Source organism: Sprattus sprattus (assembly GCF_963457725.1).
Source record: "Sprattus sprattus genome assembly, chromosome: 16".
NCBI classification, from domain to species: Eukaryota; Metazoa; Chordata; class Actinopteri; order Clupeiformes; family Clupeidae; genus Sprattus; species Sprattus sprattus.
In genome coordinates, this window is record NC_137914.1 from 23,578,512 (window position 1) to 23,635,577 (window position 57,066).

The 57,066-nt window shown below is 41.4% G+C and overlaps 3 protein-coding genes across 3 annotated transcripts; 1 reads left to right on the forward strand and 2 right to left on the reverse strand.

Annotated features, from left to right (window-relative positions):
- Positions 1-322: 322 nt before the first annotated feature.
- On the forward strand, positions 323-14,081 carry tspan2b (tetraspanin 2b). Its single transcript, XM_080853418.1, has 8 exons — positions 323-510; positions 8,586-8,688; positions 12,663-12,760; positions 12,900-12,974; positions 13,067-13,150; positions 13,447-13,503; positions 13,592-13,675; positions 13,884-14,081. The coding sequence occupies exons 1-8, from the start codon at positions 442-444 to the stop codon at positions 13,947-13,949; spliced, it is 636 nt and encodes a 211-aa protein (XP_080709544.1). The 5' UTR covers positions 323-441; the 3' UTR covers positions 13,950-14,081.
- A 6,236-nt stretch (positions 14,082-20,317) lies between these two features.
- slc25a55b (solute carrier family 25 member 55b) lies at positions 20,318-25,532 on the reverse strand (the record flags this gene model as incomplete). Its single annotated transcript, XM_080853610.1, has 9 exons — positions 20,318-20,523; positions 20,640-20,715; positions 23,481-23,635; positions 23,753-23,942; positions 24,083-24,201; positions 24,406-24,496; positions 24,653-24,708; positions 25,050-25,175; positions 25,513-25,532. The coding sequence occupies 9 exons, from the start codon at positions 25,530-25,532 to the stop codon at positions 20,364-20,366; spliced, it is 993 nt and encodes a 330-aa protein (XP_080709736.1). The 3' UTR covers positions 20,318-20,363.
- A 22,855-nt stretch (positions 25,533-48,387) lies between these two features.
- Positions 48,388-49,310, reverse strand: LOC308377268 (thyrotropin subunit beta-like; the record flags this gene model as incomplete). The annotated part of the gene is made up of 2 exons (XM_080853851.1): positions 48,388-48,627; positions 49,146-49,310. The coding sequence occupies 2 exons, from the start codon at positions 49,308-49,310 to the stop codon at positions 48,388-48,390; spliced, it is 405 nt and encodes a 134-aa protein (XP_080709977.1).
- Positions 49,311-57,066: the final 7,756 nt, after the last annotated feature.

The window sequence follows — 57,066 nt, forward strand, 5'->3', positions numbered from 1 at the left end:
CTGTAAAGTATTGACTTCAATACTCTAATAGGTGACTTAAGTCACTCCGCTGGCATTTGCTGAAGAAAGGCATGAAGAATTTGCTCATACCCTCCACTTTAACGTGCATATGGATGGCACCCATAAACAACAGGGAACGCAAACGTTATTGTGGCTTTGGTTATCACTTAAACGAAATGAAAACACTATTCCATCCAATGGAACCTGCCGGTTTGCCAACAGCAAATCGCCGCATTGTATTTCACGAACCCCCCTTAACTCACCCCTACCATCTTTTAAATGGGCGGTCCAGAAGGACTGAAAATCATCCGGTGTTCTTTAGCGCTGAAATTGACAGTCCTCGTGTCTCGTATTTCCATTGAGAACATAATCATTTAAATATTACACTGCAATAGCAAGAAATAGTCCTGCTTCACGTATTTGACAAGTGGTGCTGCAAATATGGGGAAAGTTGAAGGAGGAATGAAATGTGTGAAATACCTTCTTTTTATATTCAACTTTATATTTTGGGTAAGTGTTGAAGTCTTAACTTTTATACATCTATGAATTTTAAATGGCGTGCTTGCTGTATGACATAAAGTAGTGCATGAAAGCCCGTTTTCTTTTATCAAAGCCTGTTGTATGGTGTGCATCTGAGCAAGTGCATGCCTCGATGGACTGGACGAAGCATTGGCGATTAAGCTCAAGAGAACAAATTACTTTCAGAAAGCTTCCTATGGTAATATCCAAATGGTCATGTTTTGTCGTGAAATGCCGTCAGTATTCCTCAGTCTATTTTAATTTGAGTCTGGGAATTGTGCTGATTTTGGAAAGGATGATAGGAAGGGGGAGGAAGGTTGAGTCCGGGCTCGTCGAGCTCAAATCAGATTTTCCATTGAGGAAAATCCGCCCCTTTTTCCTACATGAAGCGTGTTTTGAAAAGGAAAGGCAGACCAGGCTACGGGCAGCATGGAAAACCAACTAAGCACTTGGCTCTGGGTTTTATGGGTGTTTTACCCTCAAAGACTTGGGGGAAAAAAATGTCTGCAAGGCAATTAGAAGTAAGAGATAAGCTATTTTAAAGAGAGATGCATTTGAAGAGGGGTCTTATATACATGCATACATACTTACATAATACATATATGCATTGATTTGTGGATTCCATTGATTTGTGGAATATGTTGATGTTTTATATTCTTTCATCATTTATATTCTCATGTACTAACATTTTTTAAACATGGCCCTAAACAGGTACTGTTTCTCCACTGAACTGTCCAGCATTTTATCCATGAAATAACTATTTCACTTTGGTGCTATATATCTATATACACATTTTCCTCATGACATACACTGTTCATGTCACCAATGAACAGAGTCTCATTTCTTTTCTGTTACTTTTCTTAACCAAGCGTATTTTCACTTCCGGTGTATTTCCTCCACCATGTTGCACCTGCTCTACTGGGGCACTTGGCTCTCCATAACCCTGTGTCTGTCCTCTGTGACTTGTTGTGAGACTCAGCACGGCCAGGTCACAGGTGTATATGAGAGGTGTTATAGCTCGACACCAAGGGAACGATGGGCTGCCTAGCAACCAGTCCTGTTGCTAGTAAGTGTCTGGAGGGGAAGAGATACTTACACGCTGAGAATCTGTGTTACAGTAGTGTAGTACTGTAATGTTTTCGAGGGAAGCTAAGCTTATTCTTCAGTAATGTGTGCTGTATCAGATAGGCGATTTAGTCATCAGGCTTTCATGTCATCCTAAAACTCACCCCTTGTGCCCCCCTCTATGGGTTAAACAGTCAGACTGTAATTCAGTGTTAAAGTGAAAGAGATGAGCTTATCCTAGGTCATGTTGCAATTGATTAGATTAGATCACAAGTACTGAGACAACGAAATGCAGTTGATGTTCCTGATCCAGTAAGAAAGGGAATAAGAACCATTAAGGAATTGATCAAATCAAGTTCTGATCTAAGCTCTGTACAGAATGGGTCTGAATGGCATTTCTGTATTAGGGTTGGGTGGCCTGGAAACATTAAGTAATCTAGACAGAAACATGATACATTAAATGTCAGAGTACGTTTTGGTGCTGCTGGACATTTCTGCAGGCAGTTCTCTAGTGTGGTAGAGTTGGTGATGAAAGTTAAGGAAGTTGCAAAAGCAGTGAACACACTCAACACACTCTCTTGCACACATACACGCATACACACACAAACCCACACACACACACACACAAACACACACACACACACACACACACACACACACACACACACACACACACACACACACACACACACACACACACACACACACACACACACACACACACACACACACACACAAACACACTTCCTGGTGAAAGAGGTACCTTTCTGGGTAAGGAAAGGATGTAGACAAAATAAATACCACAAACCAGTTTGATTTAGAGAGGGAGAGAGAAAGCAGAGAGTTTGAGGTGCTGTAGCAAACTAATGACTTTGTTCCATATGCAGATGGTATGTCACCGTTCACAGAAACCTTAATGTTTTTTTGCACTCTTTTGTGCACTCGAGTGGGGTGTTACCTACAGAATGTGCTATGAGAAGGAAGTTCATTTCTATGTTGTTTTGTCTTGTTTATTTTTACTTTCCATTATAGCATCTGTGTTCTGAATTAACTGTGAGGGGAAGCCATTGTAAAGCCAAGACAAAAGAGTACCTTTGATTTCACATAGCATGTAAGGACTACAGTGGTGGCGGTCCGACTCCTAGCATTACTCAGTTGACTGTACTATATAGTAAGATTGAGAGTACAGGTATAAGATTTCCTGCATACTTTTAGTCTTCTCCAGCTTGTGGTTTCACAGGGAGTGTGTGAAAGCAGCAACTGACATACACTCCGTCATCACTGGCATGTGGTTAGGAGAGTGTGTGTGTGTGTGTGTGTGTGTGTGTGTGTGTGTGTGTGTGTGTGTGTGTGTGTGTGTGTGTGTGTGTGTGTGTGTGTGTGTGTGTGTGTTGTGTCTGTGAGTGTGTGTGTGCACGCGCAAGTGCGCGTGCGTGTCAGTGGGTGTGTAAGACAGTGTGAAGTAAGAGAGTGTGAAATCCAGTGGGCTTCCTAACAAATAAAAGCAGGGATAAACAAGGCTTTGTGAAAGATTGACATGGGCGCAGCGTGTGTGTGTGCGTGTGTGTATGTGGCAGTAAGCTAGGGAGAGAAACAGTTGGCATGATCCTGACCTAAATAGATGGGATGGGGGAAAGAAAGGGAGCTGTTAGGAGAGATTCTCCGTAATGGCGTCCAAAGCCACTGACTGCCAGGGTCATTCTCTGAAACTGCCCCACAAAACCATGTGAGCGTTTCTAATGCAATTCCCATGTAGTCTTTCAATTGCACAGGTTGTTTCATCCTAGTAGAATTGCCTCTGTCACAGGTTGTTTTTTCCACTGCTCAGTAGTAGTGTTTTGCTGTTATTCCAATGAAGCCACCCTCCTTAAGTAATCTCTTGTCTGAATTACTTAGGCACTTTAGTGTATGTGCCTTCGTTCCAATGGACAGAGTCAGAAAGTGGAGTGGGGGAAGGGTGGCCCCAGGGGTGAAATCTCTTCTCTAGCCCTCGATCCGATACAGTAGCAGCTGATTCTTATGTGGGTCTGGCCCTGATAAGGGTGGAAGTGTTCTAGCTCCTTTGGGTTGTAGAGAAGGTACTGATGTTTAGCTGTATGTTTTATCATAGGTTTGATGTATTGATGACTTACATTCAATGATTTCCAGAAAACAATATACTGTAAATGATTGTATATGACTTCATAGCATATACACAAAAAGTTTGAATGTGTGTGTGAGTGTGTTTGCTACAATACTTGATTTAAAGTACCCTCATCAGCACTAAAGTTTACATGTAACATACTATAAGGGTGATGGCTGCTATCAAACTACCGGGAGTGTTCATCTGCAAGGAGGAAGAGTGCAGCTGTTGAGCAGACGCCATGGTTTGCATATCAAAATTAAACCGTGTGCACTCTTGATTTCAGCAAGCCTGCAATATCAACAGACCAGATTGATATTTACATAGCAGTAAACAGATCCCTTTCTGTATGAAGAACCTGCAATATGCCATATGGGCCATATGTCGACCATAGCAAATTACACTACATTACCTTGTCCCTGCCACAAAAAAGTTACACAAAGAGTACAGTGGATTTAGATAAAGCCCTGTAATTTATGAGACTTGGAAAGCCCACGGACACGTCCATGCTTGGGTGCCTGTGCTGTGTGTGACTAGAAAACCAGACAGACGGTTTTCACACAGAATGACCAGAGTTCTTTAGTGAAAACAGGAGACAGTGTGCAGACCTTTGGTCTGTTCTGCCGCCTCGGGTGCACCTGTCAACAGTCTGTCACCTTCACAGGACTTGAGGGATGTGTGCAGACATCGTTGCGTAGTCACCTGCTTGCTATGCACATATTTTTCACGTGGCTCCATTAGAGAGGCGAATGCCCCATAAATCTTTAATGATATTGTCAGGGGCTGTCAGTGAACCAGTGGAAAGAACAATAGACAGGAAGCCATTAACTCTGGGACCCTTCGCTGGAAGTCTCTGGGCTGTGTCAAGACTTCAGAAGGAGGTGGTGGAGCAGGCCTTTGCTGCCAGCTAGACAGTCGCTGAGCCAGAAAATACCCCAAATAACCCAGCTCATGCTGGGACTGTCTCACCCGCTGCCTCCCCAGAAAATCCCGATATGAACTACCTGACGTGTAATATTAGTGGACCAGTTGGACTGTCTGGCTTTGGATCAGTGTTTCAGTCAAGTTTCAACTCGATGTAGGAAACACATACCAAAAAAATCCTGTCAAGACTATTGTTCACAATTCATTATTTATAAATCTTTGGAGGCATTTGTGTTTCATGTTTTCTGAGCACCCTGTAGTTTGAGTGTTTTTGCATCATTTCATGAGTAGTTCCACACAGACACATGAAGAACCAAATGCAGTTTAGACCGGAGGTCTGAGCAGCAGGTCCTCTTTGTATTTTGCTGCATTAATGGGGGTGCTTATGGATCTGATGAGATGGAGAGGGTGGGAGGGGGGTCATTGTGTTGTGGTTGGGCTATGGAGAACACTATGTATTTCCCATGCAGCTGTAGGCAGGCAACAGTAGGTGGCTCACAGACTCTCTGCCCTCCTCCCCCTTTCTCTCCAACTCTCCAAACCCGCAAACAATGAGAATGAAACACCCCCCCCCCCCCCCAACCTCCCCGACACACACACACACACACACACCGCCACCATCTATTTTCCCGCCCTTTGAACTGTCCCACAAACTCACTCACTCACTTTCCCCCTTTCTCTCTCTCTCTCTCTCTCTCTCTTTTTTTTTCTTTCTTTCTCTTTCTTTCTCTCTATCTCTTTTTCTCTCCCTCTATATCTTTCCACTCACACATTCAATAATCACAAAGGCAATCAAAGGACCTAATCCACCATGCTTCAGAATAGCACGGAATGTGGAACAATGTGGAAGAGCACAAAAGAAAATGCTTTGGAACAATGAGGAATTGGCTGCACTGGTCCAAGTATTAGTCACGGAGCAAAAACCGTTCATTATGCAAAGCATTTTTCATTTTCTCTGACATACCCATTCCAATCCATTTATCTCTCTGCTTTTTTACTCCTCTGGAAATGTCATGAGCACATTTCTTCTCCATCCACATCTATCATAACACAATATATTGTAGATTTACTTCTCAAAAATATAAACAACATTTTACCCTATTTTTTGAACAAATATTAAAAATTAAAAATATATTAATAATTAAAAAATATCATTTGTATTGACTTGTATACCACCTCATACAGTAAAGCATCTCAGGGTGCTTTATGTGACTACCTGAGTTGACAGGTGGCATTGACAGCTGTTGATGTTCTCTCCCAGACTCCCCCTTCAGCTGTCAGACGCTCTCTAACCGGCTCTCAAAGTGCAGTCACCCTGCATTGATGGGTAGTTTCCTCCAGTCCCTCCCTCCTCAGGCAGCATGCAGCCCTCAGTGAACTGTAGACTTGTAGGCCGCTGACTCTCTTTCCCCCAAACATCTCTCAGGTGGTTAAATAAACTGTTGGATTTTGACTGTGGGATACCCAAAACCTATTTTTGTTGGGCCTGTTCTTCTTGTAGCCATAGGGAAAATGAGTTAGTCAGATGTCAGTGTTAAAGCATGACATCATTAGCCCTAGCTGAGGTTACTCATAATGTTGTTTGTAGTGCCCACGCATATAAAAACCAATGCGTGCCGCCTCCTCCATGTCTCCAAATTAGTGCCATGAAATTTATGTGGAAATTCCCTCAGTAATACAGTCCGTTTAACTGCGCTATGAAACCCTCTCCATAAAGTTAAAGGGGCACAAGTGTTTCCATACATGGAAGGAAAGAATTGGAAAAACCACACCAAGGTCTTCTTTGTCCAGAGAAGCACGCCACTGCCTCAAGCGACTGTAAGTCCCATCATGATTTAATGAGGCAGTGTGAAATGTGCTGTGTTTGGCATTTACAAGCAATCCTTATTGTTTAATTTTTAAGTTTAGGGCTTGGCTTTTTGGAAGAAGAGCTGTGTGAAGACTAATACAGACTATGTGTCCTGCATGTGTCTATGTGTGTTTTTTGTTTTGTTTTTGGCAGCAATAATGAGTTGGCGACCATGAATTGCATGTCAATTATGGCCTGTACCCTAATTTAGTACACACACACACTAATATACAGTATACGTACGCATGTACTGACATGCACACATACACTTTTTCATACACATACACAGGGACATATATGGGCGCACACACACATTCACAGACACACACACACACCACTCTATCAGTCACATATATTCCCACTCATTGTCTCATTGTCAGACAGTGGCTCTTTTGTCTGCGCTCTGAGGTACAGACTGGGCCATTGTTTTCATGCGGTGAGGAGGAGGGACCCCGCTGAGGAGAGGGGGTGGATGGGAAGGGTTGGGGTGGGCAGGGCAGGGCTGGGTTAGGTGGGGTTAAAGCAGGACTGGGATGAGGGTGGAAAGAGTCAAGGTTATGGATGTTTGATGATGGTGCAGGCAGATGGGGTGGGGGAACCAGTGTTAGTAAGGTAGACCTCACTCCAAAACCGCATCAAAAGACATTCTTGCATTTAGGCCATTTGATTGATGATTCTTATGTTTTCATCACTTTACATTTAGATACTTTCAAGTGGGCAGTAAGGCACACATTTGTTTTCCCTGGGAATCAAACCCATGACCTTGCTGTAGTTGTACCCTGCCTGGGGCTACAAGAACACATGGAGGGGAGGGTTGTGTGAATATAATGTTAGCCCTGAAGCTGTGTTTGCTGGGTCAAGCCCTCCATGACCCTGTTGGACCAACACTGCTACAGTACCCCGCACCGTGTTCTTGAAATTCAGTGCAGAACTCTTGACAGCCTGCTGAACAAGTGGGGGACATCCGGGGAACTTGTTCATTTCCATTATATTGTTTTCCCATCTGTTTTAAAACCTCTTCCCTCAGAGTTTACTTCTCCAGTACAGTTCTCCAAGACTATTTATAGTAATGGTAGTAGTTGTTGTAGTATTAGTATACCCTTTATTACAGAAGTCTCCACTCACTTTGAACTCTTATGAGAAGTCCCTGTCTGCTAGCTTAATAGGCATTTAAATGTAAGTTGACTTTAACCTGGAGCTGCAGTGACAAATACATTTAGATCCACATACTCTTTGGTGTTTAGCATGTTAGCTTGTGAACAAGTCCATTCTTGTTTGGCGTGACTGTGAGTGATGTGAACTTATTGGTCCCCCTAAGTGATTATTCAGCAGCTGACAAGGGTACTTTTTTCCATTGCTGCATGCTAAATGTGTACAGTTTACCATTCTCAGCAGAAAGATTGCAGGTCTGTGTAAGCAGAATGTTTGTCCTTGTAGGTACGGATGGCAGATGGCAGATGGCTTATCATCACAAAATGCAAAATTGTAATTTTGAGCAGCCCTTAAATTAGTTTAAAGAGTGTGAAAAAAATCCAACCCCCATTTTAAAAATACAATCCTGACCATCAACACTTAATTTCCATTTTTTTTTTAAACAGCTTGAAAAATACAAAGACGTCTCAAAATATATGGCTCTTAAGCTCAGCAGAAAAGGCCTATTTGAATGTTTTGAATTCTTTCCTAAAACCTTTTCATGTAGTCTGAATTGAACTTGTGGCAGCGAGAGTGAAGGCTTTTCATTCCTGCTCCTGACAGAAGGGGAACACTCCAGCCTTGAACAGTTCACAGTCAGAATGGAAAAATCAGAGCTTTAACTTGAGAGATGAATAACAGGGTCGAAGCCACATTGTATTTCATAGCAGATTCACACAGAAAAAGTTTTGAATGGTTTCTCAATATTCTGTCCTTTAGATATGTTTTCTGACTTTTTTTTTGTGAGTTTCACTAAGATTGGATTTCTTTCTTTCTTAAATGATACGGAGTATCAACTATCCTAAATAGCAAACTAGCATATCAACAGCAGAAAGGTCAAAGGTCAAAAGCTGTCTTCCTTAAAGGTCTACTATGTATATAATAACAAATGTGGGTTTCTGTTCCCCTTTGCAGTTGATGGGCTCTCTGGTCCTGGCTGTGGGACTCTGGCTGAGGTTGGACCCAGAGGTGGTCTCACTACTCAGCGATGAGGGAGCCCCAGACACCTTCTTCATCGGTGAGTACTGGAACAGGACAACAGCCTTTGGCTGACACTATTTCTGATTGAGGTTTCATTGTCTCTGCAGTTTTTCATAGAAGTTTTGTTAATGCATTAGTGAATATTAATGTTGAATGCCTTTGTGATTAGCTAGGGAAATGTATTAAATGGATAGTTCAATTTCTGAATAACAGCAATAAAAAATGTTTCCCGTTAAGCAAAACGCTCTAATTCAGCCACACCTAAATTTCCATGACCCCACAGGCCACATGTCTCTCATTAAGCTGCATGAAAATAGCAGTTTTTCTGAAAAAGAAAGGAGGAGGAGGAGGAAGCAAAAAGTATCAAGCAACAAGCAATCGACATGTAGGGTTTTTTCCTGAGGGCCTGGATGGCACAGTGGAAACCTTCCACCCGGCGGCTCTGAGATGTTCTGTGTGGGTTCCGTCTAGAGTTGCCATTAGGCAGGGGTTGCCGTGGTGAAGTGAGCCGCATACGTGGCCCCGGTTTGCCTTCGGCAGCTGTGGTGTTTAGAAAAACAGGAAACAGGGGGTCTGTGGATATAAATACATGTGGGGGGGGGAACCGCAGGCCCATTGCCTGTGGCACAGAGATGAGGCAGGTCTGAAAAGGCAACCTTTGTGGCTCTTTGCCTGCCTCCATACTCCCCCCATCCCAGCCCAGCCCAGCCCAAACCCAGGAGGCAGATGGCACTCCAGGGAGTAGCAGAGGTAGATGGCGCAAAGATTGCAAGAAGTCGAGCTCCACTGGAACCCCAGTTACCGTGGATGCGGTAATCAAAGATTCAGTTATCCGCATTTTATCGTGGGCGGACATATTAAGTGGAAAATTCGAAAAATAAACAAGTCATAACTTTTGAAATCCACCCTGTCGCATCTAATACCTGACTCATGCCTTTAAGCACATTGCATTTCTCATGTATGTCTGTCCTTCATCCCTCAATCCTCGCTGCATTCCTTCCTCGTTTCCTTCATGTTATGGAGAGGCTAGGACATATTGAAAGGAATGAAGTAATAAAGGGAGGGAGGATTGAAAAATAATACATTTATATTTACCCTTTATCTCTCCCTTTAGCCACACTGTCCCACTTTCCTGATTCCATCAGATTCCCGTTCATTCGAGAGAGATACCACATTCAAATTTTTATAACAATTGAATTGCCTTATTTTATTATTAGTTATTGTTGTCTCGTGTGAAATTTATGATTTAAATGTATCATAGGAGGTCCACAAAAAACAAGTTGTGTATGGTGTTTGCTAATATCTGCAGTTTCAGATATCCGTTGTAGGTCTTGGAACATATCACCCGGTGGTAACAGGGGCCCTATTGTACAACTGCTGCACCACAACAGGCATTAGGTACCAAGAAAGTCCATTTCCTTTTTTTTTCCCACCTGTCTCCCATAACAAGTGCAAAACTGAAATACAATTATTTTTCCTCCATCTGCTGATTTAATGAGCATGGTGACACAGAATTGGGAGTTGATGTCATCTTACAGGCCCATTACGCAGAGCCTGAATCCGGAAAGAAATGTTGCGGATCGGCCTTGAGTCCACACAAACCTAGGATTGGGTGACTGAATCCGCAACCTTTTGAATCCGGTCTCCAGAGTGGGTAGATTCCAACCCATTAGGGAATCCGTGTTCATGTGGACGCCCGATCCACACACTTTCTAACACGACGTAATTGCCCCACGTGAAAGCCCCACGCCCCGCCTTGCAACCTCAGCCTGAACCCTTATTAACACTGCTGCATCACTTCATAACATAAATCGATGTTGTTAAGAATCTGGTTAGGAATGGGATGACATTAACAAGCCACACTTTAATCTATCACTGTTTTATCTATTTGCATCAGACCATTGTTCAAAACCGTTTTTTAAAAGTGTCAGCAATAGCCTATATGAGCAAATCTGACGTGAACAGATTTTTTTTTCAAGACGGTAACTTACACAAACGAGGGTAATGGGGAAGTGCGCGATTCTAACTAGTCTTGTTTGCTAGTCCTGTTTACTGGAGCAGTGCCTGAGTGGCGAACTGAACATTAATCCTTTAAGGTGAGAGGTCACTGTAGGTGTAGGTTGTGTGTCTGTGCTCATCTTTACTGGATGCAGTGCAGTGGCTCGTGCCTGTACGCCCTAACTCTGGGCCAGTCAGCTCTGAGGTTTGCAGCAGGCTACTGCATGCCAAGGTCCTTGCATCACTCTTCCTCTTTAGTGGGTGAGGTGCGGAAGCATCGGCCTGAATACGGTCTTGCTCTGTAAGATATGCCATTAACCCTTTAGGAGGCCCATGGGATAGGTTAAATACGGTCATGCAGAGAGAGAGAGACAGAAAAAAGAGAGCGAGAGAGAGAGAGAGAGAGTGTGTGTGTATTTATGTGTGTGTGTGTCAGTCTGTGTTTATGTATGTATATATGTATGTATGTATGTATAGTGTGTTCAGAACTGGTGGGCAGCTCGTCACTCAGATAAAACAACCAGAGTCAGGGATCAACAGCAGAGTCCCCTCTCCACGGTCACCATGGCAACCATGTAAATATTGTCTGGCTGTGGCTGGCAGGGTTGCTGGTGCAGGGATGACACAAGATGGCCTCATAGCCCCTTGGTTGTTTTGATTTCTCTAGAGCGTGATAGAGAGAGTCATCCAAGGAATATGTCAGCGCTTTTTTTATAAAGTCAGTTTTGCAGACTATTGTCTAGAATTATCTTCAGTTCAGTAAGCGTTGTAGGCTATCAGTGTTTTTGTATGCCTAGAACTGAACCACAACCTTAAACTGGAATGTCTATTTATTAAAAAAAAAAAAAAAAATTCTAATACTTTTTATGGATTAGGTAGTAATTGGAACAATACTCTCTCAAGATCTTCACATTTCAGCCCACTGTATTATGACTGATGAAAAAGGCCTTTCTAAAAAGGTCATGGAAAGTTAAGTAAAAGTTTTGGTTGAGCTTACAGTTTCTCATATCAAACGGTTGTGGTCTGTGAAATCTTACATTTTTCTTTAATATCATGCTCAGTTGGTCTTTGCCCACAAATTCATATCATCAACCATCTTATGCTAAATTCTGAAGTCTTGATCATGAAGTAGTGAAAATGCTCTGATTACCCTGCTTAGAGACTGAATCAAATCTAAATTGTATTGCTCAAGTTATTTTGACAGCATGGGGTATCAAGAGCTCATAAAACCATGATTTAGTCAGATTAACGTTGGAAAACAGGCTGGTCTCTGTGGACCGCTCCCCATACAACACCCCCACCCCCAGCCCCAGCCTAAAGCTTAGGTGCCCCTGTGGAGCCTGGTTCTGTTTCCAGCCCCCACTGCCTCATCTGGGGCAGGCAGAACAACAGCAACAGCAAACCCCCCCCCAGTGGCTTCATTACACCTGGGTAACAAGAGATGCTGCAATTACCACCACCACCCCTCTCCCCCACACCTTCCAGTCCTCTCCTAACATATACAAACACACTCACACACACACACACACACACACACACACACACACACACACACACACACAGTCTCTCTCTTTATCTCTGGCTCTCTCACACTCACACACACAAACTCTCTGACTCTCAGAAACAGACACATACAGTATCATCAACAAAGCCGCTCACTTCGGTAACCAGTGAGATTGCCTGAATCAAGTGAGGTGGTGTGTGGTTGTCATGTGCATTGCCATGTTCTGGCAGGCTGTATCCTCCCCCACCCCTCTCATCTCTCCCAGAGGTAATGAAGAGGATAATGAGGAAATTGGGGACCAAGCTTCTTGACATCATCTCTTACACCGGTGTGACCTCGCCGGTCCCTGGCAGATGTTTCCATGTCCTGTCACATTTTCATCTTTTGTTCCAATCCCACAGTGAGAACACACTGCCACCTGCTGGAGTGCCTAAATACTGCAAAGTGAAGCTTTAGCTTGCCTGTATATTAATCACGGATTAATGTTGACCTCTATTGTTTTCTTCCAGGTGTGTACATCCTGATCGCTGCTGGAGGACTGGTGATGCTTGTGGGCTTCTTTGGGTGCTGCGGGGCCGTCAGGGAATCCCAGTGCCTTCTGGGTCTGGTAAGTCAAAGCCAGATAAGGGAGCTAGAAATATGAAAATTATTATATTTGATGACGAAACAACAAAATGAAAAATTAAATACAAATTAATGTAATTCATGATTAGTCCCTATAATGGCATTTTGCTCTGTTATCCCAGTTTTTTGCCTGTCTCCTGATCATCTTCGGAGCTGAGGTAGCCGCAGGTGTGTTTGGATTCTTGAGCAAAGACAAGGTGAATGTCCAGACTCTTTTTTTTAGCAAATGGTGATTCTGACTGTTATGGTAAGTGAAGCAAAGCATGAGCAATGTTTCCTTCCTCTTCAGATCATTGAGGATATTCAGAATTTCTACGCAGAGTCCATCAAGGAAGACAACAATGGCACAATGATCCAAAGCTACAACAAAGTTGTGAGTAAATATTGGGTATATTTTTAGATCTGTTCCTGCATTCTAACCTCCTATTGTCTAACCCCTGCTGTGACTCACACATGACAACATTGGTCTTGGGGGGTTGTACAGTAGATCAAAGACAACACTGGTCTTGGGGGGTTGTAAGAATTAGAAATAATCGTTGAAAATGTGCCAGTTCAGTTTATATGCACAAGGGAACAGAGAGAAGATTCTTCTAACTTCCAAGTTGCATAATCGCACACAGTAACCCCCCTCAAGGTTCTTGTCTTACTCAGCTTTCTCTTCCTCTGTAGCTGGGCTGCTGTGGCACTCAGGACTCCCGTTGTCTAGACAGCCCCGACGTCTCAAAGGTAAAGACGAGTATATTTTTGTCTCTCTGCAACGCAACTCCTATCAAATCTCCTGCATCATAATATCTTCCTTTGCTTTCTCTTTCAGACCTGTGACGATGCCATCAGTGAGTTTTTTAACAGTAAACTCTTCATCGTTGGATATGTTGGAATAGGAATAGCTGGTGTTATGGTAAGGAACTCTCACCAGTAATCTCTGTCTATTTGTTTCAAGCTTGCGGAAACAACACATTCAAGTATTTACCCCAGCAAAGCTACTGAAAAGTGATTCTGAAATAAATTCTCAAACCTTATTTATCATGTTCTTCCATTCGTGGTCAAACCTGAATGTGTCACCATCTCTAACGTCCGCTAACAGTGTGACTTCTTGACTTCCACAGATTATCGGCATGATCTTCAGCATGGTTCTGTGCTGTGCGATACGGAACAGTAGAGAAGTGATCTAAGCTACGGGCACTACCACCCCACTCCCGTCCCAGAACCTCTGGCTCTGCCCTAAACCCCTTTTGAATCATCACAAGAGCCTTTACATCTAATCCACCAGCATGAAAGATCCCCACTGGCTGTCAGTGGAGTTTGTGCCCTCCTTTCCATAAACCTTAAGAATGAGCCTAGTGCTTGTTTAAGATGGCTGAATGCCATGAAACCTTTTATAACGTGTTTGGACCGGTTTAGGACATGGGACTTTTTTTTCTAATGCATTTTGTTATATTGCTGTAATATCAATAACGTATCATGGTTATGGACATTTGTTCTTCCATTGAAACAGTAAACTTATGCTTAAATATAACTTTGGATATAGTAGTAGTCCGTGAGGGACTGTAACTATGTTTTATTCCCATCGTAGATCAACTATTTACAGCTCTACAACATTCAACTGGATTGTATGTAATTGAGTTAGAAATTCACACTGAACTATATCTGGAGGCCTCTACTTGGCCTCAGATGTCAGTTTAAAAATATTATGTAATGTGAAACCATGGAGTATGTAAGGTCCAATGGAGGAATGATTGGTTAACAGAGCAGAGATTTACACTGCTAGACATACACACACGTGTCTATACTGCGTGACATACACACACATGTCTATATATACATCACACGGTCACATCTCAAGAGTACACTGTATGAAATCCTCCAGCCTACAGGCACTGTAAGCACTGTATACAGTTGGACCCTCCCCACCTCTGTCCACCCAGCCCCCTCAGGCCGCTTCCGTAGTTGAGCCACGGAGGCTGTTTGCATGGTGAGTGACCCTAGTTCCAGGTCACTGTAAACAAAATAAAGCCCTAAACATATTCGCCCCATGAAATTATCATCAAACCTAATGTCATGTATTCATTCTGAGGGGCATAATATTTGCGGTTGCGTAATCCTTTCAGCCACTACTCCCTCTTTATGGTAAATATAGCATGCACTGAGGTACATCAGACACTAATACAGCAGCTATGTCTTATCTCCCGTACTCTGTTTCTGAATGGGTTTAAAGTTGACCAAATCACATATGGTAAATACACTGTGCTGATGTATCGCTCTTCATGCAAGAATCAAAATTTGCCTAAACTGTAAGCCTCTGGGTTTACATACTGTTCATACATACTGCATGTAGCTGAAATAGCTTCAGGCTTGTAGCCCTCTGACTGAAATGGCCCCTATGCCTTTTCATTGACATACAAACAGTCCCTTTGTCCAGTCCGTCCTCAAACCATTCTCTTGACACAAAAGGAAAGATTTTATTTGTAAAGAACTGTTTGTACATTTCATTTTTTATGTGAATGTTGCTCATTATTTTGCGTGTGTAGCTAGTAAAACAGTGATGTGCTGTGTGATAGTGATGCTTAAGACCTGTGTAAAGTAAATAGTGTTTGATAATAGCACTCAAGGACACACATCCATTTTAAACGTGCCTTTCATCTTTAATAAGCAAAATTCTCCTACTTGTTGTTGAATTACTCGACTTACTCATTCCCTTTTCAAATTGGTAGGAAAGTGAGAAAGACTATCTGGGTTGGTGGGAACATGAAGTAACAGACAGAGAGAACAGTGAGTGAGACCAAAGCAGTCACCGAGGGATTATGTTGTGTCCATCTAGAGATGCTGTTTTGTATTAGACAATGGCTGATGATATGTTTGCTCATACATCTCTGATAGGACTGCTTAAAGTCTGTAGGATTAGTTGTACTGAAGTAGCAATCATACATCCAGTCAAAGGTAGTGGGGATACGAATTTGAAGTTAATATCATGATGAATGGTGTACATGTTGTTTTGTACATTTTAGACATGAGCAAATGTGTTAGGTGTTTTTGCTATAATGCTTTCATACACTAGAGAACTAGTTGATTGGGGGGGTTGTTTAGCATACAAAACTGGGGATAGTGAGAAAGTAGTATCTTTAAACAAAGACAAAGTGGACCTGACGATTTCCCATCAGTTTGTTGATTTGCTTGCAAGAACATAAATGAAGAGATTTTCTTTTGTACTGTAAACTTAAAGTTGGTGTAGGTATCTTTTTTTTTGTCACATCTTTTTATGTGTTAATTTATTTGATGAGTTCAAATGGCAATTACGCTTCTCAGGAAGATCAGTGTACAACAAACAATAAAAGTTTTGGAAGTTTTGAGTGCTGTGCGTTTGCATTCTTATAATAAAATACTTGAAATAACTGATGTTCTGAAAATATTTGACTCCAGCCAACTTTCACTGGCACTATCATCCAGAAACATTTTTCAGAGTTACATAACTAGAATTTAAAATAGAAGCAGTTGAATTATATGCCTTAGAATGTATTATGTGACCTGGCATACAGAAGGAAATTTCATCACTTTTCACTGTTCTTTCACTTTAGAGGCATACATCAAATATTAGTCTTTCATTGACACATGCTTAACATTCAAACTAGCTTGAAATATAATCTGCCTCTTCACATAATATGTGTGTGATGTTACTGTAATATGGAATTTGATATATTGAGATAGTGACTGCAATGTCTGACTGCTGTGTAAGTGTTTGATATGGATTGAATGTGTTAAGAACTGTGTTGCTGATGATTGTTTTAATAATCATCATGACATTATGAGAACAATAAATAACTTAGCATGTGTGTGACACTCCAAATAATTAAAGTTATGTTTTATGTTTTTGTAAAATTACAAAGTGTGTGATACTACTGGCATTAAAAATAGCAATGGCATCAGAACCTGTGAGGGTCTCCTTTCTTTTATGGCAGGCAGGCAGGGTGGTGTTTGGCACTGATCTCAGACCACATGCTAAACGCGTCTGCCTTCATGAAAGAGATGCCACCCAACTGCATCACCGATATCTCACCAGTCTAATTTTAACACCACAGTCCTGTATATCAGGAAATTATTTGAAGTCACGATACTAGGGCTAAGGTAAAGTACAGTAGCCCTGGTGATTCCTCATATGATTATTTTTTGTACACATTCATTTAATCAGACAGACTATCCTGGCAAAGGTGAGTCATTCTGGAGAATACATTAATATTTAGGGTGAAGAGCAGGGCCGTGCAGAGACCTTTGGAGGGGCAGGTGCTCAAAGTTAAAAAGGGGGCACATGTAGCACGGATTTGTAAAAATGTATTTATCTAGGCCTTTTCTATAGCCTATGTCCACTGGTGTGACGGTCATTTCCACCAGTGTGACGCTGAGTTCATTTCACACTATAGGACAGTGTTATCACAAGGGGTTGGTTTATACCCCCAGACACATTACAGTGTCTCCACAGCTGCCAACACACAAACACACACACACACACACACACACACATACATCCATTTCACAAACAGGTGCATACTCATTAGGTTTTAAATGAGCAGGGGAACTATATGGGAACAAGGCCTTTAAACTATAATTTGACAGGCAGCAAGTACTGTAGACAGCTGTGTTTCACTGTGAGTATGAAAGTTGTCAAAAGGGTGCAATGTTTATAGTCAATGTGGGTCCATTTCAACATACAATTTTCAATGAGTGAGATGGATGGAGAGAGAGGGAGGGAGTGAGAGATGGAGATAGTGAGAGAGGGAATGAGACGGATGGAGCGAGAGGGGGGGGGGAGAGATCCTGCTCAAAACGGATTGTCTGCACTCAAATACACTGTTGCTTGCAAAATTTCCGTGTTTTCAGTTTAAGTTGTCGCAGTCGCACTCAAATACACTGTTGCTATCAGAAATTCCCTGTGTTTCATTTTAAGTTCTCGCACTCGTTCTGCTCAAAGACTTCTACTCGCTCTCGCTATCTGGCCCTCTCTCTCTCTCTCTCTGATTGACTGAAGAAAATAACGTTACCAAAATTCACCAACCAATACAAAATCATGACGTGAAATGAACGAAAATGCTCTCAGATTTAAAGACCACGCTCTATATTAAACGATACAAACTTCATACGTTGACAAGTTTATTTACGGGAGTTAATCAACTATTTTTGGCTCATATTTGCATGCAGTCATTTAGCAGACGCTTTTGTTCAAAGCGACGTACAAGAGAGAGGCATATAGGCACCTATAGCAAACTTTACACCAAGTTATTCCCGAGTCATCATGGCACATTTGGCATCACAAGGCTACTCGGCTTACCTAGAAAACGGGAGCTGTAGAGAAACTTATCCGAGGCGTCGGTCAGCAGGGCACGTCAGGGCACGTTGTGGATCATGTGACCGACCAAGGTAGATCTAAATTATTATCATTTCGTTAAATGTATTATTATTTTTGGGCCGCACAGACGGACTTTACACACACAAATTAAAAAATAAATAATAATAATAATAAAAAAACACTCTGACAAAAGGGCACTTTGGGCATCAAGGGCAAAAGGGGCAGGTGCTCAAGCCCCCTTAGCCCCCCCCCTCTGCACGTGCCTGGTGAAGAGTCCATGTGAGGAGGATTGAGATGGTGACATATTTGGGGATCGCCCCTTCGCCTTAGGCATGCCGTTCAAGTCTCATCTTTCCGGAGGGAAGCGTAGGGGCGAGCTAAAAAAGCTGGCGATGCAGGAAAGGAGCGTTAGACATATGGATCTGTGAGGGTTTATTGTTTCAGGCCCAATGCACCATGGATATTTTTCTCAGTCACATGACCACTGACCAACACCCTTAAGCAGGTCTACACTCACTCTAAGACAACCAGCAATATATCCAGGGAAACCAATATTGGGTCATTATTTAGCTTCTCTCTCTCACACACTCCCTCTCAGTTTCTTTTCACAATCACAGAAAAGGTCGGTGATAGTGCTCTGTAGTATAACCTACTGGACAAGTGATCAGAAAATGTCATATGGTAAAGAGCACGGTAAATACTGCCATCACCTGGGAAACTGTGTAATTTTGGTGCCAGGAATGTCTTTAAATGTTTCAGTATCCACAGTAACAGAGGGGAAAGATACAGAATTTAAGACTACGTTTTTTTTTACACAGAATTTAACACTACATTTTTTTTTTTTTACACAGAATCTAACACTACGTTTTTTACAGACCACTAAGGCATGGTCTGTAAAAAAAATTCCTTAGCCATTAAGTGTCATGAAGGTATACTGGGGTGTGATGGTTGTGTACTGGCTATAACAAAAGGAAATAAATTCATATGATTTCATGTGGAATCAACATGTTCCCTCATATACAGTACATGGTACAACAAAGAAAGAGACAGAGAAAGAGCTTTTTATTCTTCCTATATGAATATGAATTCCATATACAGTAAACTTTAGACGACAATATTTCTTTGGTTATGTCTTCTATGAAGGTTGTAAATGCCAATTCATCCCAAATGTACTCAATGACACTGAGCTGGTTCAATTATACAACAGAATCCGAAATCATTCTTTACATCGGAGTCCATACAGTTATATGTATGTATAACATGTTACCTTTCGCCTGTACATTTTATACAAGATAAGGTATGAAATGTTCTTATTTGCACCCATAAGATTAAACTCTTATTAAGTATTTATAAATACAGAATACAAATATTTATTTATTGCATCTACAGTGTACTTACAACAGTAAATATACCACATAGTCATTGAAATGCTAAAACCTGTCCAGGGATCCCAAACAAAAATCTTGGTCCTATCATCAAGTGAGACCATCCTTGCTCCACCTCACCCAACCCCCTGGTTTGATTCAAACTCATCACAGAGACTTCCAACCTGATCTGGGAATCTCAGTCCCTGGAATGATACCACTTGCCTGTTGGCCTGTGGCCTGGAGATGGACAGGGACTAGCTGAAACTTCACTGCAGTATTTTAAACATTATATTCAGCAGAGACTGAATTATTCTGGTAACAAAAAAATAAAATAAAATAGATATAACTAATAATCAAATAAAATACATCACCAATAGATTTTTTCATGCTGTTAAAAAGTTAATTTGTTTTTAAAAGTCATCCATAAATAAGAGGCTATTGTTAATATTTTGAAACTGTGGCTTTGTACAGAAGGGTCACTTCACATCAAGACAGGTCAGTGACAGAGCATAATACAGGCCTGAATGAGACAATGGCACCAGAAATATTCAATCCCTCATTGAGGGAACATTCTGATTCTGTTACAAAATCAGCTATCTGTTAAAAAAGCACACAGGACACGTGCTAAGGCCCCACCCTCGCATACCAGCCATAATTATTATTATTCTCAAAACATTTTACAAAGATAAAACAAGTCAGTTCATGTTTAAGCATTCATGAAGTGTTTATCGACCCTAATGCACTGTTGTCTCGAAGCTACATTACTTGGTAAGGACACAAATGTTAACATTAGGATTGCTGTTTTATAAAAGTTACTCAATACACTTATAGCTGCCTTGGTCAGTAGTTATTATCCCATCAAGCAATAGGTTTCAGGAGGTAGTCTACGAAGTGTAGAGGTTATAAGGACTTTGGCCCAGGAGGAACTCCCCGACGCCAAGGATGTACATGACTTGCACGATGCCAAAGAGTGGCGCAATAATTAGCGCCCTGCAGCTAGCGCCCTTCAGAAAGGCTGCTGGACCCTCCTTCTGCATGATCTTACTGTAGAAAAAAAGACTTATCTTGAAAAGAACTCAGTATTTTTACAAGGATAACTAAATACCACACCAAAATATCAAAAAGAAAATTTTTGGCCTGCAGCTGAGATAATTGCTTACCTTATACAATCCACCACACCATTATAGCTCTCCTCTGAGGTACTTTTCTTCAAAGATTGCAGTCTGGTCTTGATAACTGTTTAGGAGATATATGACCTCCATCCATAAAGTATTCCTAACTGGTTCATTTTGTTTTGTTTTGTTTTATATATGGGCCATTCTACCGAATTGATGCAAAGTCATGTCGGATATATTTTGAAATTTGTTATGGTTTATTCCCAAAACTTTGTCCGTATGTATATTGTACCATATCTAAAGTACACATATCTAGTAAAAGAACAGTCAAGTTTTATATTGTATTTTCAGAATGTGTCGGAATGTTTTTCCTCTTCCAAAAATTGTCACTACCGAAACATCACATTTACTATAGTAAAAAAGTATTATTATTGACCTGTTCAGATTGTGTTTCCTTCCCTTCTCTAAAGTGTATTTTTACAAATATTTCTTGAAGGTTTTCACAATGAAATCCATAGAAATTAATTTTTTACCAAATTTTCAAGTTCAATTTATCTGTTTCGGTAGTGACTGCACTGTTTCGGTAGTGACTGCACTGTTGGATGGATGTTCATTTTTCTCCCAAAATCATCCAAAAGGTGCTCTGGGCCGCCCTTTAGTCCACACAACACATTTATTTAAAAATTATGGGATTGAACTACTTACCATTTCATTTTGTCACTACCCAAAACATCTGGGGCCGTATTCACAAAGAATCTTAGGGCTAAAAGTAGGTCATAAGTGGCGAATTTAGGAGAAACTCCTAAAAATAATGGGCGTGTCAGTCTTAAATGTAGGACTCCTAATTTTTTTTACTAAGAGCAATTCACAAAATATTTTATCCCTAAAAGTAGCACCTAAGTCTAGGACAGCTTAGAACTCCTCATGAGGACTCCTAAATCACTAAGACCTATTCACAAAAAATCGTAAGATGGCTGCAGCCGACTTGGAATTGATAAAAGACATTGCTTAAACCGTGAAGGTATTAATATTGTCGTAGAATTAGCGCGGGATGCAATGACGCCTTTAAACAACGATGTGTCCCGAAGTAAAATGTTTGGAAACATAAAGATAGCCTATTTGGCTTTGCTGAAAACGCAAATGACGACACTGGGAATCATCAGTCAGCCGTTTAATTCATCAAACTATCAACGCACTGTAGACCCCACATCATCCAACAGTTTATCCAGACAATCGCCTATTACACAATATCAAAGTAAATTCCATGGCGATCGCAGGAATGTCCAGTGACGGGACACACATTACAATAATTCGTCCACCGTGGCCTGGATGTACCGATGACTGGTGCATTTCAACGGAGAGCGGTCGCAGGTTTTTGAGAACTTACCAGCTGGATGCCGCTGGGGTGACAGTGGCTATTGGGACCAGTAGGCTTTCGCCTAGGCTACGGTTCACGTTCGTTTCGCTTTGATCAATTAAGATTGGAGGGCTTGAAGGGCCGTATGTGCTGATATTTGAAGTGGTCAAGGGCTGGAAATATAATATCCTAACAGTTTGCTGGGTGCTTTAATTATTACTGCCTTGATTACATGCAATTGCCATATTTTATATTGATCGCTTTATATTTCTCTTAACGTGCTAAGTGTCATTCCCGTTGGATGCACAAACTTGTCATCATGCGTGTGCATTCTGCTAACTGCACTGTCCATAACTATTTAATATGACTTAATTTGAAGCCTAGGTTATTCTCTTATTTTCAGTCGATATAGTGGGATTGTTAGAGAGACGTCACGAATGAGTTTTTAATGAGAGAGCCTGTCAACAACCAATCACCGTCCTTACCCCTTCTAAACTCGTGCATGAGAAGCGACGTCATCCATAGCAACGGAGTTTTTATCTTAAGCTTAGGAGTTGGTATTATCCTTAGTATGAGTAGGTCTCAGAGCCGTTGTGAATCACTTTTAAGAAATTACTCCTACGTAAAAGGTTTTAGCGCGAGTTAGGAGCACTCCTAGTGGTAAGATAAAAGGCTTTGTGAATACGGCCCCTGGTCACTACCATATGTTTCGGTAGTGACTGTTTCGGTAGTGACAATTCTAGCTAACTTTAAGCATAAATAAAGAATTCTAGCAAGCACACGGCTTTCAAACACATCTTTGAAGAGGTGAACACACATACACACATAAGATTTTCCATGAAACCCCAAAAGGTTTACTTAATTGAAGAAAACATGCGTTTCGGTAGTGACAATTCTTAAGGTTACACGTTGATTTTCAGACTTTGGAACACATTTATATAAAAACTATGGGATTTAGCTACTTACCATTCAACCATGAGGGACAGAGATGCAGTGTCACTGCATGGTCAAAAATGCAGAGTCGTGGCTAAAACACAGGCTCAGCCAATGGACTAAAACTCTTAGTAAAGTAAATTGATTTAAAAATTAAACCCACAATAAATCTAAATATTCCAAGTTCTGTTTCAACCCAATCATAAAGATCTTTGAAATTAAATCATTGAAATAAAATCTAAAAAAATGTAAAAGTGTTATTTAAAGGCATTGAAATTTAGATGTCAGGGTTGGGGACAGCTACTTCCCAATAGAAAGTACCCTATAAATGATGATTTTGTATATTTAGCTTATCACTATCTCATGTAATGCATTGGGTTTATATAGACCATAACATGTTCTAATTAAATATCTATGCCTAGATACCTAATTGTTTTGTAAATAGTTTTTATTGTTGAGGGACTGCATATTACACAAATTCGGTAGAATGGCCCATATACAATATAGACAGATAGATAGAAAGATAGATAGATAGATAGATAGATAGATAGATAGATAGATAGATAGATAGATAAATAAAACTCAGAAGTACTCACCATCACAAGGGTTCACTGCCACAGCAGCTATACAGCCTGCCGTACAGCCTGAGATGAAGGACCAGTAAAATGGCGCTTTTTCCATCTCTGATGGCTGTCCGAGATGATTCAGATGAGCAAAAAGGGGAAAGTAGACCACAGAGAAGGGAATGTCCCTGCAAAGTTAAAATGACAGGAATCAAATGGTCAACTCAACTCATGAACAGGTACTAATGAAATAGCTGTCTTTGATGTAAAAGCAAAGACTCTACAGACTCTTTGATCAAACTCACCTCATGAGTGTGGCTCCCAGGCCGGTGTAGAGCCCCTGTATCCCTCGCGTGCGGAGCAGCTCCGCGGTGATCTGTGTGGCAGAGACTCTGAGGACCGGTGCAGGGCCTCCACTGTAGGAGCAGCTGAGTAGAGCGTTCCCGGCACCAAACTTCATGCTGGGGAGTACCGCCAGCTTCCTCTGCTGCGCTGCTGAAAAATGGACCATGACGGTTCAAACAAACGCATATATTTAAATCCTATTTGTTATGATGGTTTTGGCTTTGAGTTCTCATCAAATCATTGCCAAATCCAGTGTCGGCAATTTCACCATATCATTCCTTTTTGCTCACCGAGTCTGCCTGCATCCTGAAGTTGAATCTTCAGCATCTCCATTGGAGTGGTGATGATTACTTGACACATTCCTGCACCACACCCGGCCAGCATCTCTTTGAATACAGTAAGCTTGGACCTGCAACATGAAAAGGACCCTTAAACTAGCTGAAGATGTAAGATTTAAAATTAAAGAAAATGTCTTAATAATCTAGTAAAATGGGGCTCGACGAGACTGAAAGGATGGAACAAATCTCTGTCAGTGTTGCTTTTCATCTGTTAGTAATAAAGCTCTCTTCTTTCCTACAGTTCCCGAAGAGAGGGGAAATGGTAGAGTCCTTACCCATCCTTGCTCAGTTTGTGTCGGAAGAAGTCATTAGCAGCCAGTTTGATTGCCTTCTCTGGAGTGACCAGGGTGAGATTGACTGCTGCACCTACAAGACAAATAAGAATTCGTCTTCAGGTTTGGTTTCACACGGAGTGGCTCACCGAGATGGATGGCCAGAATGAAGCCATTGAAGAACATCTCAGTGTGGTTGTAACCTATTTGTGGTTTTGAGCCAAACTGAGAGAGACAGGAGGCAACCCACCTCTGTACATTCCAAAGTACCCCTCTGATCTGACTGTCTTGATGAGACAATCCATCCTGGTGAAACAGAAAATGTAGCGAGCGTGTAAGCAGGCATCATGCAAACTCTAAAAAAACACAGCCATGAGGGCAAGACGATCAGAGGCTAAGAATGATGGCCACTGTAAAGAAATGGGTAAAATCCCATTGTAGAAACAATACAAATAAAGAGCATGTTTTACATTTAAGAAGAGAAAAGAAGAGATGAGAGGACAACATAAGAGAAGAGAAGAGAAGAGAAGAGAAAACAAAAGAGAAAACAGGAGAAGAGACATTCTGTGTGTTGTCAACACAGTCCCAGTCTGTTGCATCAGCCACACAGAGTGTACAGTGAGAGCGACGTGAGAATCTGATCTTACATGTTCCTGTAGACCTGCTGGTCACTCCTCTGATTCTGGAGCCTGGTCTTGGCCAGGTCAATAGGAAACACACAGGTTACTCCAACCATGCCAGCAATGCCACCATTGATGAGCTTGGCAGGCAGGCTATCAAAATAATAACAACAAAGTCAGACCCATTGCTACCACAGATATGGACAGGGGAAATTGCGCAGACACAAAGTGGCCAAACTTTTTCAAAAAAGCCATGTACACATTTAAGAATCTACTTATGCAAGTACTCATGTTGTGTGATTTTTATGAAAAATGAACAAGAAATACCAGCACTGTAACAGCTAAAGATACCAAAACCAGAGTAACCAGTATTTAATTACTATTTCACAACAAGTAACCAGTGAAAACATTCTAAAGCATTACATCAGTTTTCCATGCATGTCAGTGAGCAGTTTGGAAAAACTACACATAAAGCAACAGACAAAAATACCTGATTTTTTGTTGAGACATGGTGAGCTCTGTATGTAAACTAGCCGAGCTGCTGGCTTTGGTCAGTGAACCTGAGGTAGCAGGAGGGATAGGAAGCACCGGGCGTCACTGAGCCCAGAGTTTCAACTCGTATTTATAGGGTCGAGGGCTTCCTACGCAGGCACGCCTACACCCTCTCTCCGCCCACTTCACCTCTGGCCTCAGGGACATACTCATATAGTCACATGCACAAGTCCCTGCAGGCTTTAGACACCACAGGATCTGCTTACTGAGGATTCACACACACATGCAAATACTGTAATACACACTGCCTCTATACACACAGTTATATGGGCCATTCTACCGAATTGGTGCAAAGTCAGGTCGGAAACATTTTGAAATCTAGTAAAAGAACCGTCAATTTTTATATTGTATTTTCAGAATGTGTTGGAATGTTTTTCCTCTTCCAAAAATTGTCACTACCGAAACATCACATTTACTACAGTAAAAAGGTATTATTATTGACCTGTTCAGATTGTGTTTCCTTCCCTTCTCTGAAGAGTATTTTTACAAATATTTCTTGAAGGTTTTCACAATGAAATCCATAAAAATGAAATTTTCACCAAATTTCCAAGTTCAATTTATACAATTCATCAAAATCTTAGTGTACTACTTCTTTGTAAAATGCAAAATACTGATCATATTGATTCCAGAGTTGATGATTGATGAAATTGAACATACATTAATCCAATCAGTATCATAACATTTAATTGATTACTCAATATACTTAATTTTTTACATAACATCCAGTGTTTCGGTAGTGACTGCACTGTTTCGGTAGGGACTGCACTGTTTTCGGTAGTGAGCACAGTATTTTGTTTGCAAGGTTGTATCATATTTACTCAACCTTATTGCTTAATATTGACTCATAACATGCCTTAGGTTGGGAATTTTACAAACACAAATGTTTTGTGGCCAATAGAATAATTTTTTTTTTTAAAGATATAACAATTGTTCATCCAGAATCATTAAAAGTACAAGCAGTTCTCTTCATGGTGGCTCCAACGCCATCGGCAGGCCCTTTCCCGTGACCAGCTTCCAGGAAACTCTAGTTTACAGCGGTTAATCCCATCTGGAAAGAAATGGTGCTCAGGAGATAGAAGTTCTTCTTTTTTCTATATTGCATGTTCGGCCCATCGCTGATGAAGAAGAGCTTTTGAATCCTAGGATGGTTCTTCAGGGACTCCAGGTCCTTCAGGAACTGATGATTTTGTAGAAGCTGAGCCCAAATGGCAGGAGGATCATGCTTCATCGAAGGTGATAGGGCACAGAATGTCAGTATGCAATCTGTGGTGTACACCAGCATTGTGCCTTCTGCCTCTCGGATGCTCCAAAATGGACCTGCTGCACCTCCTTTGCATATTTGCCTTGCCAGTTTTCTGCATAGTCAATGTGAAGAATAGCTTCGTCTTCTTCCAGAGATCTGTGCAGGAATTGTAGCTGTGTGTACTGGAGATGGATGTTGAAGAGGTGCTTGCACACTTTGGTTTTCATTTCTCACCCAAAATCTTCCAAAAGGTGCTCTGGGCTGCCCTTTAGTCCACACAACACATGTATTTCAAAATGATGGGATTGAACTACTAACCATTTCATTTTGTCACTACCGAAATGATCATGACACTACCGAAACTTTACCATATGTTTCGGTAGTGACTGTTTCGGTAGTGACAATTCTAGCTAAATTTGAGCATAACTAAAGAATGGTAGCAAACACATGGCTAGTATTCACGTCTTTGAAGAGGTGTACACACATAAAAACATTATACTTTGCATCAAACCCAAAAAAGTTTACTAAATTGAAGAGAATAGGTGTTCGGTAGTGACAATTCTTATTTTATCAGATTTTCAGACTTTGGAACACATTTATTTCTAAACTATGGGATTAAGCTAGCTATTCAACCATGAGGGGCAGGGATGCAGTGTCACTATGGAATCAGATCAATGCCATAAATATTTTGTAATCTGTAATATAGATTTTGTTTCTGTAATATAGATTTAGTGGCTGTGAAACCATCTAAACTTTCAAAACCTATCTACAGATACGGATTTCAAATACGAAATGTATCTACACTTTCAAAAACTATCTTCACTTTCAAAATCTATTTACAGATACATATTTCAAATATGAAATGTATCTACACTTTCAAAAACTATCTACACTTTCAAAAACTATCTTCACTTTCAAAATCTATCTGCAGATACGGATTTCAGTTACGCATTACGGATACGGATACGGATTTCTGTTACGAATTACAAAATCTTTTTGGCACTGTTTTTACAGCCTTTCTAAAGAGCCAATCAGCGCTTTTGGCAGATTTTCTAAAGTGCCAATCAACACATTGTATCCTGTACTGACTAGCCAATCAGCGCTAGCTTGCTAGCAACTGCTGGCCCGCTCATTATTCAATAGTTATAACCTAAATCTGCCACCGCTCTGCCTAGGGAGAGATCTGGGGTCTCCCCCGCATGGTTTGAATAAAATTCGGTGTACGAACGCCTTGGGGGAAGTTTAACAAGCATGCCTTATGTCTGGCCCAAAGGGCTGATGAACACCTGTACTATTTAGTTAATCTTAGGCTCTGGCGATTCAGAGATCGCTTGGCTGCAGAACGCATTGTAACTAAGAAATTGGTCTCAGCCACATCTAACAAATGGAATCTAATCAAAGTGTGGCGAGAACTCCAGCTTGCTCTCTCATATATCTCTTCCACTGAGACGCTAGAAAACTCGCTTCCACAAAAAATACACAATAAAGAAGACTTCAGAAAATGGTTACAAATAGGCTACCCCAAAGTGCCATGAAAAGAAACGAAAATGACATTGCAAGGTGGTTTTGAAATCAGGCTGGTCATTATCCAGTTGAGGATGCATGCACTTAACGGTATACCCCCACCATCACTTTGCAAGTGTCTGGAGAACAACACAATAGCAGTCTGTCTGCTAAATGTTCTCATCGTGATAATGGGTCATATGAATACTGTTCATGGTTAACTTAATTAAATGTGAATAGGAGATCAGTCACGAAAATGCTAACGTTAGCTTTCGTTAGCTACCAAAGCAGAACCTAATATCTTCCATACAACGACAAGGATCTTTGAAACAGGTGGAACGAAGTGTGGAGTGAAAACCACTGACTGATTGTGCGTTTTACAATGACTTTATTAACAACTCCAAATATAGGACTTCTTACTTGTGCCATTTCTCGGTCTCTGATCCATGACTGCTGCATACACCCATATGCATACACAGTTTCACTCAACTTTCCCAGTTCCCAGCAAGCTAGCGCTGATTGGCTAGTCAGTACAGGATACAATGTGTAGATTGGCGCTTTAGAAAATCTGCCAAAAGCCCTGATTGGCTCTTTAGAAAGGAAGTTAAGACAGTGCCAAAAAGATTTTGTAATTAGTGTGCTTGCCCGAAGGGAAGCACAGTATTGTCAAGTTTTCTTTATTTATTTATTAGTGTGCTTGCCCGAAGGGAAGCACAGTATTGTTGTTGTCAAGTTTTCTTTATTAGTGTGCTTGCCCGAAGGGAAGCACAGTATTGTTGTTGTCAAGTTTTCTTTATTAGTGTGCTTGCCCGAAGGGAAGCACAGTATTGTTATCGTCAAGTTTTCTTTCTTTCTTTATTTATTTATTCTCCCCGTTTTTCTTGCAGCTAACTCCTCCTCGCCCGATTGAGATAGAGACGCCATTCAAACACCAAAACGTCCGGCCCGATCCGGTGCAACCTGCTATGACTTTTCGTGGCGGTACTCATTGCCACTCCTTTTTTATTCCTCTTTTTCATCACCTTTTTCTCTCATTGACTAACATGGTGGAAGGTTGAGCCATTGTGACGTCACCCACTCTGAGATAGGAGAAGGCGAAGCTCTCTTTAATGCCATAAAAATCATGCTAATCGAAAACCACCATCAAGGTTTATATCTCTTAAATGCCATAAAAATCATGTAAATCGAAAACCACCATTAAGCTTTATATCATGATACAGTAGTAGTAATAGCTAGCGAGTTGTTTACGTTCACAACCCACAGACAGTTCAAAAGGCCCGACAACAGTCACCAAAGAGAACCTAGATATACTATTGATACAATCGTGAATAGAGTGATGATAGCTAGCGAGCTATTTAGCCTTCACCCAGGCTCAGGTTTATTTTGCTAGGTATCTCCGATATCGACGCAGAGACACAGTGTGAAAAAGGATGGAAAACTTAACTAGGAAAAGTGGTTCGGGAACTACGTGTGCAGTAGTTGGCTGTACCAACTCAAGAAAACACCTGAACGAGTGGTTAGATAGAGAGTGCAAAATATTAAAACGAATGTAGTGGCAACAGTTTCAGGTACAGTTTATACACCCGCTCTAACAGTGTTAACCAGTATGTGAGTAACGTGGGTTTTATTAAGGCACAGCGTGTGTAATGTGTAGCTATTTCATTCCGTTTGTTAACCTTTCCGGCTGTCTGTATACCAGCAGCAGAGCGGAGCATTTTACTCCCCTGCCATCTCGGAATGAAATAGCTACACAATTCGCACGCTATGCATTAATAAAACTCACGTTTTACGAGACACCAACAGAGGCACAACGGACAAGTCTTACCATTGAAGATCTTTGACGTTCGTTCTGAAACTACATCCAGCCATCCAGGTTAATCCATGTTGTTGTGGAGAACGAGAGTTGCATCAATCATATTTCATTAAAACTTCACACTTCTTACATTGGACATATCCACCAGCCTAATTAGAATCTGCATTGTCTACTGAGCAGAAATATCTCCATACAGTAGATTTCCCTTCGTTTAGTATCATTTTAAACTTTCCAGATGACTGTATTGCCCCCGCTCGTCAAGTGATACGTGTCCAGAAACAAGGCTCCTTTGTCTGGATAGCCAGAACTAGCATAACTGCCATTGAAATCCAATGGTAATGCTACCTAGCTAGGTATGCTAACTGTCGGTATCCATCGTTAACTCGTTAATCGTTAACCATCATGTCACTGGCTTTAATTTAAGAATGGCATGTTAGTAGTACATTTAGTAGTACATTTAATATCAGTACACTTGATTCATTACTGCTGATGTGTTACTTATAAATATGTTACTTATTAGCAGCTAGCTACCTAGCCACTATGTGCTCCAATGTGTTTTCAGTTAGTGTTAGCGGCAAGCTAGCTGCTGTAATACTTGAGTTGAGCTTCAGTTAAGACGCTGCGTACCGTACTTCATCATCACATTCGATTATTTATTACAAACAAATTCGAATTCAGCTGTAGGCATGAGATCTGTATCTTGGAGACTAATTGCATCCACAATTTAAGTACTGCAAGCTAGACTACTATGCAGTTGACACAACACAGGAGGTCCCTGGGCCTGAGAAGGGAAGGGAAGGAGTTTAATGTGGCTATAATATGGAATTTTAAATGTGCCTAAAACTAGACTAAATTGTTATGAGTTTTCGAAAACTAGACTGAAACTAAGAAGGATAACTATGACTAAATGTGACTAAAACTAATATGCATTTTTGTCTTAAGACTGAATCTAAAAATAGCTGCCAAAATGAACACTGAGATAGGGGACCCCTTAATCTGCAATTCATGGTTGCTAGCTCTAATCAGATGTATTACCTAGGCTTATAAGAGAAGACTAACTTTTTATGCCAACGAACACCAATAACTAGAACTAATTTGACAGACTATAAACCAATGTGATACACATGCTCTCTATCTATACAGTAAAAGTGTTGCTTACGTTAGATACTAGACCTACAGTCTAACTCTAAGTGCATCAAGTCTAACAAGCTATATCTTACAATACACTTTAAGTAAAGCTGACTATATAACCGCATTCATTCCAATATTGTTGCAGAGATGTTTCCTTTTACCAAGATAACAATTTCAACAATTCACTTAGCTCAGTAAGTCAGTATAACGAAACTCTGGAACTATTATGACCATGACACCTGAAATGTTTGTGCTTAGTAAATATGCAAGTTTCATAATACAGAGAGACAATAAATATATTTACATTTGAAGCACAGACAAGATTTATTGCATCCGCAAACAATACAAAATCAAAACAAGCCCAAGTCTCCCTCAACAAATACCGCACAATTCAGGTGCACTCATTGATTAACACGACCTTTGGAGGAATAATTACACCCCATAAGAGATAATGTCACTTGGAGCCTATTTTAAGACTTCTCCAAGCTAAGTGTAACACACTAGACCCTTTCACAATAAACAAACAAACAAAAACAGAACAACAAAGATACCCTCATATGTCTAAACGTCAGTGGAGCCAAAATATAATGGTTGAGCTTGGTTGCTTGCTAAAATATATTGGTTGAAAACAAAAAGGTGTATTCAGTGTTACTGCAGACGGTTACACTGGAAGGCTGGCAGATTCATCCTACAACCTGCAGGCATGAGAATCACTCACCTTTCAGCGAAATTCGCCGTTTTGAAAACAAAATAGGTGACCTACGTGAATCGTGTAGATTCGATGAGTTTTGTTTTTGAGGGGGGGGGGGGGGGGGGGGGGGTTGGACATATTTTTCATATTCAGATGACATGTAGGCTACATTTGTAAGCATGCAACTATTGCTGGCGGCGGCAAGGTGCTCAGTGTTGCCAGATTGTAAATGGCGTATCATATCAAAGGCTCAAAATGATCGTATTTGGAGTATAATGAATTATATCTGTCAACACTGGGAAAGTTTGACCAATGACAGAGCTCGCGCAAGAAGGTTGAACGTAAGTGATACCCTTTCCAAAACGTGTTAAGACGTAATAACTCATTTGTGAAAGACCCAGAGAAACAATAATATCCGACGAGGCAAAATACCGGACAATTTTGGAATCCCTGCTGGACGCATTTTTTTTGTGTGAACGTAATGTTAGCATATAAAACGTTAAAACATGTGTTCGGTAACTTAACGGGATGATTCATTTCAAGGGGTATAACCTTCAGATACAAGTATGAAAAAGTTAGCAAGCATATGATGTGATTAGCCTGGTTACGAGACGGCTACGGTATGAATAACTGATGGAGTAAGATCATTTTGCTACATTAGCTCGAACGCCACGGAGACTCCCTGTTCTAACTTTGAATCGCTCTGTTGGGGCAAAGTGACCATTGCAAAGGTGTTTGACACAGACTGTTAACGTAGCAAATAATTCCTACTATTGCAGCCAGTCAATCTACAAGCCTTGCAGGTATAAAACAAATCATGACGTCAGATGACCATTTTCAGTCTCGTTACCATAAACAAGACCCAATACAGAGTAACCCTGAGCACTGACATGATAAGCACTTTGGTGACAAGAAAGGTGAGCATGGCTGCAAAGGGGACTCTTGTCACATGGAAGGCTTCAGTGATGCTCTTCTCAAAAAGGCCAAGTCGCCAAGCTATGAGGCAAAGCAGTCAAGAGCAAGTGCCACTTGAATAGGAGCTTAACATATATTTAAATATATATATCCCAGTTATTCAACATAATATATCAGCGGCGAAAGAATTCAAGAATTCCATAAATGAAATGAAACATTTTGCATCATTTAGTACTTCTAAAGAATATATGATTGTATGTTTTTTTCGCCGCTGATTTAATTATGTTGAATAACTGGATGATGCGAAATATTAACGCGAAGGCCTTGCCAATAAAATGCATTGAAATCTGATTTACATAACATTGTATTGGCTGTCAATCATGATGGAAGAGTAGACAAGTTAAGTCACGGCATCTCTCGTGGGGGCTATGCATTAAGCCATTTGTGGTGCCCTTACCACATTGTGCCTCATGTACTGTAAATGATAGACCCAGTGACAGGCTGGCATGAAATGGCTTGCATAATACTAAGTAAGGAGGCCAAAATTATTTTTGACTCATGGCGAAAGCTACGTTTCTCCAGCTCTCCCAGGGATGGAAAAAAAAGCATCTCAAACTGCATCAGATTGACGCTTTAAAATATGGAATATTTAAATTTTACTTACAGGGGGGGCACGCCCCCGGACCCCCCCCCCCCCCCCCCCCCCCCCCCCCCTCCTAGAGGGGTAATATCCTCCTCACCTTTTTCACCCCTGACCCGTTTTCATGCCTGAACCTGCATTCAACGTTGTACTGAACACAGAAAACACAGTACTATACAGATTTGTTCTCAGATATCAGTCTGTGAGGCCCCTCAAAAACATATGCACACTTGGCCACTGCACTGCAGAGCAAGCACACTCTCGCAGTTCGTTCACGAAACGCATTCTAGTTCGTAACAGAAATCCGTAATGCGTAACTGAAATCCGTAACTGAAATCCATATCTGCAGATAGATTTTGAAAGTGAAGATAGTTTTTGAAAGTGTAGATAGTTTTGAAAGTGTAGATACATTTCGTATTTGAAATTCGTATCTGTAAATACATTTTGAAAGTGAGATAGTTTTTGAAAGTGTAGATACATTTCGTATTTGAAATCCATATCTGTAGATATAGGTTTTGAAAGTGTAGATGGTTTCACTATACAAAATCAATATTACAGATACAAAATCTTTATTACAGATTACAAAATATTTATGGCATTGATCTGATTCCATATATCACTGCCCGGTCAAAAATGCAGGGTCGTGGGCTAAAACACTGGCTCAGCCAATGGACTAAAACTCTTGTGTTTCGGTAGTGACATGAAAACTGGGGACATGATTTTTTGAGTATTGTTTATTTATTAAAAAATTAAACCCATAATAAATCTAAATCTTACAACTTATGTTTAAACTAAATCATAAACATCTTTGAAATAACACTATTGGAAAAAAAATCTAAAAATAGTTTTATTTACATTTAATATTTATTTAATAGTGTTATTTACATACATTTAAATTTAGATGCCAATAGAAAGTATCTATAAATGATAATTTTGTATATGGGCCATTCTACCGAATTCGTGTAATATGCAGTCCCTCAACAATAAAAACTATTTACAAAACAATTAGGTATTTAGGCATAGATATTTAATTAGAAAATGTTATGGTCTATATAAACCCAATGCATTACATGAGATAGTGATAGCTAAATATATACAAAATCATCATTTATAGGGTACTTTCTATTGGGAAGTAGCTGTCCCCAACCCTGACATCTAAATTTCAATGCCTTTAAATAACACTTTACAATTTTTTTAGATTTTTTTCAATGATTTAATTTCAAAGATCTTTATGATTGGGTTGAAACAGAACTTGGAATATTTAGATTTATTGTGGGTTTAATTTTTAAATCAATTTACTATACTCAAAAAATCATGTCCCTAGTTTTCATGTCACTACCGAAACACAAGAGTTTTAGTCCATTGGCTGAGCCTGTGTTTTAGCCACGACTCTGCATTTTTGACCATGCAGTGACACTGCATCTCTGTCCCTCATGGTTGAATGGTAAGTAGCTAAATCCCATAGTTTTTATATAAATGTGTTCCAAAGTCTGAAAATCGACGTGTAACCTTAAGAATTGTCACTACCGAAACGCATGTTTTCTTCAATTAAGTAAACCTTTTGGGGTTTCATGGAAAATCTTATGTTTGTATGTGTGTTCACCTCTTCAAAGATGTGTTTGCAAGCCGTGTGCTTGCTAGAATTCTTTATTTATGCTTAAAGTTAGCTAGAATTGTTACTACCGAAACAGTCACTACCGAAACATATGATAGTGACCAGATGATTTCGGTAGTGACAAAATGAAATGGTAAGTAGTTCAATCCCATCATTTTTAAATAAATGTGTTGTGTGGACTAAAGGGCGGCCCAGTGCACCTTTTGGATGATTTTGGGAGAGAAATGAACATCCATCCAACAGTGCAGTCACTACCGAAACAGTGTAGTCACTACCGAAACAGATAAATTGAACTCGAAAATTTGGTAAAAAATTAATTTCTATGGATTTCATTGTGAAAACCTTCAAGAAATATTTGTAAAAATACTCTTCAGAGAAGGGAAGGAAACACAATCTGAACAGGTCAATAATAATACTTTTTTACTATTGTAAATGTGATGTTTCGGTAGTGACAATTTTTGGAAGAGGAAAAACATTCCAACTCATTCTGAAAATACAATATAAAACTTGACTGTTCTTTTACTAGATATGTGTACTTTAGATATGGTACAATATACATACGGACAAAGTTTTGGGAATAAACCATAAAAAAAATCAAAATATATCCGACATGACTTTGCATCAATTCGGTAGAATGGCCCATATATTTAGCTTATCACTATCTCATTTAATGCCTTGGGTTTAAATAGATCATAACCTATTCTTAGGGAATATCTATCGCTAAATACTTAATTGTTTTGTAAACGGTTTTTATTGTTGAGGGACCGCTCTTCGCACGAATTCGGTAGAATGGCCCATATACAAGGAAACGTACACATGCAAGTTTGTACCCATGTACACAAGCACACAGACGTGAATGCCAAATAAGGATGATATGTGCATTTAACATCCACACGTATACACTTACAGTATTTATACATGAACATTTCCTTCTGAATCTGTTTCAATTTCTCTCTCTGAAGTGATATTGAATAATCAGTTGTTGAGTAAACTGAGTTGCTGGTTTTGTGATGGCAATGGTTGTTTTCTTTTTTTGTGAATATGTTTATTGGTTTTCCTTTTTTTTAGCACACAACCATACTTAAAACAAGCACTCACATCCAAACACAACACAAAGATACAACAACATTGGCTCAGCTACACACATTCAATACAATAGAAATGATGAATAAAGAAAGAAAACAGATACACATCAAAGTATTCTCTCTTACAACCTTTCAGAAAATCCCCTAACCAAAATGTCAGAGACGTTGGGGTCTAAATAATTCAGATAAGGCTCCCAAACTTTATAAAATTGTTTGGATTTGGAATGTATCACACGTCAGATATTCTAGAGGTACTAAATCAAACAAAACAGTATGCCAGCCCTTAACAGTTGGCTGTCTATCACTTATCCACTGCAATAATATATTCTTCCTAGCTGTAAGAATACAGAAGAGTCTCTGGTTTTCTAAAACTACAAATCTAGCAGGGAGACCTAGAATAAGGGACAATGGATCCATCTGTAATTTTTGCCCAACTATCTTTTCAATTTCTGCCAAGACATTAGACCAGTATCTTTGCAGTTTACGGCATGACCAAAGGTAATACCAGTACCAATCTCTGTTTTACATTTAAGACACATTGGCGACAAAGTTGGATTAAAATTATGTCTGCGGTTGGGGGATATATGCATTCTATGTCAAATTTTCATATTTGTATAGATTTGGCTCGATTACAGACTGAAATTGATTTATCGTAGACCCAAATATCGTCCCACTCATGGTCATTGATTGTAACAGAAAGTTTGCTCTCCCACTTTTCTTTAAGTTCTTGCAAAGCCACAGTTGACAGAGAACGCATAGCTCCGTAGAGTAAACTGACCAAGGTGTTCCAAACAAAACGTTCTCAAGATGAGATGCACCAGGGTTGTCAATAAGAGTTGTACTGTGCAATATATAATGTCTTAGCTGTAAATAATGAAAGAAATTCTGTCTGGGGATATTATATTTCTCAACCACTTGGTTAAATGACATTAATGTATTATCAGAAATTAGGTCTTTCAACACATTAATGCCACAATCCCGCCACTGTCTGAAGCCAGCATCAAGAAGTCCTGGTTGGAAATCGGGATTGTTTAAAATAGGTGTGAAAACTGATGTTATTTTTGACCACCCCTCAAGTCTCCGCATTAGTCGCCAACCCTTAATTTTGTTGAGAGAAACAATATTGTCACAGCATGACCTAACAGTTTTAAAACTCTTAACAAACAACAGGTTCTTCAGTGGGTATTTTGAAAGGGAGGTTTCCACATCCAGCCAGACAGAGGCTGTCTCATTTAAGATCCAATCATTTACATATCGCAAATGGGCACAAAGCTGGTACTTTCTCAAATTTGGTAAATCTAATCCACCTTCAGAGCTTGGCAGTTGTAAGGTAGTCATCTTTAGCTTCGGTCTACGTTTGCTCCATATAAATGCACTAAGCCAACCATTTAGTTTTTTCAAGACTCCATTTGAAAATAAAACTGGGATCATTTGGATAGGATAAAGCAATCTAGGCAATATGTTCATCTTAATAAGAGCTATACGACCTAGCCAGGAGACTGGCAAAGAGTTCCAACGCTCCAAATCTAGCCTCACCTTCTCAAACAATGGAACCAAGTTAGTCTTATACATTTGCTCAAATGTAGAGGTTATGAATATACCTAGATAGATAAAGCCCCCTGGGGACCACTTAAAGGGGAAAAAGGGCAGTGTTGTAGGTATTGATCTTAGGCTCCCTAGCGGCATGGCCTCTGATTTTGTCAAATTAATTTTATATCCAGAGAATCGCCGGCATAAAGGCTTATCTTATGATGTACATTGTCTATTTGTAAGCCCTGGATGGAGGGTATTGTCCTTATGGCCTCTGCCAATGGTTAAATAACCATGGCAAACAAAAGGGGTGACAATGGGCAGCCTTGCCTTGTTCCTCTATGCACAGGGAAACTGTCAGACCTCAGTCCATTAGCAAGAATGGCTGCTTGAGGATTATCGTACAAGACCTTGATCTAATAAAATGATCCCCTAAATCAAATTTATCCAAGCAGTAAAATAAATGTGACCATTCAACTCTGTCAAAGGCCTTCTCTGCATCCAGAGAAAGCACTAAACCATCAACTTGTCTACGCTGGAAGACCTGAATGATATTGAGAAGACGCCTAACATTGTTAGTTTCGCCCCTTTATAAAACCAGTTTGATCCTCTTTTATAATTTTAGGCCAGAGACCTTCAAGGCGTATAGCCAACATTTTTGCCAAGATCTTTCGGTCCACATTTAGAGATATGGGCCTATAGGAGGCATAGGACTCCATTTCCCCTTTTTCAGTATGAGTGAGATATTTGCTTCTCTCAAGGTCGGGGGTAACTCAACAAGAAAAAATTGTCAATCCTACTGTGAGAACCATGAGGTGCAGAAAAGAAAGTATACGCTTTATCAGAAGTGTGAATTGTTCTCCAAACATCAACAAATCCTAAGTCCTCACAAATACAGCCGCGGAAAAAATTAAGAGACCACTTCAAAATTATCAGTTTCTCTGGTTTTACTATTTATTGGTATGTGTTAAAGTAAAATGTACATTTTTGTTTTATTCTATAACCTACTGGCAACATTCCTACCAAATTTCAAATAAAAATATTGTCATTTAGATCATTTATTTGCAGAAAAATGACAATTGGTCAAAATAGCAAAAATGATGCAGTGTCTTCAGATCTCGAATAATGCAAAGAAAACAAGCTCATATTCATTTTTAAACTACACAATACTAATGCTTACACTTAGGAAGAGTTCAGATATCAATATTTGGTGGAATAACCTTGATTTAAAATCACAACTTTCATGTGTCTTGGCATGCTCTCCACCAGTCTTTCACATTGCCGTTGGGTGACTTTATGCTACTCCTGGCGCAAGAATTCAAGCAGCTCGGCTTCTTTTCATGGCTTGTGACCATCCATCTTCCTCTTGATCACATTTCAGAGGTTTTTTATGGGATTCAGGTCTCGAAAATTGGGCTGGCCATGACAGGGTCCTGATCTGGTGGTACTCCATCCACACCTTTACTGGCCTGGCTGTGTGGCATGGAGCATTGCCCTGCTGGAAAAAACACTTCTCAGAGTTGGGGAACATTGTCAGAGCAAAAGGAAGCAAGTTTTTCTTCCGGGACAACGTTGTACTTTGCCTGGCTAAGGTTTGTAAAAGACCATAAGGATTGAAAAAGCGGACTGGATGTTCTTCTAAGTTCGTCTTCTCTGATGAGTCCGATTTCACAGTAGGTGCAAGACTCTCTGGCTTGTAGGCCTCTCCAGGTCTCCGTCTAACCATCAGACGACCATGTGTTGGGCAAAGCTGAAAATTGGACTCATCAGAGAAGACGAACTAGAAGACCCTCCAGTCCGCTTTTTTCAATCCTTATGGTCTTTTACAAACCTCAGCCAGGCAAAGTACAACGTTGTCCCGGAAGAAAAACTTGCTTCCTTTAGCTCTGACAATGTTCCCCAACTCTGAGAAGTGTTTTTTCCAGCAGGGCAATGCTCCATGCCACACAGCCAGGCCAGTAAAGGTGTGGATTGAGTACCACCAGATCAGGACCCTGTCATGGCCAGCCCAATTTCGAGACCTGAATCCCATAAAAAACCTCTGAAATGTGATCAAGAGGAAGATGGATGGTCACAAGCCATGAAAAGAAGCCGAGCTGCTTGAATTCTTGCGCCAGGAGTAGCATAAAGTCACCCAACGGCAATGTGAAAGACTGGTGGAGAGCATGCCAAGACACAGGAAAGTTGTGATTTTAAATCAAGGTTATTCCACCAAATATTGATTTCTGAACTCTTCCTAAGTGTAAGCATTAGTATTGTGTAGTTTTAAAATGAATATGAGCTTGTTTTCTTTGCATTATTCGAGATCTGAAGACACTGCATCTTTTTTGCTATTTTGACCAATTGTCATTTTTCTGCAAATAAATTATCTAAATGACAATATTTTTATTTGAAATTTGGTAGGAATGTTGCCAGTAGGTTATAGAATAAAACAAAAATGTACATTTTACTTTAACACATACCAATAAATAGTAAAACCAGAGAAACTGATAATTTTGAAGTGGTCTCTTAATTTTTTCCGCGGCTGTAGAACTGAGTGCCTTAGCCTGTGGTGAAAGAGACATAGCTTTAGAAGGTAATATATCAATAAGTGGGTTTAGTATGCAGTTGAAATCTCCGCCTACAATGGCAATATCTGACTGAATCTCAGAGAAGTCCAAGAATACTATAAAGTCAGAGGGGTGAGCAGGAGGGTAGTACACATTCAATATAGATATAACTGTACCTTGCAAGATGCCCTTTACAATAACATATCGGCCACTTTTATCTTTAATACAGTCCAGTAACGAAAACTGCAAGTTTCTCTTCACTCATATAGCCACTCCTCTACTTCTTGAGGTGAATGAGGAAAAAAACACCTGATTAAAACCATCCTTCTGTAATGTAAGATGTTCTTCATACCAAGTGCGTTTCTTGCAGAAGTGTAATATCAATATGTCCTTTTTTCAAAAAACTTAGTACTTTACTTCTTTTAACAGGACTATAAACCCCTTTTATGTTCCATGTACATAGACGTAACTTATTACTTGCCATATAGCCAAACTTTATCCGTTATGTAGAGAGAGCCTGCTGAGAACATGAATACTAAAACACATAATATGACAAGAAGAAAAACAAAAAAAGTAATGAGAACAAGAACTACTATTGAAAAGACTCACTGGAACCTGGGTTATTTTTCTGTTAATTTCTTGGATTGTGGTGAATCTCAATCTGCTCGTTCGTGCACCTTGCCCAGCAGACACTCTGTACATAGATCAGCCAAACAGATCTCCCCGTGTGATGTTGAAGGTGGTCCCAGTTTTCTTAATCAATGGCCGGCAGAGGCTGAGGACATATGCCATACTTGACGATGGTTCAGAAAGAACGATCATCCTTACCTCGGCAGTGTCCCAGCTGAAACTAGAGGGAGCCAAGGAGATCCTGAATCTCAGAACAGTGCCATAAGTGGTGAGACAATCTCCTGTTCAATATCCCCAGTGAACCAGAAGAAAGTCAAATTCCTTATAGCCAATGCCTTTAGTGCCCCTGTCCTCAACTTGGCTGAGCATTCCAGCCTCTGACCTGCAGAAGGAGTATCCCCACTTGCGAGGCCTACCCTTACCGGACTTTGTCCATGCCCAGCCACTGATCCTGATAGGCTCAGATCAGTGCCACTTGTTGGTGCCCAAAGAACCTGTCCATCTTGGACCTTATGGGGGACCCATCGCCGTCCATACTGCCCTGGGTTGGGCTGTTCAGGGCCCAGCCAATGCCTTGCCTCGTCCTTCGACTTCTGGTGTACAAGCCTTGTTTACACTCTGCAACACTGTATCCTGCCCACCTCCTGCAGAGTTGATGGAGAATGTGGAGAGACTGTGGAGACTAGATTCCTTTCCACACCGTAAGGAGAAGGAAGTAACCCGGTCTAAACAAGATCATTATTGCCTGGAGCTGCTCGAGACGAAAACTGCAGTGACCGAGGCAGGGGGAGTGTCCCGGTATGCTACACCGTTGCTCAAAGCACCCAACAGTCCACCGTTAATCTCTTCAACCCATAACTTGTTGCCATGGCTGCGAGGAACTGAACGCAGATTGAAGAAGGACCCAGAGCTCGTTGAGATCTGCAACCAGGAGATCGCGAAACTGGTTGAGATGGAGTATGTAAAGGAGGTGGACCCCAAGGATGATCAACCAGGTTCAGAATCTTGGTATGTTCCACATCACATCATCAAACAAGCAAGTGGGAAACATCGATTGGTGTTCAACTGCTCTTTCGAGCTTCATGGTCTGAACCTGAACCGCAGCCTTCTTCCTGGTCCAACTCTGGGCCCCTCTCTTCTAGGCGTGCTCCTCCGTTTCCGTGAGCATAGCGTGGCCATCAGTGGTGACATAAAATCTATGTTCCACCAGGTTCATCTACTCCCTGCGGACAGGCCACTGCTCAGATTCCTCTGGCGAGCTATGGCTCAAGCTATACACCCAAAGACCTATGAGTGGCAGGTGTTACCTTTCGGTACAACTTGTAGTCCTTGCTGCGCTATTTACGCCCTGCAGCGTCAAGCCAGAGAGCACCCGGAGAGCGATGAGGAAGTGATGACGTCGGTGTTGAGGGCGTTTTATGTGGACAACTGCCTGCAAAGCTTCCCTTCTTCAGCCACAGCCAAAGCACTTTTGGACAAACTTCGTGCTACACTGGCTCATGGGGGATTTGAAATTCGCCAGTGGGCGAGTAATGACTTCAGTGTTGTCGAACACCTCCCTCCGGAGGCAAAATCTGTTAGCACGGACTTGTGGCTCTCTCAAGCGGGCATTGACCCCCAGGAATCCACCTTAGGCTTGCGCTGGAGCTGCCTTCCTGATATCCTGGGATACAAACACCGTGTCATACCCATTAAGGTTCCAACGCTCCGCCTTATCTATCGCACTCTTGCTAGTCAATATGACCCCTTAGGGTATATCCTACCCTTTACCACCAGAGCCAAAGTGTTGGTTCAGGACTTATGGAAAACCAAACAAGGCTGGGATGACCCCATCACTCCACGTGACCTGGTTGATCGATGGCTGAAGTGGGAAGAGGAACTGGCTGACCTCTCAAGCATCAGACTGCCGCGCTGCTATGTGCCCTCTTGTGCTGACCAGTCAGGTGTATACAGAGAGCTGCATGTCTTCTGTGACGCCTCGGAGAGGGCCTATGGCACCGTGGCCTATCTACGCGTCCAAGACAGCCAAGATCATGTTCATGTGGCATTCGTCATTGCCCGCTCTAGAGTATCCCCAAAGAGACAGTTGTCAATGCCTCGACTTGAACTGAATGCTGCCTTGGTAGGCGCGCAGTTGGCCACCACCTTGAAGTCTGAACTTACCTTGTCATTGGCCCAAACCATCCTTTGGAGTGACTCCACGACAGTATTGACCTGGTTGAAGTCTGAGTCTTGCCACTACAAGGTCTTTGTTGGCACTCGTATCGCAGAGATCCAAGAACTCACAGACTCCGATGACTGGAGATATGTGGATAGCCCAAACAACCCCGCCGGTGCCCTGACCCGAGGCAAGACACTACGTGACCTAGCCCAACCTAACTACTGGAGCAACGGACCTTCTTTCCTCCGACACCCTGAGACTTGCTGGCCTGTTGCGCCGAGTGCCTTCCACACCTCAGCACTAGTAGAGGGCACTGAATTAAGGAAAGCTGCTACTTGCCTGAATGTTTCTGCTGCCACCAGTACATGGCCGAATGCCTCTCAGCATCAAAGCTGGAGTGACCTCATCACTGCTACTGAGCAAACCTTGGCCCAATCCGATCAAGTAGCCAAAGGTGCAACAGGGGAAACCTTCATCTTGCAGCAAGCCCAGGAGTCTTGCTTCCCTGAAGAACTTGACACTCTCCGGAAAGGAGAGCCCCTCTCTAGGCAAAGCAGTCTACTCCAACTTTCCCCTGAACTGGATCCAGATGTCGGGCTGATGAGAGTAGGAGGAAGACTGCGTAGATCCCCGGACCTGGACCCAGACACCATCCACCCAATCATTCTGGACCCAAAGCATCCCACTACGCAGCTCATCATTAAACAATATGACGAGTCCCTGCTGCATCCAGGCCCAGAGAGGGTCTTCGGAGAATTGAGACGCAAGTACTGGATCGTGGGAGGAAGACCAGCCATCCGTAAACATCAGCACGGTTGCAGGGAGTGCCAGAGATGGAAATCCTCTCCGGAAGTGCCCAAGATGGCTGATCTGCCCCCGGCGAGGCTGCGCCTCTTCAAACCACCATTCTGGTCCACCGGTGTAGACTGTTTCGGACCCTTTATCATTCACCATGGCCGTAGAACAGAGAAGCGATGGGGAATTATCTTCAAATGCCTAACCACCCGTTGCTTACATCTGGATTTGCTTGGAAGCATGGATCTTGATGCCTTCCTCCTAGCGCTCCGTCGTTTCATCTCTCGTCGTGGCAAGCCCTTTGAGATCTGGGCAGACAGGGGAACAAACTTCCGCGCTGGGGACCGGGAGTTGAATCAATGTTTCCAGGCCATGGAACCCAAGCTTCAAGAACGCTTGGCCAATCAGCAGATTTCGTTCAAATTCAACCCGCCAGGTTCTCCACACTTTGGAGGAGTCTGGGAGCGCGAAATCAGATCAGTCAAGAACGCCCTACGAGTGATCCTCGGGAATCAGACCACTTCTGAAGCTGTCCTTCACACTGTGCTGATTGAGGTAGAAGGCATTATGAATTCAAAGCCTTTAGGCTATCTTTCATCTTCTGCCAGTGATCCTGATCCTGTCACTCCCAATTTGCTCCTGATGGGGCGGCGGGACGCCTCCCTGCCACAAGCCATCTTTGCCAACAGCAAGCTCCTTGGGCGAAGGAAGTGGCGTCATAGCCAGATGTTGGCCGACCATTTCTGGACACGGTTCATTCGTGACTATTTGCCTAACCTACAACCCAGAGGAAAGTGGCTGAGGGAAGTCCAGAATCTGGAAGTAGGGAAACCCGTTCTGATCCTTGACCCGCAACTGCCTCGGGCCTCTTGGCCATCAGGTCGAGTGACAGCTGTCATGGCCGGTAGAGATGGACGCGTTCGGTCAGTTGACGTCCAGGTCGGGCGTCAGACTTACACCAGACCTGTGTCTCGTCTGATGTTGCTTCCGGAGTTGGCAGAAGAGTGAGTCTTCCTTTCAGGAGGAATTGATCCCAATTCCGGGGCGGCTGTGAAAAGACTCACTGGAACCTGGGTTATTTTTCTGTTCATTTCTTGGATTGTGGTGAATCTGCCCAACTGAATTACTTTGACTCTGGTGAATCTGCTGGTCCGAATCCAACTCCACCTGCTGGCTAAGCAGGTGGAGTCTATAAATTGTTTGTTCACCTGGCAGTTCACTCTTTTTGCACTCCCCGCCAGTACTCCAGCAGATTCCTGTTTCCTTTACCTGTATCCATTACCCTAAAGTGTGCGTCTTCGAGTTAACGTGAGTGTTCAATGCCTCATTCTGAATGTTTAATTTGTATGCCTTTTGTGTTGGCTTTTTGACATGTGCTCTGTTGCCCTAAGCCCTTTGTTCCCAGACATGTGCCAGGAGCCATGAGGGATTGTTTGATGCATATTTGTTACCTTTGCTGCTTAGTTGGGGATTGAGTATTCTCACATGATTGTTGCTTGTTTGATGCTATGCTGTTTCATGGATGGTGTATTTGCACATGATTGATGTTTATTGTTTGATTGACCACTCCATTATTGTAATTGTATTGCTTCTTTGTTTATGTCTTTTAATGCAGCACACAGAAAACAATTACCAAGAACAAAGGAAAATAAACTGCTGCTGTTGCACCAAACCTGCCTTCCCCCTTGCCTCATTTCCTAAGTCCACTCCTTGCTGTTTGAGTCTTCTGACCGAGACTCTGTCTGCTCACCTAAATACTCACTCTCCCCGAACCACATCACCCTACAGTTCCTTCAACTATACAAAAATATACAAATTAAACTTACATTTTCAAGAGGGTTGTCCCTGCTACCTAACCTGCAGGGAGTTCTAAACATCGCCCACGGCAAGACTAAAGAGCTTCCCACCCAATCTTCATTCTTCACCACCACCATCATAAAAAAAAAACACGTCAGCCTACTCACAGTGGCTATACTCGGCAAATAAATTATAAAGTCTATGTATAGATAAACTCAAACAGGAGGTATACACATACCGCATGAATCTTCAAAAATCAGTGTCTGAGTCCAGTCTTCAGTCTGGTAAACCTTTGCGTCCTTCCTCTAATGACTTTGCGTGTAAAGCGGCATCTTTCGGAGAGGCGAATCTCCTCTGCTTGCCATCCACTGTCACCCTCAGAGTAGCCGGATAAGGCAATGCATAAATCACGTTCATTTTCCTTACGGTACGTTCACACACAGACGAACTTCGTGCCGCTCCTATTGGGAATTAATGGAAACGAAATTCCATCTGTTGAGCAAAAAACGCCGCCGCCTGACTATCAAAGTTGACGAACCTTTAACTTTATGCAAATGTGTACCAGGCGGTCACCAATCAGCGCGGCGTGTGTCAGAATTGGAGTTTGACGTTACTGACGTAGTGCAGAAGCCCGGTGAATTCAAAATATTTCATAGAAAATGGCGGAGCCTCGCAAGTCCGGATTGGAAAATATTTGATGTGAATCAAGCTGGATACAGGTGTTTACACGACTTTGATATGTCAACATCTGCTCGGTTTGTTGTTTATAAACTATACGAACAGTGTCAGGGCAAACTGAATATTGTAGGTCTTAAATAAGCTCTCGACCATTATTGTTAGCTTGGTGCTAACGCTTTCATTGAAGATCAATGTAGAAGCTATCTGCTAATCCTGGGTCCCGGGAGTCTGTTTAACTGGAAATATTTGTATGTGAATAAAGGTGTTTACACGACTTTTATATGTCTACATCGACTCAGTTTGTTGTGTATATACTATATGAACATTGTCAGGGCAAACTGAATATTGTAGGTCTTAAATTAAGCTCCTAACCGTTATGTTAGCTTGTTGCTAACGCTTTGATTGAAGATGAATGAAGAAGCTAGCTGCTAAAATGCTATTAGCGCTGCACTGCAGTCGAACTTGCTACATGACACTCGCAAGATGACAACCAAACATATTTTTCTGACCATGCCCCCTAGGCGGCATACCGCCTGAGAAAATTCGCGGCTAGTGTGAACGCCTCGTAAGTCGGGTCTTTGTGTCATCAAATGCCTTGCGTCGCCGAACCACTTCTGCCGAGTAGTCATTGAAGAAGGGGACATTAGGCACTCTGGCTGTAGCACCATCTTGATCTCGAGATCCGAGCCACCGTACCGCATCCATTACTTCAGTATAAATGGTCTTGGACGCTGGTTCTGACTGGGTTTCGGTGCCAATGATCTGTGAGCCCTGTCAAGCTTTAAACGACCGTCTTTCACAGTCATTTGGAGGTGTTCTGGAATCCACGTTTCTAAAAATTCCACTGGATTTGTCCCTTCGGAGCCTTCTGGTATGCCAACCACACGCACATTTCATCTACGACCTCGGTTGTCAAGATCGATGTGCTCAAACATGTCGCGCACTTGTTTTTCAAGCCTCTCCTACGCGTGCTGCAATTGCTTGCAACTGTGTTGTCTGCTCTTTAAAGGCTTCTAGGACAGTGGAAACTTTGTTGTCGATCACCTTAGTGAGTTTGTCAGTGATGTCCAAAGCTTGATTAATATTTGGCTCCATCCCTGGGCTAGCAACAGCTAGTTCACCGCTAACACCAGTTCCCTCAGGAGTAGCCTAGTCTTCACCGCTTTATTCGTATTTTTTTTCATGTTTTCTGAATTTTGCCGAAAATAATGATCTAGACTCATGTTACAGTACCTCCCCTACAAAATTCCGTACTTTTACTGTCCAGACATGATAGATAAATATAAACTGATAAATGCCACTGGAGCTGGCTTACAGTGCTGTTCACTCTACGGTGCCATCTTCCCTCCTCGCAATGGTTGTTTTCTAATAGCCAGTGTAAGATTCAGCAGATTTCTTCCTTCATCTACCACTGGAAAAGATCACCTGTAAAGCTAATTTACCCTTCATATCAAATAAAGGCATACATTACACAGTAGCCTACTTATATAAATCGTTTTTCATTAAAGGCATGGACATTGTTTCCTCTTCTGTCACCTACTGCACAAAGTATTCATATGTTGAGTCCCTCCCTCTGTCTCACTTTTTGAAATAACTGTAACTAAATAAACTGTTGCAGTATGGACTGAATGATTTTATGGATTTATGGATTGAAAGATTTTAACCAGTTTAAAGACAGATATTACAGATTTGTGTTTGTGTCTCTGTGTGAGCATGTGTGAGTGTGTGTGTGTGTGTGGGGGGGGGGGGGGGTCTGTATACAAAACGCTCTCCATGTTACGTCTGTTCCTAAACACTCCGTAAGGCTGATTTCATTTTTAGTGTAATCAATACACTCAATCGACCATAAAGCAATCAACCATCCATTAAAATGTAGAGCACGGACATTTATTTCAACACAACACAAAAGACAGCACTGCTGTCATAGGGCTTTTGATACAAGGTAAGCCATTCAGACACTAACTGAAATGAATACTACCAGGGATTAAAAGAGCCTTTCTGGGACCTGCTACCGATGCCTCTGAGGTCATGTTTGGGTCAGAACGATCGCAAGCGCTTTGAACAGCTATTAATGTTTCCTCTGGCCTTGTGGACACACTCCATTCTTTTGGTGTTGCATTTGGCACAGCGGCAACGCCTTGCCACAGGGTAGGAGAACACAGGGTTGATGTTGGCGGGGCAGCCTGGCATCTCGGCCGTGTGGTACACAACGGAGCGGTGCATGCAGCCCCTCTGGATCAAGAAGCGCCTGCCCACGAAATCCTTCAGGTTTGTGTCCTGAAAAAAAGAAAACATGACAGAAGGGCAGCTAATTAGGCTGCACAACCAGATCCTCCAGAATATCAGTGCTTTGGGGGGAAAAACATAAAGATTAAGCCATTAAGCCAATACGGTCTACAGTGTTTCATACTGACTGCAAAGCACAGATAACATAAGTACTGGATAATTGCAAGCAAGTATACATGCTAGATATATCCATATGCTTCCATGTGGTGCACAATATTAGAGATTTAATTTCTTTGTGTTGTCCTATTTCTATTGTAGTTGCATGGAAGATTTAGATTTCTGGCCAGTAAAAAGGTTACTCACATTGATAACTGTTATATTAGGGTAAAAGTATAAAACTTGAGTACACTGAAACAAGGCGAAACGGAAGTGTAAAATTCTGTGTACACTGAACAAAGAGAAAACAATTCTAATACAGTTTGATAAATACAAGTTGAATTAAACTACATCTCTATCTGCTATAATTCAAATCATTGAAGAGCTCCTATCATCCCGCTGGGCAACTGCACCTGGGTATAGCAGAGGCCGCTGCAGATAGTGGTGTTGAGGGCCATGCAGTGCCCACATTCACGCATGTTGACATGGAGGGTGATGTTCTTCAGAAAGCACCCGCACCCCAGGAGCACTCCAACTTGTAGGCAGAGGATGAAGGTGGTAGACAACGTCAAGCCCATCCTCCCCACATTAGTGCACTGTGCAGTGGCTAGACCAAACAAAGAATGTTGAATCAAATGGTCAAACAAGAAGTAAGAAAAAGACACAAAATACTAAGATAGCATTGACTTGTGACTCACGTACACATAAATATATAAACCCCAGAGATAAATCCCATCAAGAGTTTTGATGTGTTGTTTATTCCTTGATGTGTAGTTGTTGTTGTTGTTTTTTGTTCATTTGCTGTTGTTTTGTGGAAGTAAAGGTATCTCCTTATATGTGCTCCCCTCTGGTTCCTAGTGGCCTACTGGTGGTAGTGGGCTTCTTTTATACAGTCACTAATCCCTTACTGAGCCCCGTGATTTATCTTCCACTCAGGGCAGACACGGATCTGTTCTGGGGGAGTGTCACTATAGCCTACACATTGACCTAAAAACTCAGCGAGTGCTGATCATTGTCTAAAGTATCTCTTTACCAACAGAAAAACAAATCTGGATAACATTCATTATCTATTTTAAGACTGATAGGTCGGTGTAAGCCCCAATGGGTGTCAGTTGGTTTGGCCCTGGACGTATAACATGACCCAGGTCAATTACCTAACAGAATGCAATAGGAAGAGCAGTCATAGCATCCTTTTCTTTAGGGAAAAGTGTTAGGAAATAACAATAATCTGGTCACCTTTCTGTTACTTCCCATCAACATGGTAAATGCAGCATAATTTCTGGCCTCCTCACCTGCACCATACTGTCATGGTGGTACATCAGATGATCAAGACAATCAAGATCTGATAAAGATGATCAATGATCAGAGCAAGCACCTGTGAGATGCTAACCAATTTCTACCCTTTACCTGCCACTCATGAAACAGCTTACAGGATCAGCAATGTTTCCTGGTTGCCCAGCTACATTGTCTACTGTATCCGGTCCCCTGGACCACTCTGCATATGTTGTGCGGTTATACAATCTTCAAACAAAAACTGTGTATCTAGTTATTGAGAGGCTGCACGTTGCTTGCCACTTGAATTAAGGATTGAAATCCTTAATTCAATATTTTTAACTCATACACAGCGTCTCCCATAAGTATTTACCCCCCTTGGATGTTTTACCCTTTTATTGCTTTTATAAATCAATATAAGTTGGCTTTTTTGACCAAATTTCACAAAAAAGCCCTCTTACTGTCAAAGTGAAAACAGATTCCTACGCAGTTATGTCAATTGTCTTGGTGGCCTCTCTCACTAGTCTCCTTCTTGCTCGGTCACTAAATTTGTGGGGACGGCCTGCTCTAGCCAGATTTACACATGGTCCATATTCCTTCCATTTCTTGATGATGGATTTAACAGAATTCCAGAGGATGTTTAGTGCCTTGGACATTTTTTTGTATCCTTTATACTTTTCAATAACCTCTTACCTGAGTTGCTTTGAGTGATCTTTGGTCTTCATGGTGTAACGGTAGCCAAGAATACTGATTACTGAATACAAACCAGTGAATGGACCTTCCAGATACAGGTGTTGTTATACTACAATCACTTGAGACACATTCACTGCCAGTGCTGGAATGTAACAAAGTATTTTTACTTCGTTACTGTACTTAAGTACATTTTTACCTATCTTTACTTTACTTTTTAAAAAAAATAATAGTGCATACTTTTTACTTTTACTCTGCTACATTTTGCAGCTATTATCTATACTTTTACTCCTGCTACATTTCTACAATATGTGTCCTTACTCGTTACATTTTACGAACACAGTTTTGCCAAAATGTTGCCTACACAAAAAATATGGATTGCGTTGATGTTTTGGAAGTTTAAACCAATCAGGCGGCTCTGTAAGCTCCAATGATAGCAGAATGTGCGTTTGGCAGCAGCACTTGTTAGTCTTGCATGTTATACTAAATATTCAACAAGACAGCCTGACCAACTGCCTATTCAACATGGATCCAGAGTCAGCCTCAATTGAGCCCTGATATGAGCCCCACTTGGCCCTGTTTAAAAGATATGTTCGAGTTCAATTGCCCCAAGAATGATTCGTGGAGGTTTTAATGCGTTTCCTGTCTCCCTCAAAAAAAGGAGTTGCTTGAAACGTCCATCACAAAAAAACGATGCTTTATGTCAATTTTATCAAATGTTGTCTCAGTTTTCATCGTTTTCCTGTGATGGACGTTTCTCTCAGGCAACTTTGGTGAATCAAACATTCGCGAATCAACTTTCGTGAAATAAAACAGGTAGACTCTCTAGTAGTATCTGCCATAGACTCTGCAGTATCGAGCGTATTGAAAATAGGGCCAAGTCAGGGACGGACTGGCCATCGGGCATACCGGGCGTTTGCCCGCTGGGCCGACGTGCAATATGGGCCGATAGTCCCGAATTTTTATTTTTTATTTTTTTCCCCATATAATGGTCTGACCGGCTGGCCCACGAAAGTAGTTCATGAGCGGCCCTATTGACACTGGGCTGGCCCAATCACATCCCCTGGGCTGACCCAACACCAACCCCTTTCGATTTGGACCTGCCTACATAATGCATTAGCACGGTAAACAAACTCAGCGTGGCCCATGGCCTTGACATGCTTGACACGCGCACGCTAGTCTGCGGCCCATTGGCTGTCTTCTTTAGTGACTTGGGGCTCGTCCAATCATATAACCAAACACCTTCTACCTTTAGCTTGGTCGATGCACAGAAACGCACCTTTCGTTAGAATACTCCAGTCCAAAATGGAGAAAAAGCAAAAAGGGGGTGCGGAGAAACTGCGAGATAAGAAGAGGCTTGCTCTTCAAGCCAACGCTGCCAAATGTGCCAAAATATCGGAAATGTTTGCCACGGCAGGGCCATCATCCCGTGGATGACTGATGCTGGTAGCGACAGCCAGGGAGATACGATACAACAACCTACGGTAGGCTTACTGATCAGGAATTAAAACGTCTCTAAAATATGTTTGACTTAGGACCTATGTTTCTATGGCCAAGTTCGTTTGCATTGTAAATACATTGTAAAGACAAGTCTGTAGCTGTTGCTAGCCCTCAGCCTACTCTACTCTGAAACAGCCAGCCGTTAGCCTACACTCTATGTTGTGTGTTTGAGTGGTGGGCTAGCCTGTTAGCCTATTGGTGCGCGGTGCCATGTCAATGTTCCGAAAGCCGAGTATTCCCAAACCCTGGTATTCCGAAAATATGCCAATTTGTCCAGATACCGAATTATGATAGCCCGTTATACGCTCCGCCCGTTATACGCTAGTGCCACCTCATCAAGCGCGTTTCCTACAGGAGGAAATAGACTCCCTTCTAGGAAAGGGAGCAATACAGTCTGTAGGGGGTAACAGGGGGTTCTTCAGTCGCTATTTTCTGGTTTCCAAAAAAGGACGGAAAATATCTACCGATCTTAGACCTCCGTATTCTGAACAAAGCTTTAAAGTGTATGATGTATATTGTATTGTATTACATTGAATTTAGATTAATTAAGACCACCACCTTAACACACAAACTCTTGTTGAACTCATAAAGTAGTAGGTTCAGTGACGTGCGGTGAGACAGCTGTCTTATGTAGCTTCTGCGAGCCCATGAATCAATGTTTCGTTGGAATCATGATGTAACGTTGTTGTAGCGGGAATACAGCAATGCTATTTTTCTAATTGGCAGGGCATATGTATGATTCTAGACTTCGCTAAGCACTGAAGCGACTGAAACGGTGACTTTTGATCACATTCAGCGAAGTTAACAGTTAAAACGGGAGAAAAATAGGGCATCTTTAGGCCGTCCTGCCTTTTAGTAGACTATAGGGCAGACGCCCTGCTAGCTAAAAGCCTGGTTGGTGTAGACATTCGAGAGACCAAAAAGACTGAAAAGGTGTGTTATCGAATTTAGTGGGCCGGTCTGGTTCAAAATGCCCGGGCCGATTTTTTGTCCCAGTCCGCCCCTGGGCCAAGTGATAACGAGGTGTGACTTTTTGCACTACAACGGTTTTGGGATGCAAATATATCACTCTTTTGAACACATAATGTTTTGGGAAGAGAAACCTTTTATTTTCCTGGGTCTGGAAACCTGCCGGACTACTTCGGTTTGACCAAAACTGGACGAGAACTCTGCTCACAGGACGCTGTCGGGGGTAAGTGATGCATGATTGCATGACACTGGTGACGGGGAAGGTATACAGATTCATGTCTTAAAAACCGAACTATCCCTTTAAGTACTAAACTTCAGTACTTCTTCCACCACTGTTCACTGCACACTGATCCCCATTTCACTGATTAGCAACAATTGGCTGGACCTCTGTTGAATTAGGTCAGTCACTTTAAAGGGGGGTGAATACTTATGGAATCACTTATTTTTCATTTCATATTTTTATTTAATTAGCATAACTGTGTAGAAATCTGTTTTCACTTTGACATTAAAGAGGGCTCTTTTGTGGAGTTTTTTGGTCAAAAAAGCCAACTTATATTGACCATGATTGATTTATAAAAGCAATAAAAGGGTAAAACATCCAAGGGGGGGAATAATTATGGGAGGCACTGTAAAACTTCTTGATTTAGATGTGTCATACCATTTCAGTGTGAAAAGAATCAACTCAATGTGCTGTGAAGTATTTACTACAAAAGATTTTCATAAATATTGCTAAATATTGATCATTGAAGTCATTGATGAATGATTATTGAGTGCACTACATATTGTGTCTTCAGTTTTATGTCACAGTGCTTCATTTTAGCAAACAAAATAGGGTGAATAACAGATTAAATAGGGTGAATAACAATACTCTGGTCACCTTTCTGTTTCTTCCCATCAATGGTTAATGCAGTACCATGTCTAACCTCCTCACCTGCGCAATACTGTCATGGTGGTACTTCAGATGCTCAAAAGCTCTTGTTCGTCATCTTAACCACTTCCCACAGAACTCTGATTTACCATGAACTTGTCTTCACAGCATTTCCAGTGGCAAGGATTTAATCTCACACACACACACACACACACACACACACACACACACACACACACTCACACACACACACACACACACACACACACACACACACACACAGACACACAGACACACAGACACACACACACAGCAGCATGGTGAGCATGGTGCAAAAACATTGGTCACAGTAAAAGTGAAAAACAAGCTATGAAGATTGAAGAGGCAGAAATGAGAAAATTAATGCTGGGCTGAAGCATGAGGTTAACCACATGTTACAGGTCACAAGATGAAAACCTTCGTATTCTATGGTACTCTAAACAGGGTGAGCAGCATGATGTTGTCAGCTCCTTCATATTCTATGGTACTCTAAACAAGGTGAGCAGCATGATGTGAGCTCCAGTATCTCTGCCAATCTGTAACCAAGGATCTATAAAGTTGAATTTTACAAAATGACCTACAATCTTCTGTGCAACATCCTTTGTACACTGCTGAAATGGTGAATGACTTCACTGAAGCCTAAATAAATATAACTATATCCCAAAGTATTTCAAATTCTCCGACTTGGTAATTAATCTGTGAAGGAAAAAACCCTCTGTATTTTACCAGATGACCAGTGATGTCCTTTAGGAATTCCCTTTTCATCTTCTACTTGATGCCTGTGTTGGTACCTGGGCTTACATTGATGTATACAAATGGGATCAATGTATTTTCTTAACTGCAGAGAAGACACATAGAGAAGTGGCCTGAGTGTATGTGTGTGTGTGTGTGTGTGTTTGTGTTTGTGTCTGTGTCTGTGTGTGTGTGTGTCTGTGTGTGTGTGTGTGTGTGTGTGTGTGTGTGTGTGTGTGTTGCCCAGCACTTGACATAACACCGTTGCTGTTTCACGTGTTCTTGATCCACCTGGACGGAGGAGATGCCATATTTTCAAACTCTAATCCTCCTAATTCCGCTCCTTATCATGTTCAGGGGGACATGTGCTTGCCACAGCTTACTTATGCCTGGATCACTGTAACACCAAGCAGCATGCTCACAGGGCTTTGCAGCTCATCCCGGAAACTATTTGGTAATCTAGCCAAATTTCTAAATTCAACAAAACAGGTCTGATTAAGATGATCAACGAGCAGAGCAGAGCAAGCACCTGTGTGTGAGATGCTAACACATGTCACCCTTCACCTGCCACTCATGAAACAGCTTACATGATCAGCCATGTTTCCTGGTTGCCCAGCTACATTGTCTGCTGTATCCGGTCCCCTGGACCACTCTGCATATGTTGTGCGGTTATACAATCTTTACACAAAAACTGTGTATCTAGTTATTAGGAGACTGCACTTTGCTTGCCACTTGAATTAAGGTTTTAGCATAAATATTGGTAGACAGGCACGTGCACAGACATTTTGGGGGGCAGGTGCTCAAACCAATCGCCAAAATTATTTATAAAATTAAAAATAATAATAATAAATATATAAAAAACAGAGAAGGATATTTTCTCCCTCATTTGTTTTACTAGTTGATGGCCTGATCCAAGATAAAAGGGAGCTGCTAACCTGAGCTGCTTGCTGCAGTTCCCTGTCCTTCTCTCTTTTCTTGGCGTTATGCTGCAAATTTTGTAAATGAGATAAATCAATGTTGTGCATAATACTCAAGAATGACTTACAAAATCTCTATAAAACTCAGTACACATATTTGTTTTTACTGTTTTCTGACAGAATTGAAGCATAAGCTAAGCAGCATTACACTAATAATATACCTCACCAGACTGTCATGTAGCTCAACTTAAGACCTACCTTTCATTTCAATATTACAATTTGTAGAACAGTAAAACTGCCTTTAAATGCTCTGCCTGCATGCCTGCCTGCCTGTCTGTCTGTCTGTCTGTATCTCTCCCTCTCTCTCTCTTTATTTAACATGACAAAATTCAGTAAACAGCTGGACAAGATTTGAATTCACGGATTTCGTGAGTTTTTTGTTTGTTTATCTTTTAGGAAATGTCGGACCAGTTGCAACATAATGTTTTCAACGGCGCTAATTTTGTTGTTAATGTATCACCAAACAGCGTCGGGGGGTTGCACCGTCACCGTCATTACCTGTTTGTCAGATGCTGTGTGTCAGAGAAGAAGTTTTGGCCTGGCGCTCAACACTGGATGAGCACTATGAGGGAGGGGCGCGGCAGGGGCTTGTGAGCGCCACGGAACATGTCGGGCGAAATTTTCACAAGAAATCAAATAAATGCCCGTCAGATATCAAAACACATTTTGGGGCAATTGATGACAGAGAGAGTAATTTTGATTCTGAAATAATCATGAAGGAAGAAAAGATTTGGCCCAGAAGGGCCACTTTTCTCATCATGTCGGGGCGAAATTTTCACAAGAACTCAAATAATTGCCCGTCAGAAATCAAAACACATTTTGGGGCAATTGATGACAGAGAGAGTAATTTTGATTCTGAAATAATCATGAATGAAGAAAAGATTTGGCCCAGAAGGGCCACTTTTCTCATCCAGTGCAAAAGGGCATGTGCTTGAGCACCACTAGGGGTCTATCTGTGTACGTGCCTGTTGGTAGATATTGATAAGTCATTGATGAATGATTATTGAGTGCACTACATTTTGTGTATTCAGTTTTATGTAAGAGTGCTTCATCTTAGCAAACAAAATCAGTTTAAATAGGGTGAAATCACAATATCACAATATACCCCAGTTCAGTAAATAATTGGCCCCATCATGATAGCCTACTCAGCCTGAAAACAATTCGTTATCTTAACATTAACATTTAAACATAATCAACGTCCTTCAATGAGAAGATGAGAATGAGAAACGTCAGAGAAAAGATGAGAAACATTATATGGGACACTTACAAAAATCAGTGGTTCTGAAA

What these genes read in the sequence shown, in the direction of transcription:
- tspan2b (XM_080853418.1), top strand. Translation starts at nt 442, where the DNA reads ATGGGGAAAGTTGAAGGAGGAATGAAATGTGTGAAATACCTTCTTTTT. An exon ending in CCCAGTGCCTTCTGGGTCTG is followed by an intron (nt 12,761 to 12,899) that starts GTAAGTCAAAGC and finishes CTGTTATCCCAG; the next exon opens with TTTTTTGCCTGTCTCCTGAT. An exon ending in TAGGAATAGCTGGTGTTATG is followed by an intron (nt 13,676 to 13,883) that starts GTAAGGAACTCT and finishes TGACTTCCACAG; the next exon opens with ATTATCGGCATGATCTTCAG.